Here is a 61,183-nt window from a genome sequence, read left to right as displayed (position 1 = left end):
TGTGTCTCTCTCTCCTTCCTTTCTGTCTGTCTCTCTGTCTGTCCTGCGTTGTCCCAGCTGGGCCTGTCTCCCCGGCTCTCTGCCTTCAGCTCTGTTCGCCGATGTCCCACCAGCCCGTCTCTCTCTCAGCCTGTCTCTTGACTTGCAGGAGGAAGAGGAAGTGGAGACAGCTCCTCCGGCAGGAGAGAGGAAGGAGGTCAGTGCTGGTCCCACCCTGCCTCCTGTCCTGTCTGTGGTGGAGTTTCGCCGTCTTGTCTGTCCCTGGTTCTCAGTGTCTCTCTCTCTTTCAGCCCTGTCTGTCAGTGTCTCTCTCCTCCTCCTCTCTGTCCTGTGGTGTCCAGTCAGTGTGTCTCTCTCCTCCTCCTCTCTGTCCTGTGGTGTCCAGGCAGTGTGTCTCTCTCCTCCTCCTCTCAGTCCTGTGGTGTCCAGGCAGTGTGTCTCTCTCCTCCTCCTCCTCTCTGTCCTGTGGTGTCCAGTGGGTCAGTATTAGTGGGCTACACCCAGGCTTACTCACTGCGAGTGTAATCTCAGCAGAGTCTCTGTGCTCTTGGGACACTTGACTCACCTGTCTCTCTCTTTCTCTCCCTGTGCTGTCCCTCTCCTGCCCCCTCTCTCCCTCCTCGGACTCCAGCTGGAGGAGGTCCAATCAGCACCTCCTGTGAGACAGAAGAAAAAGAAGGTGGGTAATGCTCTGATCCTCTCTTTACTCCTGTCCAGTGTCCAGTCAGTGTCCAGTCAGGGTGTCTGTATGAACCCCTCTCTCTCTCAGTGCAGTGTTCATGTCCTGGAGTGTCCAGTCAGTGTGTTTGTATGAACCCCTCTCTCTCTCAGTGCAGTGTTCATGTCCTGGGGTGTCCAGTTTGACTCTGAACGTGACCCTCCTGTCTCTGCTTCAGAAGCGCTGTTGCGTCTTTTTGAAGTCCCTGAGCTGCGTGTCAGTGGAGACAGAAGATCAGGACGAGCCGATGGAGGCAGCGGAGACCGTAGCTCAGGAGAGGAAGAGCGAGGGAGAGGAGGAGCAGGCTGCCGGCAAGGACAAGAAGAGGAAGAGGAGGTGCAGGTAAGCAGACAGGGGGGCGCCGCCCGGTCATGTCTGTGATTCAAGGAGGAGTCTCCTCTTGCTGTTTGATGTCATGGTGACGTCAGTGTCTATGTCCCTAACACCTGCAATAACAATATTCTTTCCAGGTTCCTTTCCTGGTTCTGTGCCTGCTAAGATCTGGACTGGACTGCACTGGACCGGACCTGAGGGACACCAGACGACTGTACTGGAGCCTAGGGACACCAGGCTGGACTGGACCGGAGCTGAGAGACACCAAATTGGACTGGACAGGAGCTGAGGGACCCCAGACTATGCTGGACCGAAGCTGAGGGACCCCAGTCTGTGCTGGACCGAAGCTGAGGGACCCCAGTCTGTGCTGGGCCGAAGCTGAGGGACACCAGACTGTGCTGGACCGAAGCTGAGGGACCCCAGTCTGTGCTGAACCAAAGCTGAGGGACCCCAGACTGTGCTGGACTGAAGCTGAGGGACCCCAGACTGGACTGGACCGAAGCTGAGGGACACCAGACTGGACTGGACTGGAGCTGAGGGGCCCAAGACTGGACTGGACTGGAGCTGAGGGGCCCCAGTCTGGATTGGACTGAAGCTGAGGGACCCCAGACTGTGCTGGACCGAAGCTGAGGGACCCCAGTCTGGACCTAAGCTGAGGGACCCCAGTCTGTGCTGGACCGAACCTGAGGGACCCCAGACTGTGCTGGACCGAAGCTGAGGGACCCCAGTCTGGACTGCACTGGAGCTGAGGGACACCAGACTGGACTGGAGCTGAGGGGCCCCAGACTGGACTGGACTGGAGCTGAGGGACACCAGACTGGATTGGACTGGAGCTGAGGGACACCAGACTGGACTGGACTTTTGTTAAGCATCAATAAACAATTTAAAAAAAAAATCTGTTTAGCTTTTGGTTTGTTCCCTCCCCCCCCCCCAAGGTTGCTGCTGGGAGAGGTGTGAGTGGGGCCAGCAGGGGGCGCTCTCACCCTGCGGTCTGTGTGGGTCCTGATGCCCCAGTATAGTGAGGGGGGACACTGGACTGTACACAGGCGCTGTCCTTCTGATGAGACGTCAAACCGAGGTCCTGACTCTCTGTGCTCATTAACAATCCCGGGGTGTCTCTGGAGAAGAGTAGGGGTGTTACCCCAGTGTCCTGGCCTGACTCCCCCCTGGTCTTGACCCATCATGGCCTCCTAATCACCCCCCCTCTCTGAACTGGCTCCATCCCTCTGCTCTCCTCCCCACTGGGAGCTGCTGTGTGCTGAGCGGACTGGAGCATCATCCAGGTGGGGGCTCCACACTGAGGGGGGCTGGAGGGGATCCCCCTGACCTGGGAAGAGCTCTGAGGGGAGGGTCCAGACTTATTAATTATTATTATTATTCGTGCTGCACTGGGCTTCAGTCCTGGTAGTGAGAGGGGGATCTGTGATCAGTACAGATACTTATGACTGTATAATAATACACGATAGAAATGGAAAACAGGGTAGCGCTGTAGTCCCTTCGAAACGTTTTGAACTGCCAGAAGAAGTTTTCACAACCCGGACTCGTGAAGGTACAGGTCTTCTCCCTTCGTCCGGAGTAAGGTGAGAGGTCACCCCCTCGGGGCGCAGTATCCCCGATGCACCCCCCCACCACCACCCAAAACGACACACACTTCTGTGACGATTGGGAGACCCCGGTTCGACCAGCCCCTGCGGTGGAGGAAACGGCCCGCTGGAGAGAACACGCAGACTCCACACAGAAGGGTCACCTCGGCATTAATTCCAACAGCAAAACAACACCAGAGAGAAACGGTCTCCGAAAGATAAGCGCACACCGGGAAAAACACGAAGGGGTCATTACAAATGGGAATAGGAGTTCTTTTTTTCTTTTCCGGACGTCAGTTGTATAGTGTCCTGGTGATTTCTCCCGTTTCGAACGGAGTTTAATGTCGCGTTTCTACTTTATTAGAGAGAGGCACTGAACTTTGGGGAACGTGACATCCACCCAGTATTACTAGTAGGTTGATAAATATAAATGTTCTTTTTCCCCCCGTATGATACCTCGCGAAATATAACGATGGCCAACTCCTTAAGTCGAAATTTAAACCCTTCTCACGCTACAAGACAGTCCGTCAACATCGCCGCGGCCCGAAGCGCGACCTTCGGTATGACGTTGGCGGAAGGGGGTAGGGTAAGTACGTCACAGCCGGGGGAAGCCCCTATCACGTGAGAGGGGTGCGGCGGGCGACGAGCCCCCGGGGGCGAAGAGAAGTTGATTTGCGTGGGGTGTGGAAACACTACACGACCGGGCAAGCGAGCCGTTTTTTTTTTGTTTTGTTTTTTCCAGAACATCAGAACAACCGCAGAGATGACCATCGATCCACCTCCAGACGTTTCCTTTTTTGTCCTCTTTGGCCCCCAAAATAAATAAAAAAACTGGGATCCATCGTGGCGTTGCCAAATTAAAACGTCAACCACTTTTCGGGCTTTCGTGCTGTCCATGATGAAACCGTCATGGTTGTGTAAGCATACGTTACGTCACAGACCGGCGGCGCTCGGACGTGAGGAGTCGTTATGTTTTTGAAATGGCACGTCAGACAAGATCTCTGACAAGATCTCCGAAAAACCCAAACCTGTAAGATTCAATTTCAATTCAGTTTTTTATATAGCGCCTTTCACAACAAGAATGCCCCAAGGCCCCGAACAAAGGAGTTGTTCCACACCCCCGCCACCCTCTGTGTACAGTAGAGCCCCCTGTACTGACTGGAGGAGCTCACCCAGCTGTGTCTGGAGAGAAGCCGGGGTATCGGCTTCAACCACAGGGCTGGGCGGCTTGTTCCCCACCCCCACCCCCTTCTGTGTACAGAAGAGCCTCCTGTCCTGACTCCAGTAGGAAATGTCACCTGGAGGCAACACACCGGCTTCTTTTAACAGATCACCTCGGGAATCGGGAACAACGGAGCTGTGTGCGGCCGTCTGTACGGAGGGGTTCAGCGCGGGGGGGCTCCGGGCTCGGGTCTGGACCCGGGGGGGGGACTGTCTGTGTGGAGTCTGCATGTTCTCCCTGTGTTCTTCGGGTCCAAAGACAGGCTTTTGGGCTAATTGGCTTCTGGGAAAACTGGCCCTGGTGTGTGTGTGTCCTATGATGGAGTGCTGTCCTGTCCAGGGTGTGTGAGTGAGTGTGTGTTTGTCATGTGATGGACTGGTTCCTGTCCAGGGTGTGTGAGTGTGTGTGTCTGAGTGTCCTGTGAGGGACTGGTGTCCTATCCAGGTTGTGTGTGTGTGTCCTGTGAGGGACTGGTGTCCTGTTCAGGGTGTGTGAGTGTGTGTGTGTGTCCTGTGAGTGACTGGTGTCCTGTCCAGGGTGTGTGAGTGTGTGTGTGTCCTGTGATGGACTGGTGTCCTGTCCAGGGTGTGTGAGTGAGTGTGTGTGTGTCCTGTGATGGACTGGTGTCCTGTCCAGGGTGTGTGAGTGTGTGTGTCTGTGTGTCCTGTGATGGACAGATGGTACCAAGCCTGGACACCCATGAGACACTGGCTTCCTCAGAAGACTCTCACGGAGGGCACACTGTCCCTAACCCGGGTCCAGAAGAAACTACAGTGATCTATAATTCCTGCGCCTCGGAAGGGTTTATGACGTCTATGTCCGGCGCCCGCGCCCGTGGACCGGCGGTTTGGCGTCGCGCTCCGCAGCTCGAGCTTCGGTGCGAGGCAGGGCGGGAGGGAGCCGATGTGGCCTCGGCGCCATCTTTGCTGGTGAGTCAATTGTGACCGTTGCGGTACAATAAACCATCAATAAACCTTTTCCCACCCCGTCCAGTATTTCTGTCGCGGCCCACGTCCCTTACAATCGACAAACTATAAAAAAAACAGTAGCCCTTCGCAACATTACACGCCATTTTTTTTATTTTAAACGTCCGCTAGATACGCAGGTGGCTCGATACCTGTCTTATCCTCGCCGGCGTCTTTATACCGGCAAGTGAATTTTATTTGGGGTCCCTCAGAATTGTGACAGAAATGTCAGTGAACCACAATAAAAAACGAAACTTTTTTTTTAAAGGCGGTGAATGGATTTTTTGAGTAACCGTGTAGCGACTAACGTAAGGAAAAAAAGTTGTCTTTCCCTACGAAGACGTTTTGGTACAGGACTTTCTTTAAATATCAGTTGTGCATAGCGTTTTACAAAAAGTTGATGATGATCTTGGAGATAATTGCAAAGGAAAATTGAGATAACTACCAAAACATTACGTGTGAAACGACAGGACAGAACTTTGAACCCACAAAGAAACAAAGGTATGAAATATTGCCTCGTCATGGGGGGTTGATAATTGTAGTAAGTGTTCCTAATTTTCGTAAAGAAATGTATATTATGGGAGTCACACGTGAGATTTAGTGTATATACGTTTCATATTGTGCATATATACGGGGTTAAAAAGTGGAATGAGTATGATTATAAACTCGTGTGTCCTATAATCAGATAATTTTTGAACAAGCTTTGATTAGACAGGTGAAAAACAACATCAGATCCTTTATTTTAATATATTCTCACGTCTGAATATCAGCTTCTCCCCTCTGGCCAACATTTCAGGGCTCCCAGGTGTAGATCCCAAATTGAAACAAATATTAATTTGTTACCCAGTTAAACAGTTAATAGAAGTGAGTGACCAGGGTAAATAAAGGTGGGTCAGTGTAAACTGTTTATTCTGGACCAGACTTCGTCATGTGTGATATGTCATGACTTCTTATATTAAGTTTTATCTTTATATTTAGTTCTACATGTGTAATAGATGCGATGTGTGTCCATAAAAAGGTTTCTCCAGGGGAAAATCAAGTTCGTTTTAAAACCGTGTTTCCTTTTAAGGGTACGTTTGCATTCCAAGTGTGGGGTTTTTGCCTTTTTGTATTTTTGCTGAGACAAGTTGCCTTTCTTATACGCGGAGGGATCTGCTCGTGAGATGTCCGCTTGCTCCATTTCTGAGCTCAGTATAAGGTGTAGAAAGCATGACTGTCATCATAACCCGCATCTCACCCAGGTGTGGAATAATGTTGTGACTATTGCTTCAGCAATAACATGCTGATTGCATGTTTCTAGATGGGTATAACAGAGATCTCAACTACTGAGGGGCCTTATTAATAAAGTCTCCACAGCCGAAGCGCTGTGTCTCTTTTCAGCTGGCGATAAACCTTTCCTCGATCCTTTGCGGACTTGTTAAACTGTTCCTGATCAGAATAAAAAACGCTCACGCTAATACACAAGCACCCGTGTCTCGCCAAAGCTGACAAATAAACAGACGGACAAGCCGCACTGCACGTGTGAACAGGGGAATGAGCGAGCGAGCGGGGATAGGGCGCCTCCTGCGCTTAAAAGCTTACAGCACCTGGTATTCCCAGGCGGTCTCCCATCCAAGTACTAACCAGGCCCATCCCTGTTTAGCTTCCGAGATCAGATGAGATCAGGCGTGCTCAAGGGGGTGTGGCCGCAAGCGAGAGCAAGGCTCGCTGGCACCCTTCTTATTGAGAGGACAGCTCCGTCACCTCTTTTATGACGCTGCTTTTTTTCCCTTGCGTTTTTCTCTTCTTCCCACGTTCTCTCTCTTCACTGCCTTCGTCCCCGCTCTATTTCACTTCAGCCTTTCACTCTTGCTTCCTTCCAATGAGGACGGAGCTGCGGGAGAAAGGGCGTTATAGAGGATCGCTGTGGAGAGCTGCTGCTGTGCTTTGACATCTGAGCTCTGTGGAAAACGATCTCAATACAATTCTGAAAAACGCGACTCTCCGAACGCCAGCCGAACAAGTCTCCACAGCCGAAGCGCTGTGTCTCTTTTCAGCTGGCGATAAACCTTTCCTCGATCCTTTGCGGACTTGTAAAACTGTTCCTGATCAGAATAAAAAACGCTCACGCTAATACACAAGCACCCGTGTCTCGCCAAAGCTGACAAATAAACAGACGGACAAGCCGCACTGCACGTGTGAACAGGGGAATGAGCGAGCGAGCGGGGATAGGGCGCCTCCTGCGCTTAAAAGCTTACAGCACCTGGTATTCCCAGGCGGTCTCCCATCCAAGTACTAACCAGGCCCATCCCTGTTTAGCTTCCGGGATCAGACGAGATCAGGCGTGCTCAAGGGGGTGTGGCCATAAGCACGAGCAAGGCTCGCTGGCACCCTTCTTATTGAGAGGACAGCTCCGTCACCTCTTTTACGACGCTGCTTTTTTTCCCTTGCGTTTTTCTCTTCTTCCCACGTTCTCTCTCTTCACTGCCTTCGTCCCCGCTCTATTTCACTTCAGCCTTTCACTCTTGCTTCCTTCCAATGAGGACGGAGCTGCGGGAGAAAGGGCGCTATAGAGGATCGCTGTGGAGAGCTGCTGCTGTGCTTTGACATCTGAGCTCTGTGGAAAACGATCTCAATACAATTCTGAAAAACGCGACTCTCCGAACGCCAACCGAACAAGTCTCCACAGCCGAAGCGCTGTGTCTCTTTTCAGCTGGCGATAAACCTTTCCTCGATCCTTTGCGGACTTGTTAAACTGTTCATGATCAGAATAAAAAACGCTCACGCTAATACACAAGCACCCGTGTCTCGCCAAAGCTGACAAATAAACAGACGGACAAGCCGCACTGCACGTGTGAACAGGGGAATGAGCGAGCGAGCGGGGATAGGGCGCCTCCTGCGCTTAAAAGCTTACAGCACCTGGTATTCCCAGGCGGTCTCCCATCCAAGTACTAACCAGGCCCATCCCTGTTTAGCTTCCGAAATCAAACGAGATCAGGCGTGCTCAAGGGGGTGTGGCCGTAAGCGAGAGCAAGGGTCGCTGGCACCCTTCTTATTGAGAGGACAGCTCCGTCACCTCTTTTACGACGCTGCTTTTTTTCCCTTGCGTTTTTCTCTTCTTCCCACGTTCTCTCTCTTCACTGCCTTCGTCCCCGCTCTATTTCACTTCAGCCTTTCACTCTTGCTTCCTTCCAATGAGGACGGAGCTGCGGGAGAAAGGGCGCTATAGAGGATCGCTGTGGAGAGCTGCTGCTGTGCTTTGACATCTGAGCTCTGTTGAAAACGATCTCAATACAATTCTGAAAAACGCGACTCTCCGAACGCCAGCCGAACAAGTCTCCACAGCCGAAGCGCTGTGTCTCTTTTCAGCTGGCGATAAACCTTTCCTCGATCCTTTGCGGACTTGTTAAACTGTTCATGATCAGAATAAAAAACGCTCACGCTAATACACAAGCACCCGCGTCTCGCCAAAGCTGACAAATAAACAGACGGACAAGCCGCACTGCACGTGTGAACAGGGGAATGAGCGAGCGAGCGGGGATAGGGCGCCTCCTGCGCTTAAAAGCTTACAGCACCTGGTATTCCCAGGCGGTCTCCCATCCAAGTACTAACCAGGACCATCCTTGTTTAGCTTCCGAGATCAGACGAGATCAGGCGTGCTCAAGGGGGTGAGGCCGTAAGCGAGAGCAAGGCTCGCTGGCACCCTTCTTATTGAGAGGACAGCTCCGTCACCTCTTTTACGACGCTGCTTTTTTTCCCTTGCGTTTTTCTCTTCTTCCCACGTTCTCTCTCTTCACTGCCTTCGTCCCCGCTCTATTTCACTTCAGCCTTTCACTCTTGCTTCCTTCCAATGAGGACGGAGCTGCGGGAGAAAGGGCGCTATAGAGGATCGCTGTGGAGAGCTGCTGCTGTGCTTTGACATCTGAGCTCTGTGGAAAACGATCTCAATACAATTCTGAAAAACGCGACTCTCCGAACGCCAGCCGAACAAGTCTCCACAGCCTAAGCGCTGTGTCTCTTTTCAGCTGGCGATAAACCTTTCCTCGATCCTTTGCGGACTTGTAAAACTGTTCATGATCAGAATAAAAAACGCTCACGCTAATCTAATACACAAGCACCCGTGTCTCGCCAAAGCTGACAAATAAACAGACGGACAAGCCGCACTGCACGTGTGAACAGGGGAATGAGCGAGCGAGCGGGGATAGGGCGCCTCCTGCGCTTAAAAGCTTACAGCACCTGGTATTCCCAGGCGGTCTCCCATCCAAGTACTAACCAGGCCCATCCCTGTTTAGCTTCCGAGATCAGAGAGATCAGGCGTGCTCAAGGGGGTGTGGCAGTAAGCGAGAGCAAGGCTCGCTGGCACCCTTCTTATTGAGAGGACAGCTCCGTCACCTCTTTGACGACGCTGCTTTTTTTCCCTTGCGTTTTTCTCTTCTTCCCACGTTCTCTCTCTTCACTGCCTTCGTCCCCGCTCTATTTCACTTCAGCCTTTCACTCTTGCTTCCTTCCAATGAGGACGGAGCAGCGGGAGAAAGGGCGCTATAGAGGATCGCTGTGGAGAGCTGCTGCTGTGCTTTGACATCTGAGCTCTGTTGAAAACGATCTCAATACAATTCTGAAAAACGCGACTCTCCGAACGCCAGCCGAACAAGTCTCCACAGCCGAAGCGCTGTGTCTCTTTTCAGCTGGCGATAAACCTTTCCTCGATCCTTTGCGGACTTGTTAAACTGTTCCTGATCAGAATAAAAAACGCTCACGCTAATACACAAGCACCCGTGTCTCGCCAAAGCTGACAAATAAACAGACGGACAAGCCGCACTGCACGTGTGAACAGGGGAATGAGCGAGCGAGCGGGGATGGGGCGCCTCCTGCGCTTAAAAGCTTACAGCACCTGGTATTCCCAGGCGGTCTCCCATCCAAGTACTAACCAGGCCCATTCCTGTTTAGCTTCCGAGATCAGACGAGATCAGGCGTGCTCAAGGGGGTGTGGCCGTAAGCGAGAGCAAGGCTCGCTGGCACCCTTCTTATTGAGAGGACAGCTCCGTCACCTCTTTTACGACGCTGCTTTTTTTCCCTTGCGTTTTTCTCTTCTTCCCACGTTCTCTCTCTTCCCTGCCTTCGTCCCCGCTCTATTTCACTTCAGCCTTTCACTCTTGCTTCCTTCCAATGAGGACGGAGCTGCGGGAGAAAGGGCGCTATAGAGGATCGCTGTGGAGAGCTGCTGCTGTGCTTTGACATCTGAGTTCTGTGGAAAACGATCTCAATACAATTCTGAAAAACGCGACTCTCCGAACGCCAGCCGAACAAGTCTCCACAGCCGAAGCGCTGTGTCTCTTTTCAGCTGGCGATAAACCTTTCCTCGATCTTTTGCGGACTTGTAAAACTGTTCCTGATCAGAATAAAAAACGCTCACGCTAATACACAAGCACCCGTGTCTCGCCAAAGCTGACAAATAAACAGACGGACAAGCCGCACTGCACGTGTGAACAGGGGAGTGAGCGAGCGAGCGGGGATAGGGCGCCTCCTGCGCTTAAAAGCTTTCTGAATTCTGAGTACGTACGGGATCCTCGGCCTTGCGCTTATAACAAAGTCCAAGTCCCTTTGCAGACAACAGCAGTTGTCACATGATTGTCTCTGAGGATGTGCGACAATGGCCAAGGAGAGCCCCGATCTGAGCTTGCGCTCACTTTTTGACCAAGACACAGGTGTGTGCTGATTGGTTGAGAGTTTGGCGGGCATTGGAGACCCACGTGGTATTACCACGCCCTGCGTGAGATATGAGTCACTTACTCTTGACACTTAGGAATGCAGTCCAGATGTCCATTTGGCACTCCCTAGACAGATAGGCGCCAATGGATGACCATTGATCATGATAGCCAGGCTTAGCTAAGTGCATCCCCATCTGGGAGCTGTCCCTTATCAAAAGAAAACATCTTAAATCAGCCTGCATGAATACTTTCTCTGTGGCTGCACCACAGAGATGGAAGGTGAGATGGGGCCTCATTTAGGACAGCATACCACCGCTTAATTCTGTCTTATTAACAAGCATTGCCGCTACAACGGCATCTCTCCTGTCAAACTTCCTCCTGACTTGTTTGACAGGATCTGGGCCGTGGTGAACAGTGGGAAAGACGCCCTGTGGAGAGTGAGGAACATGGGGCTGTTCAAAGGCATCGAGGTCCCAGTCAAGGCAGCAGGTAGCCTGGCCCTGTTCATCACCCAAGAGAACTATTACCTCAGAGATCTGTGGAGAGAAAAGAGTGAGGAAGCAGAAAATCTGTGGGAAATAGAGAGCATAGGTCAATATCTCAAGAAACTGTGAAAAACATTATCATGTTTAAGTAAAGAATGTGATTTACACCAGAAAAAAAAAATTGTTGCTATGTAACTGGTACCGTGTCAAAATGTAATGAGATGTGATCATATATACTGTTTTAAGTATGTATATTAATGTAAAGCTTTCTAATTTGTGATGTCCTGTATTTTTTTGTGAAAAGAAAATAAAGTTCTTAAAAAATCGATTCACCCAGGGCGAGGCTCGGCCATTGCACTCCGGCTGTGCTGACCCCTGCGAATTCCCCAAATGTGGGAATCTCGACTGCATTATTTCTGGTAGTGGGGGACTGCGTTCGCGCTCTCCCCTGATGTGCTTGGTCCAATATCGGATACAGAAGAGCTATGACACCACGTGCTGCGATAGGATCCCAGTTCGAAAGCCACTGCTGGTTCCCAGTTTCTTTTAGTTAGAGGTCCGGAGAAGCATTTCAAGCTGGTTACACTACTCCTTCCGGACATTCATTCCCTTTTCAAAGTCAGTCGTTTTGCTGTAGTCTGCATTATTAAGGCCAATTTATTTGGTCATGGGGGCCTCGGTACTGTATGCTAATTCTCAAGACAGTTTCACCCGTTTTCTGATTGCTAGGTTCTGTACCAGTGCAGACATGTCAAACAGTGAATGGCTGTACCTCTATTGTATCCCTGCTCAATGAATGAAATCAGTAATAAATGAATATATGTATAGTTACACGAAAAACAAGTGGTTTATCGACTCATCTTCATTTGCAGATTTAGAGGCAGCTTCGATATTCGTTTTACAAACGGGTTTTTTTTTATATGGGTCAAACACATGCCATAGCAACAAAACATCTCTAGAGATGAGGCTATAGATCACCTTTCCATCCTCCAGGTTTTCCTCCCAAAGCCTAAGGCACCAACGGTGACCCCTGCTGGCCGAGAGAGCAAAAGCTTGCAGCACCTGGTAATCCCAGACAGTCTCCCATCCAAGTACTAACCAGGCCCAACTCCGCTTAGCTTTCGAGATCAGACGAAATCAGGCACATTCAGGGTGGTGTGGCCGCAAGCGAAAGCCATGGCGCCTGACTCGCTACTTGAAGCTGTGTGTGGCTGGGGCTCTGTGCCCCCCGAGCGGGACTGAAGGATCGTTCGTGTGCAACTCTTTGGAAAGGAGCTTCTTTCCAAATCGCATTGCGTACCTGGATGTTGGCGAATGTGCTCCCTTGTGTTGGCTTGTCCCGCACTGGAGGAGAACAAACAAACTGCAAGGAGGAGCACAAGGCAAGTCTTCACAAGACAAAAACCTCCAGTGCACAGCACTCTGAAAACATTTCTGGGCTGTCGCGTGTTTATTTCAGCACATAAAGCGCAACAGTCCAACACGTCGGCCGGGCGCGCGGCGCCTCCGCCCTCTTGTGGCCTTGCGGCGTCAGAGCAAGAGGCTCCTTCTCGCTGCCTTTCCGCTGTGTTGCAGAGCCCCGAGAGGGAACCTGGAGCGCACACTTTGTGGGGGGCGGGGGACCGCGTTCGCGCTCTGCCCCCGGTCTCTTGCGCGAGTACTAAATCTCACGGCGCCAGCAAGCGGCCAGGAGACAAGTACAATATCGCGGGACAGGGGGGCCTTGTCATTGATTGTTACATATGAGACGGGGATTAGGAGGAGACTCCGACTGATTGGTAAAGGGGAACACTAACACCAGAGTGACACCCCCGACGTCTCTTTTTGAGAGATTTCTTAATGGCCATGGAGGGTCGGGACCTCAGTTTTACGCCTTCCCCGAAGGACGGCGCCTGTTTGTGCAGCAGAGTGTCGCCATCAGGATGCTGGGGCATAAGAAAGCCACACAGACCGCAGGGTGAGCGCTCCCTACTGGTCCTAGTCACACCTCTTGCAGGAGCAGTAGCAACCTGAGCTTTTCCGGGGGGAATCTCCCATCCGGGTGCCGGCTAGGCTCACACCTGCTGGGCTGCCGTGGGTGAGCCCAGTCAAGAGTCGCAGGGTGAGATCTAGTCATCGGGGAGAAACGATACAAGCGAAGGATTACTCGGCTCCCAGCACTTGAAAAGACCGACAAATGACTCTTTCCCGCTGGAGCTGAATGTACCTGCATGTGTCATGTCGTCTTCTTCCCCCGCCCCGCTGTGTTTGCTGTATTGTCTTTGAAGCCAGACCCCGAGACGAGACGGGCTGTCCTGTGCCCCAATTAACACTTTACAGGTGCCATTCCCCGGCATTGTGGCCATTGTCGGTGGTCACACGCGATAAGATAAGGTGGAGGAGAGCGGGGCATGCCCAGCGCCAGACATTCAAGGAGGGGGCTGTGCGAGGTGAGGTGAGGTGCGACACGCCGGAGCCCCGACGCTGCTAATGCGGAGCACTTGTTGAACTGGCATTGAAAGGACGTGTGCGCACGGAGCGAGCCTTCCCTGCGGCGGAGCGTGGAAACTCTCTCCCCGCGCTGCAGGAGTTGTGTGCGCTGCAGCGGTGCCGAGAGAACAGCACAGAAGACAGCAGGCTCTGGAGAGCGGGTAAGAGATGGAGCCTTGTGGGCAGGCGAGCAGGCCCGTTTTTTGGAAATTGCTGAAAAGGCTCCGGTGTTTGTTCGGTGTGTGGCAGGCGCACGATGCGAGCTTGCGTAGCCGGTCTGGTGTTATGCAAATGAGGCCGAATTGCATCCCGGGACATGCTGCGAATGCGCATGGCGACTGCAGATGTGTAGGAAACGGCGCTTCCTCCTCGCCGCCCGCCGGGGCAGCGGAAAGGCAGCAAGAAGGAGCCACAAGAGGGCGGAGGCTCTGTGCATCTGGCCGACTTGTTCGACTGGTGCTGTTTCTGTTTTGAAATAAAACGCGCCAGCCAAAAAATGTTTTCAGTGTGCTGTGCACTGGAGGTTTTTGTCTTGTGAAGACTTGCCTTGTGCTCTTCCAGTGCGGGACAAGCCAACACAAGGGAGCACGTTCGCGAACATCCAGGCACGCATTGATTTCGAAAGAAGCTCCTTTCCAAAGAATTGCAAATAAACGATCCTCCAGCCCCGCTCAGGGGACACGGAGCCCCCGCCACACAATGCAACGGGAGTATAAATGATGTATCCCGCCAGCCATTCGACGATCATTTTTCATGGGTGAATATGGTTTTCTGGGGGGTTGCAATGTTGGTCTTTATTGGACATTCCTGGTGATTCTGACACGTGTTAAACACTCGCATTTCCTGCAATTATAAAAAGGGTTAAGTTTCGGTTTCGCTGACAAATCGAATCGACTTTCACGGAGAGAAGAAAGGAAACACAATGTTTCGGCTGTGGAGCTTAGTACCGATAACACTGCTGATATTGATGGAGTAGAAACAAGTGATGTATTGGCAGCTTTATCTGGGGCGAGAAGTCCTGGAACAACTACAAAAATGTTAGGATGCAGAGGAAGAAATATTTTCCACCTTACCTCACCCAATCCTGCTGCATTAACGAAGCTGAAGTTGGCTTCTTATTCGGCAGCTTCTTATTCGCGTTTTTCGTTCCACCTTATAAGATGCTACTGTGATGTTATGCCGCCTTTCGCTTGTAGATGGCTCTCTATAGTTATTTTTAAAAATACTAATCCGAGTGGATTACTGGACATAGCCTCAGTAAAGGGGAATATGTACATAATGATTATCCAAATTGCATTTTTGTATGAAACACATTTAAGAAAATCGAAAACCAATTTTCAAAACTCACAATAACACAAACTGGCATGTTAGACGACAAGTAAATAAGACAAAAGCAAACCATTCATTCACTGGCATTTTCTGCATATTTACCACGACCTTGCCTTCTGATTATTAAAAGTCTCAAAATCTTGCATTTTGCAAGAAATGTTAATATAGCAGTCTACAATGGGACATTTAGAACATGGCTTGTGAGAATATGGTTAACCAAAGATGAGCAAAGGGTGATGGCACTTTCTGCTTATTGCTATGACCCTCCCTCCTGATTATTAAATAGTCTCACAATTCTGCCACTGAGGTAATGTGACAAATTATGAAAATCATTAAGTATAAGAAAATTTACTGTACCATTTTTTAAATATGACCTTATGAACATGTAAGGATTAACAGTCAACAAAATAGCACCCCTTCTGCTGATTTACTTTTTCCCTCCTTCCTTGTCACCAGAACATCTTAATATTCCGACACTAAGGTAGGAGAGACAAAATCACTTATCATGTACATTTGTAATTACGACACGTCACTGTTGCATTTCTGCGTTGTGACATGTAATACCCACAGTGGAAATTCATAGTTGTGATTATAGGAATGTTATATATCAGGTGGGTAGCTGCGTCAGCATGCGTAGGCTGCAAAGGAACAAGTAAAGGATTATTCCATGTTGAAAAGAGAAGAAAGGAAACACACTGTTTCGGCTGTGGAGCCTTCTTCAGGTGTGAGAAAGACAGGGCAGTATGCAAAGATTATTATCATTTTATCTTTGCTGATTGCAGTTTATCTTTGATGACAGAATCAAAGACGTTAAGGAATTTTTACACCTAATAAACAGACACTTTTTTTGAACACCCTTATTTACTGTTAACAAAAGAGCTGACACGTATTATGTGTGAAAAAAAGCTGCTAAACAGCTCGACCTGCTGCCCCCTCTGAAAGACACAGTCACTCATAGAATTATTGAAATGGCGGATGGTTTCAAAAGTACACTGGTAGAGCGCGTTAAGATGAGCAGATGCTTTTCATTGCAATTAGGTGAGTCTGTAATCGATTTGGCCAATTCACTCGTTTATGTTAGATATGAGTTTGAGGGTATGTCTCATGAGGACTTTCTGTTCTGTAAACCGCTACCATCAGGAACAGGAAAGCAAGAGCAATGAAAAGCTGCACAGCGCTGTGAAAGAAAATACAGAGAAGTGAAAGGCAGTCCTTTCTCTAAGGAGGTAGAAGAAGAGCGATTCCCCGTCGGGGAATCAAACCCCGGTCTCCCACATGACAGGCAGGGATACTCACCACTATACTAACAAGGAAGACATCGCCCTCTCTGACCCCAGGCATCGTGTCTTGACCCACCGTGCTGGAAGCCGACGCGTACTGTGATTCCTTTACAGAGCAGAAATGACAACCGAGGAGCCGAGAGATCATTTCAGCATTTCGCGTCTGAACGGAAAACACAAACGACCAACTCGGAATGACTTGCTTTTGACACTTTTCAAAGCGTTCTTTGTGCACAACGACTGCGCTGCCTAGCAGATACAAATGGGTTGTACAACTTCGATCTAGCAAATGCAAGAGGGCTAAGCCCCCTTTCTTTTAGCCCAGGTTCGATCTGTCTCCCAGAATCACCAGGGCGCACGCACACACACACCCGTGCCGTTGAAGTGCTCTGCTTCATTTCTAAGGGCAACTCAACATTCACTCCTACCCCGAGAACAGAAAAGACAGCGTCCGCAGCAACAACAGCTCAGGTCTCTGCACAGGAGCTAAGCTGCCCCCATCTCCTCCTGCGGAGTGGAGTCCTGCCTGGAGCCGTGTTTGCAGGCAGCGGCTCCCCGCGCTCTGTCTGTGCGTCGTGTCCAAGAGGTCCTGGGAGGAAGAGAGAGCCCTCCCACTCGGGGGCTTTTCCACGGTCTGTGTGAGGAGGGGTGGGTGTGTCCAGTAGCTTATCGAGCATGTTGTGTATCTTAATAAAGAGCCTTTCTTATATGATTTAGACTATTTTATTAACTACACAAATCACGGTCTCACACCATATGTTCCCGCCTTCTACTCTCTCGGTCTGTTGTCTCGCGATGTCTATTCACTATACGACATCCCTTCCTTTGTTATTTTTAAAGTCTATAGCTTTACCATACAATTGTAACAATTTTATATCAACACACAGTAAACTGTTATTAACTATTACAACAAAATGTACATAAAGCCTTTCATTTCTATTCAATACATTCATCTTTTTTTACAACAATTTCTATATGTACCAACTCAAATTTTAGTTCAATTTCTACTTAAGTCACTTCTAAATATCACCTCATTTCTAGCAGTCTAAGCAACATCTACATAGATAACACAAACAAAATAGGGCAATTTAACATTTGGAGAGCTATGCAAGTCCTGTATTTTTAAATGTCTCTGTAATGAGCCGGTTTCCTGATAACCCTGCCACTAATGGTTGTTACTTTACTTCTGGGTAAAGTTACTGGCTCTCCTACGGATGTACTCTCCACTGTCTGAGGACTCGGCACTTCCTGCATGTCAGAAAGTCCTGTATTCTCAGCATTTTCTGTTTCTGCAGATTCAAAATCAAGATCCAATGGAGGAGCGTTTCAAAGATGTTTTACATTTCTCATTATTTTTGAGCCATCTTCCACATTCACTAACTCAAAAGAGTTACAAGAGGTGTTTCTCAATAACACATAGCGAGTGTCTTTGAACTTGGCATCCAATTTACCGGTGTCTAGGCCAGCCACAAACACTACGTCACCGACCTTGAAGTTATGATCCCTTGCTCGATGTGTCTGGTCTGCATATAATTTCATTTTGTGTGCATACTCCTCATGATGTCTATGGATATCTTTTGTCTTTTGAATGTCCCTTGGCTCTTCTTCTTTCTTTTCCATGTTTGGTAGTTTAGTCCGGATATCACGCCCAAAGATAAGATTAGCTGGGGTTTCTCCAGATGCCCTGTGTGGTGTTGATCTATAAGTCAGCAGAATCTTAGGGAGTTCCTCTCTCTCTTTTTTCCTTCTGTCACAGCTGCTCTTAAGGCCTTTTTCAGGTATCTGTGAAATCTTTCAATTTTGCCATTACATCTCAGATAGTAAGGTGATGCACAGATGTGTTTAATTCCACAATTAGTCAGAAATGATTCAAACAACTGTCCTATGAATTGCCTGCCATTATCTGTTACTACCTCTAGTGGATAACCAAATCGTGCAAAGATGTTCATCATCTCTCTAATAACTGTGGCTGAAGATATGTCTGATACAACAACCGCCTCAGGGTAAGAAGTATAATAGTCTATGACAGTCAATATGTATTCATTCTGAATGGGACCTACCAGGGCAATGCCCAATTTTGTCCAAGGCCTTGGTGGTAATTCAAGTGGTTGGAGAGGTTGATCCTCCTGCAATGGCTGATTCAACACACAAGTGGAACAATTCCTGATTAGTCTTTCAACATCACTGTCCATGTTGGGCCAGTAAAAGTTGCTTCTCAGGTACTGTTTTGTACAAACTACACCGTGATGTGTCTCATGTGCTATTTTCAGTGCTTGTCTGATTTTTGTTTTCGGTAACACAATCCTCTGTCCTCTTAAAAGCAGTCCATCATATGTAGATAACTCCAACCTACACCTGTGGTATGGCTGCAGTTCGTCTGGAATTGGATTAGGCCATTGTCCTTTTTCCACTATGGACATCAACAATTTCAATGTGTCATCTTCGTTTGTTGCTTGTTTAAGTTCCTCAAGTGTCAGTGCATGCATATCATAAGTGCTGATTGAAAGCACTCCATCAACATAGGTGTCTACATAACCAGTGTCTTCTGTGTCTGGTAAAGGAAGACGTGACAATGAGTCTGCGACATTGGTTTTCCCTACTATGTGTTCAATTTTGTAATCATAAGGCCATAATCTCAATCCAAGTCTTTGTATCTTGGGTGGTAACAATGTTGCCTTTTTGGGATTGAACATATAAATGAGGGGTTTATGATCCATTTGAAGTGTGAACTTGCCTCCCCATAAATATGTCCACTGCCCAAACACAACCCAAGGCTTCACGCTCTATTTGTGAGTAATGCCTTTCTGTTGGGGTAAGTGAGCGACTTGCATATGCCACTGGTTTGTTCTGTCCATCTTCTTGTCTTTGTAGCAATACTGCTCCAAGTCCTACAGGATTCGCGTCACTGATCACTACTGTTGATGCATCTAGTTTGAAGTATGCCAGACATGGTTCAGTTACAAGTGCTCTTTTCAACTCTGCAATGGCTTTCTCAGTTTTCGATATCCATTCCCACTTCTGTCCTTTCCTCATTAGTTTTCTAAGGGTTCTGATATATCTGCATAATTAGGAATTAATTTCATCAAAAATCCACAAGTGCCTAAGAACAAGTGCAGAAGCGCAACATTCTCAGGTCTCGGTGCACTGCAAACAGCTCTCACCTTTTTCGGGTCTGGTTTTATTCCTTCTGCAGTGACCAAATGTCCCAGTATCTCGATCTCTTTTAGGCCAAAGATGCACTTATCTTTATTTAAAGTTAAGCCTCTGTCTTGGAATCTTTGGAATACTTGCCTGAGCCTCTGTTCAAGTTGTTCTTCATTTTCCGCATGTACTACAACATCATCCATATACCATACAACACCAGGCATTTCACACAACATCGAGTCCATAGCCTTCTGATAGGCCTCTGGGGCACTAGACAAGCCATAAGGAACTACTCTGAAATGGTAACAACCCCTGTGTGTGGTGAAAGTAGTAAGGTGTCTTGATGCCAGGGCCAACTCAACTTACCAGAATCCTTTTCGAACATCTAACTTTGCAAAAACTTTGGCTCTTTGCACTGCTTGCAATATGCTGTCAACCGTTGGTACTAGATGTCTCTCTCTGATTACTGCTTTATTCACTTCTCACAGATCCACACATCCTTGGTGTCTTTTTAGGTATTATCAGAATATTTTAGATCCATCTGCACCTTGATTCACTTCTTCAATAATTCCATCATCCAGGATTTTATCTAACTCCTGATTAACAGCTTCTATCACTGGACAGGGTACTCGTCTCAGACTTTGAGCTACTGGCAAAACTTTCTCATCTACTGTAACCTTGATCTGTCCTAAACCTTTAAAGAGTGACTCATATTCCTGTGCTAACTGCTGAAACTTCTGTGAGGACTGGTCAACCACATTGACAGTGTCTCCTACATTCAGAATCTTCAGATCGAAACATGCTTTTCTTCCCAACAATTGTTCTACATTTCCTTCAATTCCATAGGCTTTGTCCTTTATTACATTTTCCTACCATTTCAGCTGTGCCTCAAAGTAGCCAACACACTGAAGTGGACTAATTTGTGCATAGGCATAGCATTTCTTATTAGTCTGCTTAAGTTTAGTTCTGTGTGCAAACACTTTCTTGAAACGTTCTACTCCAATGAGGTTTCTTCCACTTCCTGTATCTATCAACATTTTTATCTCTTGGCCATTTATTTGAACAGTTTCTTTACCTTCAGGGTCAATGGAATAAACAAATTCATCTGAGTCTGAAGAAGGTTCTTGAACTGCGCTCACTGGTTTATCCGTTTTTTTAAGCTTTGTCCCTTCCTTATTTGTATTAACTTTCTTTTCTTTTTGGAAACTGATTTTCTTTCTACACACTCTGGTGCATAATGACCTGTTTTCTTACAGTGTAGACATTTTGTTACTTGTGCTCCGCATTCATCTGCTTTGTGCGTTGGTAGTCCGCACCTGTAATGTCAGTTATGTAATGTCAGCCGTCCCCTGTTCTTCTATGTCTGTAACTTGACTGCGTCCTGCTGCTCAGCTTTTGTTTCTAAAGTTTGAGAGAGCAACCCGTTCAATGTTTCTTTTGAAGTAAACATGACTCTCTCTAGCTTTGTCACTGTGGTTAGAAAGCATTTTTTTGATTCTGCTTGAGCTGCTTCATAAATTCTAGCAACTGTAAGAGCTCTTTCTAAAGTCGATCTCTTAACATGTCAGCTTCAAATCCTTCAAAGTCACATGATTTGGCCAGTTCTCTTAGTGCATTTACAAAAGCATCAACAGACTCGTCCTGACACTGAGATCTTGTCACAACCGCCAGCCAGCCCAGATAAACTAACCAGTGCCAGCAGCAGTTTGAAAATAACAATTGAGTCTTCTCTTAGAGAGCTCTACCTCGCCTTTCTTTGTACCTCGCTTACTATACTTCTCCTGGTTCCTGAACTATCCTTTTGGCCCTTGACCTTGAACCTTGCCTACTGATTTGGATTGTAATATCTCCAGGATTTTTGACGTTTTGGATTGTACTCCTGTTTTGATATCTACCTGGTCCTGCGTCTGCATACGATCTGCATACCTATTCGTGGGGGATTCTTTACAGATCCTTGTCTAAATTTATGCCATTCCAAAACCACATTTCTCTGCAGTGTAAAGTAAGTGTCTAAGGCAGCTACAGTCTGTTCATACTGTAAGTGTAAGCAATTATTATTATTAATTATTTGTTATCTTTTGCCAGAAACCAAACAAAGTATGTATGAAAACAGTAAAAAAGTTCATCATAACACAACACAGTCCCTTTTATATATGATCACTACACAGTGTTAACATCAAAGTAGTAGTGCAAAGAATTCTAAATCAACAGTATGTCACCATGACATGATTTATTCCACTTTGCTGTAAGAAAGATCAAAGAAAACTGGCTTCTGTCAAATAGAGGTGTATCCAACGTGATTCCTTATTAGGTTAACCAAATATTACCATCTCTACAGTACCTTTCAGACAGGACACACTACTAAAAGGATTCTAACCGAAACAATAAAACACAATCACATCATCGAAGTCTGAACCCCACTGACTTTCAATATCATACCGTGTACATCTCCAGGCTTGGAGACTCATCAAAAAAGAACAACCTAGACACCAAAGTGATCCTTTTCTTCCAGTAAGATTATGGCATTTGCAGGATGCTGTCTAGATCAATGAACAGCTTACGTTAATAATAGCGAGCAGGTAGCATAGCATTTAGACACACAGCCCCTAAATTGTAGAAATATGTCAGACCTTATTAAGGATGCCCCATACCTACAAGCATATTTAACAATGCTGTAGTCTTCTACATCATCTCTGTAGTCTTATTGATCCTGAGTGATCTAATTCTTTAGGAGGTGCAGAAACAGATATCAAGTGGGTAAGTAGACAACCACATTGCAATTGTTTTTTCTGTGTCTAACCCTTTTTTTTTCTCCACACCAAGCCTGCCACTCTTCGGTGCCTTTGGTTGATATCGAGCTCCGTCCCCCATGACAAGGGATCCTCCTGGATTTCTGAAGCAAGGAACCCAGCCGATATGAGTCCCTACAAAACTCAAGATCCTGTACTGCTCAACCCAGTGGATGGGACATACTCAACATTAATATCTAGCCTGACATAATACAGGGAATAGAATTCACTGTGTCAATCTGCATGGTGGTGCATGTGAACTGTTTCTAGTAACTACTTGTCATACCTGGAGGGGAGGTCAATCATCAGGCCTTGGTCCCCCAGAGATTTTTTTTCTCCTTTGGAGTTTTTTTGTTTCTCTCCTTCGTGCCTGATGGTTACACAGTCACATCTGCATACCACACCTTCATTGTGATTTGCTACAGATACAGCTTATTTAAAATGTGAAATTAGGAAAAACTAAAAAAGCATGAAATAAAAAGAATGTCAAATCTAAAATTTTCAGATGTTGTGATGAAGCTTTTGACTCATGAATAGCACCCCCCATCCCAGTGTAATGCATGTTTAATGGTGCTGTATTGAAAAAATAATTTAAAAAAAGGTTTCACAACCCCAAGCAAGGTTGTATAAGGTGAGGGGGGGGGGGGGGGGGCTGTCTGGTGTGTAAAACACTTGGTTGCAGCATTGTGGGTGCTGTAGTTTAAATGCTATTGGTTTGTGAACAGCATACCCCTATCCCAGCGCAGAATGCCACAATAATTAAAAGCATGAGAAAATGAGATTCAGAATGCAAAGCTGTATTAGTCTTCTGTGTAAAAAATCGGTTTGAACATCATTGGAGCTGTTTGAATTAAGCTGCTGAGTAAAGAATATTTTTAATTTTCCCGCTGTCAGCACTATAGTGTATATATAGTTGACCCTTACCTGAATGAAAACAGGACATTAAGAAAGGGTTTCAGAAATCAAACAAAGCTTTATTCCTGTGCATACAGTCTGGGTAATTGGAGACTGCGCTGTCCTGCTTCCTATGGTGATATACTGGTTTTTCACACAAAGCCGTATTGAGCAGTATTTCTTGCATTGTGATCGTGTGTACACAGCAGTCCCCCAGGTTCCAGTTAGTGCGTAGTTACACATCAATGAAAAACCAGAGGTTTAAAAAGATAATTAGCTCACTTATAGTTTGATGTAGAGGGTGTGATTCACCCCATGGTTTTTAAAATGCATTTAGTTTGAAGGCTTTCTGTGTTTCCATTGCTAAGATATGGTCAAAATAATATCCGTGCGTGGTAAAAAAAATGTCTTAAAAATGACATAGTGAAGGCTGTGAAAACAGTCACAATGTAGTTTGCACATAAAGCAAGTGTTTTCTTAAACCTAAGAGGTTTTGTGAAAATGATACAGGTGAGCCAAAATCGTTTTTGAATGCTTACTTTACCCCGGTCAATGACAGTACCTACAGGCTATCGATAGGTTTGCTGGCACTGTGGGTTTGTTGTTCCTGACAATGTGCATGCTGAGAAATGCGCACAGACTGGCTTTCTTCTCGGAATGAAAATGTTACCGCTTGTACCTCATGTTAACACAGTTTTAACCGTTAGCACACTCATATATATCCTGAATCAAGAATTAATGTGCCCTGGAATCCATTGTACCGCTTCAAACTGAAAGTCAGATATTTAGAGACTTGGTAAAGACTTTTTACAGGAAGAGATGTCGTGCTTCAGCTGCTCTGGCCTGCAAAGTGCGAAGGGGCTTCATTTGAAATACCCGATTATATTTCAAAATCCAAGGTACTTTTGCTGTGCTAGAATGTATAATTTATTATAAATGTTTCTTTCACAGCCTCTTCTTCAGGAAACCTCGCACACACTAAACATTCTTCAAAGACTATAGGAACAGTAAAAAAGAAAGCAGTAAGATGGATGAAAATAAAATATTTTGACGTCTCTTCTGCAACTGATGAATACTCCTGTGTGACGTTATTTCTTAAATAGATTCTGTTTTTTTGCCACAGGCTGTGGGTCTCTGTTTTCAGCCACTGGCCAAGGTTCCAGTCTGTAAAAAGAGCAAGAGCACCTGTTTGGAGTGTTTACGACAGCAGCGGGTCTCCAAACAGAACTTCATCTCCTGAAAAGTGCCCCTCCCTGCCACACAGGTTGCTGTGCCTGGTGCAATGCATATCTCCACACAGCCCTCCACCCCCAGCAGAGCACACACCGCCTCAGGACACTCCGTCCTGTCCTCTCTGCTCACCACCACCCAGGAATTGGCTGATGCCATCCCCACTGTCTCTCTCCCCTCAGGAAGCACTATCTACACAGCAGAATTCACAGATGCCAATGCCATGTACAGTTCTCACAGATGTCCATCTTTTGTCCATCAGTCAAGAGAAGGAGGGGGGATTGAATGTGCAGTGTGTCGGCACAGAGGGGACAGCCAGAGCCGACCACTACGCCGCTCTTCTGTTTTGTAATTTTGTGACTGGGATTGTGTGATTGGAAACCGATACATGATAGGATAAACAAAATGCTTCAAAGAAAGAGGTGCTCTTTCTCTCTGGTTTTAGTCTGTGTAGCAATAAAACAATCAGATTAAACAAGAGAGAGTGCGACGTTACTTTTCGTCAATGAAAAAATAGTCTTTTCATGTTTATTTAAGTGTCCTTCTTTCATTTGGATTGTATGAAACAACTCGGGAGTTATTGTTATGATTACTCTATTAACGAATCCTCAACTCGTTCACTTTTTGTTATTTTGGGAACATTTTGACATGTTGCTTTTAGCCGTCGATACTGTTGAATTCACTCAGTTTGTAATGTAGGGTGCTCTGAACAAGTTAAACTTTGATACAGGACAAATGTATTTCCCACAAGCTATACTGTAGTAGCTTTAAAAGTATACAATATCACACCATATGCATGTGGCACGTCTTTGTTCAACTTGAGAAAAAACAGGACATTTGATTGCTGGTTGCCTTATGTTAAAGGCCAACAATGACACCAGAAAACTGAAAGTTCCTTCCCCTCCCCCAGTAGAACTGTCTAATCTACATAAACACAGTGGGATGTAACACCTAGCCTAGACTTTGTGAGAAGTATGGAGCTGCGTTGCATTAAAATGGCTGCAATGGAATATACAGTAGTAGGCAAAAGTTAATTTCAAGCTGAAAAGAAAAGACTCAACATGTCCCCTCTATATATTTTCCATTTAGACCATCCAATGTAATTTATTATTAATATCTTCCGTATCCCATTAAAATCAGAAAGTTTCTTACACGTGTAAATCCAACTATTTTCTAATCGCTTTATCCAGGACAGGTAACAGTTTCACCAATACTATTTGGTAACTTTTTACGATTGTCAGACTTCAGAATGCTTCAACTGATGCTTAAAGATATGACATAATGCGCACTGTGTTAAAGAGCTATTGAGCACAGAACATCTTTACACTTGTGAAAAGATTTGCACGTGCAGTTTATTCTTATCTGTGTGAAAACAGGAAATATCGATGGAGTTTCAGAAAGTAAACGGAGGTATAGAACACCCTATCTCAGATGTTTAATAAATTTTGTTTTATTAGTTTGTGAAAACAGTTACAAAATACCCCAAACAAAATACAATTTTAGAATACAAGCAGTTTGAAATTATTAGTTGTTATTAATAAATCACTTAATTTTGAACATCTTGTGATATTTAGAAATAGCAACAAATCAATATAATTTACTATTTTAGTTTTTCAAAGAAATGTTTTTGTTAAAGGAAAACTCATGCCAGGAGCTGGGTTCAAACAAAGCTATAGCTGAAAAGGGCAGGCAAAATGTTTAAGTAATCATGGGTGAACAAGACAAATTGATGCAGATGTTTAGAAAGAAAGTGGACTACAGTAATATTTTGAACTTACAGCCTATCCAAATGTTATTCATTATTAATCTTTCATATCACATTAAAATGAATGTTTTTTTTAATGTAAGAGACAATACACAATTTGTGTCCTCTATAACACTTCAGTGTACTTTTTAATCAGTTTAATGTTTAACAATGTAATACAAAGCTTAAACTTATTAAATTGTATATACCGTTTAGACTGTTAAATTCTGTAATTGACAAAAGATTGTCCCTCAGCATTGACAGGGATTCAAAACCAAGTGTTTTCTGGCAACAGCCCAAATGCTGCACATGAGAGCTTTCATAGCTCCGCCTGGTGGTTTTACAAGATATTCCACCCTACTTCGATACATCATGCGGTATCCTACAGTTCTTTGCGGAACAAGCACTGCGATTTACTGCAGCATACCTTGCACATTTTGAATGGTTGGATCTGTAGTTCTACTCAGTTTGGTGAATTCTTGATAAACCAAACTGGTGCCCTCCCTCTAACTCACCATTCCTCCCTTATGGTAGTGTATGCAGAGAAACCCATGTATATAAACCCATAGAGTCAAATGCAATCGACTTCCCCAGTTAAAACACAGCCGCGTACTAGGTTAGTATGGTACATTCTGGAGATCATCTCCCGCTCTGAGTTCAATTGCGGCAAAAAACATGTGGAACAAAGTTGGAGCTCAGCTTAACTTGTGCTTAATCCGGTTCCGAGGGCTCGGCGTTGTTGTAATAATTAGCCTGAACTGCAGGGGACTGTACATCAGAACACTTCTGACTAGTAGAATAATAGGTAGGCCACGTTAATATACAATTACTTTTCTGTATCTTGTTTATATTCAAACTAAATTTCCTGACAAATCAGTTAGTTTTTAATTTAAGAATTGCATTTAGACGACAATTCACCTGATGAGGTGACATAGTTATTAATGAGATACCCAATTATATTTAGTCATGAAACAAATGAGAACCACAGCTTTGCATTTGAAATTAAACACTACTGTATTATTGCAACATTAATTTTGTTTAACACTCCAGATGAATAAGCAGACATCATTATACCTAAATCATTACAAAAGACACCGACTAATAATCAGTAAAGTTAAGTTTTATTTTTAACAGAACTGGAAATTAGACTAATAAAAATACTTGAGCAAAAAACAAACAACAAAACAATTGTTCCTCTGACCTTCTAAGCATTTTTTTAAAGGCAATACATTTCTTTAGCAGGGTGTGCCTTGTGTTTACTTTTCAGAACTTTGATTTTCTCTCTCTCCTGTGTCAGTTCAGATTAAGCTCTTTAATCAGTTCCAACATCTTCCTTTCGAAGGGGGGAAGTGCTTGCTGGCGTGTTGTTTTGCTAAGTCTTGCTTATCCTTTATGATGGTATTTTCTAACACCTGCGCACAATCCAACAACATTAGAAGACCAGCACTATAACAGGAGTCATAAAACCACAAGAAGCCACATTGAACAAGCTTTCAGAATTGTAAAACAACGCTTTGCTTGTCTGTCATTTGGTTTGCATACCAGTCCATCAAGAGCTAGCACAACCCTGGCTGTTTTAACACAGTCATTGGATCACAGCCACAGGACAGAAAAGGGACTGTAAACCATCATATATCACTTAAGATGCTGAGTTTTTTTCCTTTAACATGCTTGGGTGCAACCTATTTCCTCCTCATCCCTGCTTTCCTCTGATAACCACAAACACAGAGAACCATCACTAAAATATTTAACAAATCTATCCAGTTGACTCCTCGATTTTATAGAACACATTAAAGCCTCACGCTACATTTATATAAATAATAGTTTAAGTTCTGTTCTCTTCACTCCCTAGCACCTTAAACTTCACAGCTACTAGTAATGATTAACATTCAACATAATTAGTAAATGTCACTTTTGTAAATACACACATTAATCAACTTCATTATGAATAAATGTGGTATGAGTGTTAAGCAATTTTAATTAAATATTACAATGTTTTCAAGCAGATGCATACATTCAGTACGTGGTAACTATTATTTCCACTATATTCTAGAGCCTTCTAATGCAATTCATCGTTACACCAAGTATGGTATTAAGTTGCTCAAGCCATATTAAAGGGTGGTTTAAAATAATTAACTAGTTTAGTCACTTCTAGAGGGCAACAAATATTACTCTGTGTTCGTTGCAATTGAGAACAGGTTAAGTACAGTGCTGTGGACTAAGCACAGCAGCAACGTTCGTTGCAATTGGACTTAAAGTGGAGCACAACTTCAGACCACAGCTGCGTACTAAACACGGGTTGAACACCTGTTAGTACTTCACTTTCAGTTTGTTGCAATTAACCCTTAGACTTTGCACTACGAAGGTGTAAATCAAGCTCAAGCAGAGACAACCCATTAATGGCTTTCATAACTTCCATTAGTCTCCACCTCTGTCTTCCCTAACTCATTCTTGATCTTCCTAAACTAGGCGTTTAACTGAAATTCAGCCCAATGATACTGTTTAGTCTGAGAAAAAAAAATATAATAAGCGCTATTCCTGACAGCCTGAAAAGAAACAAAGATTCCTATAGCCTCAACTGAGCAAAAGAGTCCGTTTCTGCACCTTCTGAAGTATTATTTAAAAAAAAAACTCCAGCACTGACTGGAGAGGCTGTGGGTGTCCGGGCTCAGCGGTTATATAGGACAGGACTCAGCGCGCAGCAGGTGCGACTCATTGCCCTACGCTGCCCGTGCGGAATGCGCGTCTCCTCCCTCCACACGCCACCGCCTCGCTAAACCGCCTTCATACTCCCCAGCGGCAATAACATCTCCATTTATTACATTTATTCTTCCCTCTTAACCCAGAAAACTCCCGGGACGTTTCTGTGAACCGGTAAAGCTCTCTCTGTTGGTGGTCACAAGAAGAAACAATGCACGAGCTGAAAGCAGGAAGTCAAAACACTCCTCCTCACTGTACGAGCACATCTGGGTCCAGACTTCCGAAGACTCCTAAAAGTGAATTTCCAGATTCCTTAAAGTCATGTTAAAGTCCCCCATCCGTTCGTTTCAAATGCATAAATTGGATGAGTTCGGGTACTTTTCTGATGTATTTTAATAGTTTGTAACGTGTTAAATATTTTACAAGTAAAATTTATCAACTTCACTTTCATGCGAGGTTTTGCGTGGATACAAAAACACCCCAGTGGGCAAAAGACGTATAATATACGTCTATTAAATGCATACCTTAGACGTCTAAATGTGGTCCGCAATTCGTCTAGAATGAAATTCTAATATACGTCTATTGTTATACGTCAATTATACGTCTATGATTAGATGTTCATTATACGTAAATGTTTGGAGTTCTATTATACGGATAAATTTAGAGGACTATTATACATATATGGTTGGAGTTCTGGATAACTTTAGAGGACTATTATACGTATATGGTTAGAAGTCTATTATACGGATAACTTTAGAGGTCTATTATACGTATATGGTTAGAAGTCTATTATACGGATAACTTTAGAGGTCTATTATACGTATATGGTTAGAGGTCTATTATACGGATAACTTTAGAGGTCTATTATACGGTTAACTTTAGAGGTCTATTATACGGATAACTTTAGAGGTCTATTATACGGATAACTTTAGAGGTCTATTATACGTATATGGTTAGAAGTCTATTATACGGATAACTTTAGAGGTCTATTATACGTATATGGTTAGAGGTCTATTATACGGATAACTTTAGAGGTCTATTATACGGTTAACTTTAGAGGTCTATTATACGGATAACTTTAGAGGTCTATTATACGGATAACTTTAGAGGTCTATTATACGGATAACATTAGAGGTCTATTATACGTATATGGTTAGAGGTCTATTATACGTATATGGGTAGAGGTTTATTATACATCAAAGATAGGTTTTATAGGTGTAGAAACAAGTAAACCAAGCCAATGATTAAATTTATTCTGAAAATACACATTCACACCTGAAACATATGTATTTCAAATTATACATTGTATACATTCAATCAACAATCAACATATGGGCAATAATCATAAAAAACACAACTAGTCTTAAACTTCAGCTACAAATTCTGGTAACATGGCAATATACAGTATAGTAATGACAAACACAAACTAATTACATTAACACACTAACTCAAAACCTCATTTTGATTCAAATATAAATTTTAAAATGTACAACTTCTATATTTCCAAGAAAAAAAATATTGCAATGGAAGTTAAGACGATTTTTGTCCACTATTTGCAAACCCTGTCTAACTGTCCTAACAGAACAAGAAACCTATTATTTTCAGTGTCCAGATCTCCTGGCCCCCTGCCTTGCATATGCATTCTTCAAGTAACGTATTGCGTGCTCCTTTATTTCTTTTTCTGTTGATGTAGGGTGGGACTTCAGCACCGCAGCTAGGAGAAAATTATATAATATTACTTCCCAAATAAATGATGATTAATATCTTCTTTAGTATAATCTAAAAAATGAATGGTTTACTAAGCTCAAAGCTGAAATAAATGTATAAAATTTGGCTTGCATCATAGCAGTTGAGCAATAAAGTCTGTCCTAATTAAAGCGTACCCAAAGTTTGAAAGTACAACATAGAATAAGAATAATTAGAGCAAAAAGATTTTGTGTCATCTTCCCCATTCACACTATTTTTATGTGCCATTTTTTGCTTATTAACGTACTGTTTTAATCAAAATAATATTAAGTAAGATCTGTATGTATTCAGATAGTATTATTATTGTTCATACTTACTCGTCAAAAGAGGATTGCTGAGATATTTGCGAATACTAAAATCTTCTACATTTGAAAAATGTGTCCAAAATGGTGATAATAATTTACTTCATACACTATGCAGATTGCCGTATACTCCTAGATGCGGCACAAACAATGTATAAAAAGCCTTTGGCACTGTGTTAGATGTGTTTTTTACATTATATATGCATTTATTAATGTCGTCAATTTTACGGTTGCAATTCAACATTGATTATACATCGCGGCAACGTATATATACACGTATAGCTATATTATTGCTGTGATATATTCGTATATTTGACGAATCACTGCCCACTGGGAAGCCAGGGTATCGGCTTGTTACCCTCTCCCACCCCTCTCTGTGTACAGTAGAGCCACCTGTCCTGAGTGGAGGAGCTCACCCAGCTGTGTCTGGAGAGAAACCAGGGTATCGGCTTGTTCCACACCCCCACACCTCACTGTGTACAGTAGAGCCTCCCGTCCTGACTTGAGGAGCTGATCCAGCTGTGCCTGGAGAGAGAGCCAGGTTATCAGCTTGTTCCACACCCCCACCCCTCTCTGTGTACAGTAGATCCTCCTGTCCAAACTGGAGGAATTCATCCAGCTGTGTCTGGAGAGAAGCCAGGGTATCAGCTTGTTCCCCCGTCCCACCCCTCTGTGTACAGTAGAACCTCCTGTTCTGACTGGAGGAGCTTATAGGCATCCTCTCACGAGGCTCCAGTAAATGTAGGGGTTTGTGCATTTACAGGGACAATTATTAATTGTAGCATTAAGTCAGAAAATGGCTTTGATGGCTATTAGAAAACCGACTTTGCGGGATAACTCAGCAACACACACACTCGGATACTAATACATTTATTAATGCATAAAATGTGCATTTTAACATAACAGATCTTATTGTGAGGGTTAGCAGAATACAAAAGGTATACATTCCATCACGAAGAGTTACAAACCAAGAGGGACATACATTCCGTATATCATTCATTTAGACCGTTTTGTAAATGAACTTTGTCACAACTTGTACATTAGATACTCAAAAGCAAGTACATGACTCATAGGAATTAAATTGATATCAACTCAGGTTGAGGTAACAATTGAATTCTCGAGCTTTAATGCAGAATGTGGAATACTCATCCGCTCTGTGGGGATTCAGATCTCCCGCGGACGCAAAGAAGCAGTGGCAGGCTGTTGCCGTGTCCAATCGGCGCTCTCTGGCCCGGTGCAAGGCAGTATTGGTTCGACGTGAGAGAAGGAGAAGGAAGAAGAGATTTCTGCTGTGGTGCGCTGCTGATGCTCTCTGAAGACCGGCTAGTTAGTGTTGGCTGAAACTAGCAGAGTTTGCACACAGAAAAGTCACAATCTTTAGACAGGAAGAAGACCGGTTCGTTCCCGATGTAGCGCGAGTCCTGAGTACTGATATTCAGCTGTCCACAGTTCCAACCGTAGTTTATTCGTTGATCAGGTGATCGTTCGCGGTGGGTTCACGAGGCTTGCTGCTGGGCTAACCTTGGGTGGATCCTTTGGTTACATGCTGGTAACCTCTGTTCTCAACTCTTAGAACAAGGAAAAGTCCTGGCACTGGCCGTTACGTGACTGTCTGAGCTGAGTCTGAGGATGTCCAGAAGGAGCTGGAGTTGTGCCTGGAGGAACTACGGTCGCTCATTGGTTGGAAGATCCATGGGCATTCGAGAATCATTTTGTGACTAACTGGAACAATTAACAATTGTCCCAGTAAATGCACAAACCCCTACATTTATTGGTGCCTCGTGAGAGGATGAGTAACCATGCACTCTGACCTTGGGGTTGTAAACCACTTGGGATGAGACTCTCCCTTGCAATCTCCCAGACAGTGAGGCACCAGCGATGACCATTCACGTGTCTCAGCTTTGGGAGTTGTTCCTTATCAGAACACTCTTATCAGCTAGAAAAACACCTTAAATGTGAACCAAATGGAATGACCTCTCTCTATCAAGCACCACTTGAGATGAGGGAGAGAGAGACTGGCAAGGGAGCAGTAAACTTAATTCCTGTATTTTAATAAACCTTGCCGCTACAATGGTCTCTCTCCTGTGTGAATGCGCTGGTGGGTTTTTAAGTCACTTGACCGACTAAAACTCTTGCCACACTGACTGCAGCTGAACGGTCTCTCTCCTGTGTGAATGCGCTGGTGGGTTTTTAAGGCACTTGACTGATTAAAACTCTTCCCACACTGACTGCAGCTGAAAGGTCTCTCTCCTGTGTGAATGTGCTGGTGGGTTTTTAAGTCACTTGACTGACTAAAACTCTTGCCACACTGGCTGCAGCTGAATGGTCTCTCTCCTGTATGAATGTGTTGGTGGGCTATTAAGATACTTGACCGACTAAAACTCTTCCCACACTGACTGCAGCTGAACGGTCTCTCTCCTGTGTGAATGCGCTGGTGGGTTTTAAAGTTACTTGATTGACTAAAACTCTTCCCACACTGACTGCAGATGAATGGTCTCTCTCCTGTGTGAATGCGCTGGTGGGTTTTTAAGTCACCTGACCGACTAAAACTCTTCCCACAATGACTACAGCTGAAAGGTCTCTCTCCTGTGTGAAGGTGCTGGTAGGGTTGTGAAATGCTAGACTGACAGAAACGCGGTTTCTCCCCGTGCCATAATTGCAGTTTGTCCACTCCATCTGAGCAAGGCCTTGAGTTATTCTTCCACAATCTCTGATCGTGCTGGGGTCTCTTATTCTGCAAATGCTCCATGGAATGGTCTTGCTCCATGTGCTGAAACAGAGCTGTGTTTTCTCCACCGTGTCCTTCAGTGTGCTGCTCAGCAGTGTGAATCATCTGGGGCTCGTTCTCCAGCTCTCTGAGTCTTAAACAATCCAGTTCATTCAGCTGTTCCTCTCTTTGGCCAAGAACAGTCATACTCTCCAGTTCAACAATTTTCCCAGTAACCAGATTATTAAACCTGTGTGTAAAGTCATCAGATACTAAGGGATCGTATGATTGTTTGAGACTCTGCAGTGACAGTCTCTCCACTTGAACAGAACAAGGCCTAATTATTATCAAGCCCTGTAGGAGCTGCTGTTGCTCCTCCCTGTACTGACTCTCCTCTGTGTGCTGTATATGAGTAATGTTCTCTTCACCAGGTACATCAGTCTGCTGCTCTGCAGGGTCAATCAACTTGGGATCCATATCCTGCTCTGTAAGATTTAAAACATCCAGTTCTTCACTGTGCTCTTGTACAGAGACACAGCCCAGTTCATTACAACCTTGTGTAATATTGATTGTTTCCAGATTATTCATCTTCTCTGTAAAATCATCACATACTAAGAGCCCAGGTGTCTCACTCTCAGGCTCTGTCTTCATCATGGCCACAGAGTCCAGATCCTTGACACTCTGTCTGCTGTCTGTGTGCTGCTCACTAAGTGCCTCTTTCCCTTCTGCGGAAGTGAGCTCTGTCTCTTGCATCAGACTGGAGCCCCACTCCTCCTCACTGTGCTGCTGTTCAAGAGCCCTTTCCCCAGCGTTGGAGAGAACACTGGCCTCTGAGCCTGTAAACACAGGCCAAGAAGACACGACCTTTATAAGAATAAACTTTATTTTATAGTTTTATACCTTTAGAAGTGGCTTCTCAAAGCATTTTACAGAATGCCAACAACAAAAAATACACAAAATTAACACGATGAGAATACGCAGTTAGAGGAGACAGTAGACAGTGGTACTAAGTACAGTAGGAGCAGAGGGGTACAGAACAGTTCAATAAAGGCTCTTCTGAAGAAAAAGTTTTTAAGTCTGGATTTAGAGTTTAGAGAAGGTGACTCTCTGATATCCTTGGGGAGAGAGTTCCAGAGCTTGGGGCAAAACAGGAGAAGGCCATGTCACCCATAGAGTGTAGACAGACTGGGGGACAAATAGTTGAACACAATTAGAAGAGCGAAGATTGCAAGGTAGGGAGTAGGGTGATAATATCAGACCAGTATGGAGGTGCCAAGCCAAGACATGGAGAGTCTTATAGGTGAGCAGGAGGATTTTTAAGTCGATATGAAACTTGACAGGAAGCCAGTGCTAGGACTCCAGGATAGGAGTAATGTGATCATTTGTACTAGACGTGGTCAGGGTTCTGGCTGCTGAATTTTGGACATACTGAAGTTTGTTCAATGTGGATTTAGAAACCCCAGAGAGTAGAGCGTTACAGTAGTCGATTCAAGATTAGACAACACTTTTCAGCCACAGTTTGTGATAACATAGGGCGTAGTCGAGCAATATTTATGAGGTGAATGAAAGATGTTCTGACAACATGCTGCACATGTGGGTCGAATGTCAAATATCATCCCCAAGTTATTCAATTTAGACTGAAGCTCAAGTACAAGACCATCTACAGATGGGGTTACACATTGGTTGTACAAAGGTGATGGGTGGTGCCAATAAGCATGACTTCAGTCTTGTCAGAGTTAAATGAAGGAAATTTTGAGTCACCCAAGTTTTTATATCGGGGATGCAAATAGAATTTGCACATCAGAGACAGCCACATCAGCGTCAGGTTTGGTATGGATGTATATTTGAGTATCATCAGCATAGTAGTGATAGCTGAGGCCATGTGATCTAAAAAGCTTTAAACTACACACACGCATACTAGTACACTCACAATCACAATCAATTTGGGTTGTTTTAACATAGCGGAATATGTGGGTATAAGGGCATGTTCTGATTTAGCTTAGTCAGAAACCTAACTACCATGTAAAAAGTAAGACTACTGTAATAATATCACTATTACATTACATTTACATTGACACTGCACAGAGAGAGAGGGGTTAATACAGACACACTGACTGCACACTACAGTAGATTAACACTGCATTGAGAAAGAGAGGGGTTAATGCAGACACACTGACTGACTGGACATTCCAGTACATTAACACTGCACTGAAAGAGAGAGGGGTTAATACAGACATGGACAAACTGGAACTAAGAGCATATTACCACTGCACTGAGAGAGGGGTTAATACAGACACATTGACTGCACAACACAGTACATTAACACTGCATTGAGAGAAATGGGTTAATAGACACACTGACTGCACATTACATTACTTTAAAACTGCACAGAGAGAGGCAGGTTAATACAGACACTGACTGGACACTGCAGGACATTAACACTGCAATCAGAGAAAGGGGTTAATACAGACACGGTGACTGACTGGGCACTACAGTGCATTAACACTGTACTGAGAGAGAGGGGTTAATACAGACACACTGTCTGCACACAGCAGGATATTAGTACTGCACTGAGAGAGGGGTTAATACAGACACATTGAATGGACATAACAGCACATACACACTGCACAGAGAGAGGGGTTAATACAGACACACTGACTGGACACTCCAGTACATGAACATCGCACTGAAAGAGTGGTTAATACAGACACAATGACTGAACATAACAGTACATTAACACTGCACTGAGAGAGAGGGGTTAATAGATACATACAGACTGGACACTACAGTTCATTAACACTGCACTGAGAGAGGGGTTAACACAGACTGACTGGACACTATAGGACATTAACACTGCAATCAAAGAAATGGGTTAATACAGACACACTGACTGCACACTACAGGTCATTAACACTGCACTGAGTGAGAGGTTAATACAGACACTTTCTGGACACTACAGTACACTAACACTGCATTGAGAAAGAGAGGGGTTAATATAGACACACAGGATTAATATTCAAGGACTCAATACAGACACAGACCTTGGACGACAGTAATACTTAAACCAATTAAATAATGTTTATATACACAATCATTAGTATACTTAGTAAAAATTTAGACCAATACAACGTAAATACAATATTTATAAATGTTCATGTGGATAGTTGCGTCAGCATGCGTAGGCTTCCAAGGAACAAGTAATAGGTTCATTCCATGCTGAAAAAAGGAGAGGAAAAACACGGCTCCACGGCCGAAACGTTGTGTTTTCTCTCTTCTTTTTTTCAGCATGGAATAAACCTATTACTTGTTCATTTATAAATGTTGTTTCCTAATGACGTCAGAGTACAAATTGATTCAGTGAAACAATTGTTGAATGTGAACGAGGTATTTTCAGCGCCGTAACCGGACAAAACAATTCAGTTTCCAGTAAATAATCCCGTTGCTACATCACACAAGTCTTTCCCACGTCACTCTGCATCTCGCCACTATATTCTCACCACTGAGGAAAGCTTTTTTTATGACACTTTGATAGTTTGTTAGATAACGAGAATGTTTACTCTTGCGAGATGTTTTCTTTAAAATAAAGTTTAGTTAAAAAAAACTCACCAGTGAGAAAGTTATAGACACTGGTTTTAAACACACTGACTTCATACAAGTCACCACACTGACCTGAGAGCTGCAGTTCCGTGTCCATTTCTTCTTTTATTTCTGCAGTGACTTCACAGGGAAGCGTGTGTCCAACACGATCTGTCTGTTCCTGATCTCCTCTTGCTCCCGACTCCTTCTCCCACAGCTGTAATCTCCACTTCAGGCTCTCGTTCTCCTTCTTCAGATGCGCCATTTCACTCCCGACACTGTCCTCCACACACTGTGTGATTTTAAACACGGCACGTCTCACCAGGACCTGGGAGACGCTGCGGAGTTTGTCTTGAAACTCGTCCTCAGAGTCAGACATCCTGTTTCGGAAAACTTCTGACACTTCATACACGATCGATTTGAGCAAAACCTGCATGAAAGAGTCAAGCTGGGTTTGCAGATTTAACAAGCACTCCGCCATCCTTCTTCAGAGTCGGTCAGAAACAAAGGCTGACTTGCGATTTAAACAGAACAACTTCTTTATTTTTATTCTTCACAGATTCTGTTGTCAGGTCTGTGCTCTGTTCAAGCATAAACACAACCGACAAGACGCTACGTTTTAAGAAACTGAAGTTATTAAAAAAAACAACTTCCTTCTTTACCTAAAGAAAATGATTCAATCACCTACACGTGGGTGAAATATATGCAGTGTTGCGTAGTATGATGACGTCATTCGTTAACGTGGCGGCGACTTCAAGACAATCGAGAAGCGGAGCTGAGAAAGAGGAGTCTCTGCAGCCGGATATAAACTTCACTGCACCTCCTATCGCCACCTAGTGAACAGGAGTCAATCACCTACAACTTGCGCCGTTCGTAACTGAATTTTATGAAACGCAACAGATTTATTTTTTTGCCCTTCCACAACCCTCCTCCCCAACGAAAACGTCTCAAGCGGATTTTTGTTCTACATCTCTATGTGCAGGTTTTTGGTTAAAGAAAAAAAAATCCGTCATTTTCTTGCCATCTGGCAGTATTTCTTCTGCACTGATAAGCAAGATTTGTATTTCATATTTCGCAAATTGTATGAATGTTGTTGAAAAACAAGTTATTCCAAGGAAGGAAGTAAATATTTGCATGAAACTAAATCAAGCCCTATGTGATTGTCCTTAATGATACTGTAACGCTAACAGCCACCAATGAGTGTGAAAGCCGGCTTACCAGAGTGGTGATGTCTACGCCCTCCCCTGTGGATAGCAGGGGCTGCAGACACTGGGCTGAAGGGAGATCTCTCTTTAGCTCAACTGGCTGGGTCCCTGTTGAGTGACGCCAGAGTCCCAGGTTCGAGTCCCCAACAGTGGGGGGCCGACCTGATGTGGCAGCGGGAAGGGCACCCACGTGAACCCCGTAGTGTTACATTGGTGTCAGCAGTAGGATGGGATAGCCCTTCGCCAAGGACGGCGAGTTAAGCTGGGGAGAGTGTAATGTTTACGGCCACCAGAAGCGTGTAAGAGCCGGCTTACCGCTGCGGTGACATCTCCGCCCTTCCCTGTGATACCAGGGGCTGCAGCCGCTGGGCTAAAGGGAGATTTCTCTTTAGCTCAACAGGCTGGGTCCCTGTTGAGTGACGCCAGAGGCCCAGGTTCGAGTCCCCAACGGTTGGGGGCCGACCTAATGTGGTGGCGGCGAGGGAACCCACATGAACCCCGTTGGTTACAATACATTCTGTATGACAAGACAGGAAGAAAGGCACCTCGGGATTTTGAACACAGGATCTCCTGTTTACTGAGAGAAGTTTTAACCATCTGGCAATTTTCATGTCCAAGGAGCTCAATGTGCTTTCCGTGTACAACAGCGTGTGCTCTACATCCGCCACTGAAACACAGCACACGCTCAGCATCTTGACATCTCCCAAACAGAGCCGTGCAGAGACCTTTTGGTGGGCAGTGGCTCAAAAGGAGAGAAGGGGCACTTTCCGGGGCAGGATTTGTTGCATTCAAGTATCCAGGACACAAATCATGCCCGCTTGTATTTCTGTGTTTTTTTAATTCTACAGGAAGTTTTAATGTGACTTCAGAGGCATTACAATATTCACAACCTTGGCAAAAAAAAAGGTTGTCCATAATTGCTGATTATGTTTGATTAACAGACAAAATATTATACCCCCTCTACTGAGCATATACTTTATTTTCCTGAAATAACACTGTAGCGGCGAGGCTTATTAATAAGAAAGAATTAAGTGTTCTGAGCCTTCCCAAATGAGGCCCCATTTCTCTTTTCATCTCTGTGGTGCAGCCTGTGAACCTGTGATAAGGTTTCCTAGGACAGCTCCCAAAGGGGGATGCACTTAGCTAAGCCTGGCTATCATGATCAATGGTCATCCATTGGCGCCTATCTGTCTAGGGAGTGCCAGATGGACATCTGGACTGCATTCCTAAGTGTCAGGAGTAAGTGACTCATATCTCACCTTGATCAACCAATCAGGGACTGGTAGGGCCGAGTAACCCACGTGGGACTCTGATGCCCATGGAACTTTCAGCCAATCAACGAGCTGAAGTTCCTCCAGGTTAAAACAGGTAACACAGAGATTCAGTGAGATTCAAGAGATTCAGTGGACTTCTGAGACTATTCTTAAGGGAATTCAAAGGAGAATTCCAGGGCAGGACGGCCCAGGAGCAGAAGGCTCCCTAGGGCAGGACATTCTCGCAGCGCGCCTCCTGACCATCCTGAGACTCAGCCCGGACAACCACGGAACGGCCAGTGTGTCCGAGTGCCAGAGCTTTCCTTTGTTCTAAGAGTCTAGAGCGGAGGTTGCCAGGGAGTAATCAGAGGATCCACCCGAGGTGAGCACCAGCAGCAAGCCTCGTGAACAGGTCGGAACTGTGGACAGCTGAATCACTATTCAGAACTAGCTCTTCATCAGGAACGAACCGGTCCTCTTCCTGACTTGCTGGGACCCACAGTCATCTTTTCTCCTGTGCGCAAACTTTGCTAGTTAAAGCCAACACTAACTAGCCGGTCAGTGAGCATCAGCAGCATCAGCAGCGCACCGTCGCAAGCCGCACAGCACAGCCTGGCACCGAGCCAGAGAGCGCGGATTGGACAGCAACAGCCTGCAACTGTTTCTTTGTGCCCGCAGGAGATCTGAATCCCCAGAGATTGGATGAGTATTCAACTTCACTCCATTACAGTTGATATCAATTTAATTCCTAAGAGTTATGTACTTGTTTTGAGCATCTAATGTAGAAGTTATAACCAGGTTCATTTACGAAACGGTCTAAATGAATGATATACTGAACGTATGTCCTCTTGATATATGTAACTCTTTGTAACTGAATGAATATATACCTTTTGTCTTCTGATAACCCTCTCGATAAGATCTGTTAGGTTTATATGCATATTCTATGTATTAATAAATGTATCCTTGTGTATTAGTACCTGTGTGTGTGCGTTGTTTGAGTTATGTCGCATGGTTGGATTCTAAAGCCATCAAAAGAATCAATTTTGTGATTTACTGCTACAATTAATAATTGTCCCAGTAAATGCCCAAACCCTACAGAACTGGTGCCTTCAGAGAGCCACTACATTACATTTTGGCTATGGCAACGTTACAACACATCTTAACAAGAGGACAGGACAAATAAAAGAATTACCATCTAATTACATGCAATACCAAATACAATATTTTTCCATCATAAGAGCAAGAGTTCACATGATAACACATCAAATTAAAAAAAAAAATTCCCCAAAAAGTGTCTATTGTGGGACAAATATTCAGGAAGTTTATCACCATTCTCTCTTGTGCGTTAGACTTTCAGCAAGGAAAAGTGAAATTTTTATGATCCATAGCCTTGAAGTACAACGTAAAATTGTTTTATACTGTATATACTTTGTACCAAGATCTCTCAGAAACAAAAACAAAACAATAATAATAATAAGAAGAAGGCAGTCTCTCCTATTTCTGTGAATGAACCATATATATACAACAAAGAATATGCATGTTAGCTGTTTGTATAAAATGCAAAAAAGACTGGCAAAAATACAGAAGCAGAATCGTCAAGTGGCAGAAAAAAACTTGGGCCAATTGAAGATGGTATAGTAGGCTGACACCAGGAACACTTGGCCTACAAACAGCAACAGTATCAGATGTAGCTGCAGTGTATTGGCTTGTGGAAACATATTTACCTGTGTTAATACAGTTCTTCTAAATGGACAGAGAAACATGAACAGACCTAAACTTAACAATTAGTTTCAGTCGCTAAAACTAGAAGTAATGATGCTCCAGGAGCTGCTGGAACTCACAATCTCAGCATGACTCTGCTGTATAAGTATGCTGACCTATTGCACCACCGGAGCAGCGTGAGTCCCTCTCCTCACACAGACTGATGCTGCACAAACAGGGTGAAACAAGCAGGGTTTTGGCTGTGGATCCATCTCCACATGAGGGAAGGGGACAGTAATACAGCAAGGAAAAGACAGGAGAAGACACTGAAAGTAATGTGCTCACTGGAAAAGAGGAAGGGGAGATGTGGTCAGACATAAAACAGATTGGTGAATAATTTCAAGCGACTTTTTTGTTGTCAATCAGCACATGGATTTCCCTTCATCTGTCTTCCTGTGGAGGACATGACGGGAAAGGGAGAGGACATGAAGCTCATGTACAGGGGGATACTGAGGTGTGTCAGGGTGAACAGTTCCCTCATGATCTTCTTTCCCGTGACCAGGTGAGTGTGGCAGGGTTGCCCTCTGTCTGCCCTGCTCTTCTCCTTGGTGACTGAGCCCTTGGGCCTGGCGATCCGCAGGAAGGAGGGGGTGCGCGGGGTCACCTTGCCTTGGGGCGCTGCCACCTCACTGATCTATTAGTATGCCAATGACACCACAATAATGTTGACAGAGGTGGCGGAGATCCATTCCACCTTGGAGGTGGTTCAGGCCTACTGTGCTGCCTCTGACACCAGGGTAAACCTGGAGAAGCCTGAGGTCTTGCTGGTAGGGAAGGCAGACACTGCCCTGCTTCTTGGCTACCCTTCAAGGTGGAGACGGGTCACCTGAAGGTCCTCGGAGTCTATATTACTACTGATGAGTAGGCCACTGGGCTTCTGCTGTGGAAGGAGAAGCTCGTTAAGATAAGAGTCAGACTTGGCAGGTGGAGACGCAGGTCCCTGATCTCGAAGGGAAGGGTCCTGTTGGTCAAAATGCTGTGCCTGTCCACCCTGTGGTACCCTCTATCTGGATGCCTCTTCCCGAGAGGATTGAGAGAGAGATTCAACAGCTGGTGGTGGGCTGCATATCGGGGGGGAGAAAAGAGAGAAAATAAACACAGCGTTTCGGCTAAGGAGCTTTCTTTGGGTTAATTAAAAGTAAATGGTTAGTTAAAGTTAACCCAAGAAGGTGCCACAACTGAAACACTGTGTTTCCTTTCTTCTCTTTTGTGCTCACTAGGCAGGCCTCCTGACCTTTCACAGTCATGCTTTGTTGTGTGCAACTTTAATTATCTTTTTAGGATTTTTTTAACATGGCAACTTCCACCGAGATGGGGAGGGTATAGGGGTGCTCTTCAATAGCTTTTTCATCTATACACACAAACGGATGTGACCAAGACACTCAGAACCTGTCACGCAGGGGCAGACTGCTGAGGATAGGGATCCAATGCGGTGCCCTTGGTAGGGTTGGCGCGAGACGCAGGCGTAGTCGGAGTAAACAGGCAGGGGTCCGAGTCCGGGAAGGCGTAGTACAGGCGTAGGCACAGAATCGACAGGCGAAGGCGTAGTCAAGGGACTGGCAGGGGTCGGAGTCCGGGAAGGCGTAGAAGTTGCCTCGGCTCTTCACCCCACTGCCCTCAGGCAAGAGATATAAGAGCATACGGACACTTACCACAAGATTCTTCAATAGCTTCTATCCACAAGCAGTGAGACTGGCGAACACATTTAGCCATCCCCCTCGGACCACACCTACACCATGACCATCTACCTCTTTATGATTTCTTATCTATTGCACATCTCCAGTCATTGTTTACACGTCTGTGTTGTTTACATTCAAACTGTCTACATGTTTACTTGCACATTGTCTATTGTTTGTTTGTACATTGTCTTGATGCACTGTTTGCACTTTGTTTTGTTTTTTACACTTGTTTTACAATCGAGAGACTTTCTGTAAGTAAGAATTCCATTGTACCAGTACCGGTTACATATGGCAATAAAGTTCAAGTTCAAGTTCAAGTTCACAAGTAATAGGTTTATTCCATGCTGAAAAATGATCAAATGATTGATGAACCCAAGTGATTTGAAAGAAATGTTCCACAACTCAAAGCGAGGTTGTATAAGGTTAGGGGAGCTGTCTGGTGTGTAAAACACCTGGTTGCAGCACTGTGGCTGTTGTGCTTGAAGAGCTATTGACTCGTGAAGAGCACAATGTACTATCCCCATGTACCGCCTGTCTAATGGTGCCATATTGAAAAACTCATAAAAAAATAAAGAAAGGGGCCACAACCACAGCAAGGTTGTATAAGGTTCTGGGGGCTGTCTGGTGTGTAAAACACTTGGTTTCAGCAGTGTGGCTGTTGTATTTGAAATGCTATTGAGCCATGAAGTCGACCCACCTGTCCCAGTGTATTACCTGTAGTGTTATCTTCAAAAAATCATAAAAAAATAAAGAAAGGGGTCACAGCCACAGCAAGGTTGTATGAGGTTCGGGGGCCTGTCTGGTGTGGAAAACACTTAGTTTCAGCAGTGTGGCTGTTGTATTTGAATTGCTATTGAGCCATGAAGTCAACCCACCTACCCCAGTGTATTACCTGTAGTGTTATCTTCAGAAAATCATAAAAAAATAAAGGTTCCACAACCCAAAACAAAGCTGGGAAAAGTCAGAGGACCTCCTTAGTGTGCAAAACACTTACTTTCAGCATTGTGGGTGCTTTGGTTTAAATGCTATTGGTTTGTGAACAGAATACCCCTATCCCAGTGCATTGTGCCACATTAAATAAAAGCATGAGAAAAAGAGATTCTGAACACAAAGCTGTGTTAGTGTTCTGTGTAAAAAGTCGGTATGAACATCATGGGAGCTGTTTTTAATTAGCCGCTGAGTAAAGAATATTTTAATCTTGCTGCTGTCAGTAGTATTGTGAATATAGTTGACCCTTAACTGAATGAAAACAGGACATAAAGGAAGGGTTTTAGAAATCAAACAAAGCTTTATTCCCATGCTTACAGTCTGGGTAATTGGAGACTGCACTGTTCTGCTTCCTATGGTCATATATGGGTTTTTCACACGAAGCCATATTGAACAGTATTTCTCGCGTTGTGAACGTGTGCACACAGCGGTCCCCCAGGTTCCAGTTCGTGCGTTATTACGCATCGATGAAAAACTGGAGGTTTAAAAAAAGATAATTAGCTCACTGATAGTTTGATGTAAAGGCTGTGGAAATATCCACAAGGCGTGGTCTTTAAAATGCATTTGGTTTGAAGGCGTTCTGTGCTTCCATTGCGGAGATATGGACAAAAGAATATACATGCTTGGTAAAAAAATGTCATAAAAACGAAAAAGTAAAGGCTGAGAAAGCATTCACAATGTATTTTATACACAAAGGAAGTATTCTCGCAACTTTAAGAGGTTTCGTGTAAACGCTACAGGCGTGCCAACATCTTTTTCGAACTTCAAGCTGTTAACCCCGGTTGGCTCTTCTTTCTTGCTGGGTGATGGCAAACTTCTTGAGAGAGGGAGTCTCCTACGTAAGGCTGCTCTTTGTCAAGAGTGGAGACAACAGGAACAGACTTCAAACCGACATTAATTACTGAGAGCAGGCGAAAATGTCTTTGGAAAAGAGGAAATGACTGCTGACCGTAAACAGAGCTCACGCTCAGCTCACGGACAAGTGCTCCTCGTTAGTATAGTGCTGAGTACCCCTGCTTGTTGCGCGGGTGACCGGGGTACGTTTCTGTGACAGGGCGCCGGTTTAATTTTTTTTTATTGTTGAATCATATTTAAATGTTAAACAACTGATCAGCATCTAGCTGTAGATCAGGATGGCCGAGTGGTTAAGGCGTTGGACTTAAGATCCAATGGACAAATGTCCATGTGGGTTCAATCCCCACTCCTGGTAGTGTTGCAGTAAGTTTTAAGTGACAGAACACTCTATTTAAATATGAATTTACTAAATTTCAGTTCAGTTCTCTTCACTCCCACTCCCTGGCATAACTGAACTCTCACTATCGCATACTGAAGGCTTTACATGCATTAGCTGTGATACAGCTCCCAGTAAAGCCAGAATCAAACAGTTTGTTCTGTTTCTCATGGTGATCCTCTTCTCGATCCAAATGAAATGTTTAATATGATGCCTCAAGAAAAAAAAAGGAGTGAATTTCCGCCTCTAATGATTGATGCCCTATCAAACATTTTGTAACATCCCCGGAAGTTTATAAAGTAGAATCCTGGTTTGTGGCTTAAATTCAAGGTAACCAAGACTAAGGAAACAAGTTGGAAACTTGATGTCGAACTGGAATTTAATCACCCGGAATATTTCACTACTTTGGGTAGTATGTGCCAGAGTGGAGTTCTTTAGATCCGTTTGACAGCTCAGTTGGTAGAGCGGAAAACTGTAGTGGGAACAGTAGGGAATCCTTAAGTCGCTGTTTTGACTCCGGCTGGAAGGAAGGTGCTTTTTGTGAACTTTAATCAAAGAGTTAAAATAGCGAATCTTTTTCACTCAGACGTTGATCAAAAGCTCAATAAACGATGAAGCAGAGGCTCTTGTTACGATTTCAGCCAAAATCTGATTGTCTTGTTTTGGCCAAGATCTGATCTTTGAATTAAGGGACTGCTCTGTCTGATTTGTAATTCAAAAGTAGATACAAATGTCACTGTTTTCAAAGGATAGGTACTTTATTGGCTTTATGATTTGGTATTGATTTTGTATCGTTATATTATTAAGTTTGTGCTTTCTGTGTTTTCCATCGTATTGTGAACTACTTTTTTAAACAAAGGCAAACACAGCACACATCTGTTTATACCAGCGGTGAATTGTACATTTTTATTAAGTACAATCTACTGTATTTTTAGAAAAAAATGGCATACTGTGCACGATATGTTGCAGAAACACAACCTGATATTTTCATAATTATTATTTTAATCATTTGACAAGTATGAGGTCCCGGATCCAAATCTTCAGTTCTGATTTTTTTTAAAGTGATATCTTCTCTTCCTCTCATGGAAATCACAAGATGTGAGCAAATGTTTTTTGTTCTTTTTTTTTCACATTGTGATCCAAAGAGCCTCAGACGCACAGTCTGACAGTAACCAAACCAGAATGGATTCTGCTGGGAGCCGGACTGAGCTATTTCTCACTCCCTGTGCTGAAAACAGAATCTCTCTTCCCCGAACATCGTCTACAGCTGCTAGATATTGCTCTGCGTCCTACTGCTCCAGCAATTCCTTTGACCAAAGACAGATCACTTGTGTGCTTTTAAACTTCTTGCCGCTACAGGCTCTTTGATGGCTCATGCTGATCGTCCTGTGGATCCAAAAGAAAATGTTAAAGCTGACAAATGTTTGATTGTAATTTGTATCTAGCTACAACGTCCCTGGCAAAGATAATTTATTAGTTGCATGCAATCGGAATCTTTTACTTCACGTATGGTAGTGGAAATAGTTTTAAAAATGTTTTCTAAAGAAGATTGTATTGCCAGGACCTGCCTTTAGCGCTTAGTAGCAATGACGCTGTTGCTATAGATGGACAAGAATTTAAGATGAATTGATGATCTAAGCTAAAATAGCCCTAACACGCTTCCTGTAACAGTGTTTGTATTTATAGCAAGTAATATTCTTTTTCAAACCCGAACGTTGCTTTTGCATTAAGTGTTATGTAACCATTAGCGGTTTCGGTAGCTTCTGAAGAGCGCACTTTTCCAAACTGAAGCCTATAAGAACATTATTCAAGACACACCATGGCCCAGAATCGTGCATCGGGACAAGGATTAACATCCATTGAAAGTACTCCCAAATAAAAGATTTGACCGAAAAATTAAAAGAGTAGGCAAGTATTAAAACAACACCATAACTTCTTGACTTCCAATCTCTTTCTTGGTTCAGGCCATGTAAAATGACATATTCAGTGGAGTCATGCCAAAGTTGTGAGTTTAAGCCTCACCTGGAGCAGCCTGGTTTTCTGTCTTGCAGGTAAACAGTGTTTTGTGTTATTTGCTAAATGGAGAGAGGATTCTGTGTTAATTGTGCTCCTCCTGGGAGAGGTCAAGATGAGACGTTCACGGGGCTGGTGGTAAATATCCTGTCCAGGAATATCGAGGCTGTAGGGGGTCAGATCTATAGATGTAGTAAACACATTAGTGGAGATGGTGTGTCTGCTCTCCGTGAGAGAGCCGGGCTGGAAGAATAATCTGTGGTCTGGGAAGAAGAGACCCTCGTTGGAAGAGCGGCGCTCCTCACAGGAGAGAATGAAAACAATCTTTTTCAGGGACGCTGATTTTTCTCTTTGGGTGAATTAAAAACACTCACCATGAGTGACCTCGTGGTGCAATGGTAGCGTATCTGACTCCTGATCAAAAGGTTGGGTGTTCAAATCATGTCGAGGTCAGCTGATGTGGTTGCTTTTGAAAGTTAGGGAGTGTTTGGTCACTTTTGTATGAAAAAGTGTCTGAAGCCTGTAATTATAATTTGCCCTTTTTTAATTGTGGTTGAAATCCACTCCCATGTACCAAGACCTTACAGTATATTCATGTTTACTTAAATTACTAACTATTGGACTATTGGACATTAGTTGGTGTTTTTTTTTGTAACGATTTGCTATTTCATGCAGGAAAGAAAGGAACCCAGACCCAACGTTTGCTTTCAGGTGCGGTTCATTTACATAACGGACATCTATTTCTGAGGAGCCTGATTTAAATCACACAACCCCTGTAGAAGTCGAATCGACAATCTTATAAACCGAAATCAGCCGCGTTATCCATTAAACCACTAGCCCGTCACGTAAATGAATTGTACCATGGTGAGTTCAGCGCCGCTACTAGTAATACCCCACCCCCATCTTAAATTTCTAAGTGAGAACCGTGTTTTCTACATTTTTATCAGTTTTAAAAAATCAGTACTTTTAAGCAGACAAAGCCTTTATGTGTCGCTCTGAATTTCTAATTGATTTAGAATTCCCAAAAAAAAGTGTTTTGTTCCACAACGGCGTGAAATGATCATGTCTTTCACTCTACTTCTCTCTAGTAGTAAAGCTTATCTTGCTAGGTGAGCATTTGCTCCGGTAAATTAGGTAACTTTTCATGTTAACTCACTTCTTCTAAACAACATTTCCTGGTGCATGTTTTCTCCATGAAAAAATACATTTTCCCTTAGATGATTTCTCATTTAGTTTCTTCAAAGAGTACAGAAAGAAGAAAGAAAGGAAAAGTGTCATAAATGAACTCTGTCGCCCTTGGGAGATGTCAAGCGCATTGGACATGAAAAGTGCCCAATAAAAGCCATTTCTCTTACGGTCAGGGCTCCTGTTCCATGTAAAGGAGGCAGCTTGCTCAGCCGGCAGACTCAGGGCTTACTGAACGCAAATGGCTCAGAGCGGTGTGTCCAAGCTGCTGTAAAAGAGGAGAATTCTGCCGGCACCGTGGCTGAGTCGGTTTAAGTACCTGTCTCGTTAACTGGAGATCCTGGCTCCACATCCCAGCTGTGAATTTCTTCCTGTCTTTTTGTGCAGAAACTACCATCTTGGACAACCGCACAGGGCTTGATTTAGTTTAATGCATGAATGCATTTCCTTTCTGCAACAACTTGTTTTTCAATAAATTAATGCAGCTTGTGAAAAATGAAATTTAATTCTTGGCTATCAGAGCAGAAGGAATATTGCAGACTGGCAAGAAAATGCAAGCTATGTTTATTTTTTGACCGGAAAGGTGCGAATGGAGTAGAGCCTTCCTGTCAGTCTCTGTGGCGCAATTGGTGAGCGTGTTCAGCTGTTAACTGAAAGGTTGGTGGTTCAAGCCCACCCAGGGACGTTCTTCTTATTATTGTCAATGTAAACACTGCCTCCGCTAAAGCCGAAACCTTAACCCTCTTTATATTTACCGAAAATGCGAGTCTTTTGCCCGTGTCCAAGAACAACACTTGAACACTCGGGGAAGTCCAATAGTGATCAACACCGCAACTCCCCAGACAACCATATTCACCCATGGAAACGTATCTTTGAAGGGCTGGCGGGAGATATCATTTACAGTACAGTAAAGAAAGTAATACTGAAGGGCTGGAAGTCCTGGAAAGGGTTAATAGAAGCCTCTTGCTTCTGCCCTGGAACAGAGCCCACAGCTGCCAGATCAGTGACCCCTGAGCCCAGTTCACAGAGAGGAGAACCACGAGCTCTTTTATGTCTCTAAGAGGGCTGGGAGAAAGGAGAAAAGGGGGAGATGTGACTTGAGTCCAGGCTGTTCTGTCTGATATTGTTCATGTAGCAGCACTGATTGTCTGAATATCTTCTGGTTCTGGATTGTGAGGATAGGGAGCAGAACGGAGTTGAGCTTCTGTCTGAGTGTGTCTAAGCTGTGAATCTGACTGAGAAGAGAATAATGTTTTTTTTTTTATTCTGCCTCAGAATTTTTCTTCTTTGCCAAGTGGTCTTACATCCCCTTCAGAAACTCTGCACAGACTGCCAGAGAGAAGAGGAGAGAGAGATGGACAGATAAGAGCACACGCAGCGAGAGAGACATATGTCTTGATTTACTTTGAAGCAAGTGTTCATTTCCCTTCTGGAACAAGTTGTTTCTGAACTTCAAGAAATTCAAACAACTTATGAAAGATAAAATACAAGTCTTGCTTATCAGGACAGAAGAAATACCGCAGGAAAATGACAGTGATTTTTCTCCTTTAAACGAAAAGTGGAGAAAAACAACGGCAGTACATTTCCGTCGGCTTGATTTAACTTAATACAAGTATTCACTTCCTTTTCTGTAGATTACAGCCTGCAAAAGATGAAATAAAGTTATTGGTTATTCATGGTCAGTGCAGGAGAAATACTGCTGGCTGGCAGGAAAATGTCAGTATTTTATTTTAACTACAAACGTGCGAATGGCAAAAAGCAACGTGAGTGTGTTTCTGTGCAGTTGTTAAACAAAGGGCTGGTGGTTCAAACCCACTCAGGGATGTGCTTCAGATTGTTCTGCTGTAACCATAATCTCTTCTTAAACTTGATGGGATTTCTTTGTAAACCCTCTTGATCTTTGCAGGAAATGTGCATTTTACTCGTGTGGAACTACATGTAAACAATTAAGTACCTAAGTCAATGTTCAAGAGAACCATTTTCACGCGTGGAATTTTATCTTCAACTGGCTGTCAGGAGAATTCATTTATACACCCGTTGTATCCTTAGCAAAAATATTTTAAAATTAGAACACAGATTTGTTGGAGAACTTGACAATCCTTGACAATCATTAAATGAGCATTATACAAATGTGCGTTGATATTTTGTATATGTACCTTAATTGTAATAAATATAAACATAATTGCTTTGATATGGATGTTCATTTGAAGGATTTGAGGAAACTATCAAGGATCTCAGAACAACCAAAGATACATTCCCAGTGGGCATTGATTCGTCGAATATACGTATATTTACGGCGAAATTACGTCTATACGTATATATACGTCGCCTCGACGTATAATCAACGTCGAATTGCAACCGTAAAATCGACGACATGAATAAACGCATATATAACGTCGAATACACATCTAACACAGTGCCTGAGGCTTTTTACTGTATGTATCGTGTGTGCCGCAACTAGGAGTATACGGCACTCTGCACAGTGCACGAAGTAAATTATTTTGGCAGTAATTAATTTACACGTGTATAATAAATATAGTAAATATAATAAATTAATTACTGCCAAAATAATTTACTTCGTGCACTGTGCAGAGTGCCGTATACACCATTTCCTGGACACCCCGTCCCCCATCAGTGGGGGAAAAATCTGTAGGGGGGCGTCTGAAATTCTGAGGGGGGAGTGATATTTCGGTTGAAACTGAGCTGTACGGTGCAGCAACCCAAATGAAATCTTGCAGCTATGCCATTGATTAGTGCTTCATGATAGAAGATAACGACTAGCAATCTGGTATTTGCGATGAAGTTCAGTTTCACATTTTTCGTCACTCTCACGGTTTGTATTGCCTGGAGCGAAAAGTACCAGCGTTCATTTTTGCAGCTACATGGACGTTCTGAATCGTTAAGAAAAAAATGTTGTAAAACCAACAGAAAGCACAGACTGCTATAACTAGTCCTAGTTATATAACGATTTTAAGTATAATGATAAACTACTGCAAGGAATCGGTCCACCTGAGCAAACAGGATCGTAATGTTGACACTCAATAACGACACTGATATGTGCAGTTCCTGGACGGATAGCCCTCCTGTCCATCAAACAGACTGAGTGACTGTTCGTGTCATTTAGTGTTGTCTGACCATTGACAAAGTACAACTATTTTTTTAGGGCGCAAATTAAGTTAGGTAAATCTTTTGAACGGGCGACATTCCCCCCTCCCCCCGTGTTGCCAGGCCTGTCCCCATCCTATTCCATAATGTCATTATATATAATACCATACAACAGTGACCGATCCTTACTAACTGCATGCGTTAAAATTGCACATCAGCTCATAGCAGGGGGCACATAGCCGCGATGTATTATCAATGTTAAATTTCAACCATAATATCGACAACATTAATAAACGCATACGTTGAGAAAATATCGAACCCAGCATATTTTCCGGTTATATACCACAATGCATTGCTAGTATTCGTTGGTCACCATTTTGGACACGTTTTTCAAACGTAGAAGTATATCCGCAAATATCTCAGCAATCCTCTTTTGACGAGTAAGTATGAACAATAATAATACTATCTGAATACATACAGATCTTTCTTAATATTATTTTGATTTAAATAGTACGTGAATAAGCAAAAAAATGGCACATAAAATAGTGTGAATGGGGAAGATGACACAAAATCGTTTTGCCGTTTCTCTTATTCTTATTCTATGTTGTCCTTTCAAACTTTGGGTACTCTTTAATTAGGACAGACTTTATTGCTCAACTGCTATGATGCAAGCCAAATTTTATACATTTATTTCAGCTTTGAGCTTAGTAAACCGTTCATTTTTTAGATTATACTAAAGAAGATATTAATCATCATTTATTTGGGAAGTAATATTATATAATTTTCTTCTAGCTGCGGTGCTGAAGTCCCACCCTACATCAACAGAAAAAGAAATAAAGGAGCACGCAATGTGTTACTTGAAGAATGCATATGCAAGGCAGGGGGCCAGGAGATCTGGACTCTGAAAATAATAGGTTTTTGGTTCTGTTAGGACAATTAGACAGGGTTTGCAAATAGTGGACAAAAATCGTCTTAACTTCCATTGTAATATTTTTTTTTCTTGGAAATATAGAAGTTGTACATTCTAAAATGTATATTTGAATCAAAATGTGGTTTTGAGTTAGTGTGTTAATGTAATTAGTTTTGTGTTTGTCATTACTATACTGTATATTGCCATGTTACCAGAATTTGTAGCTGAAGTTTAAGACTAGTTGTGTTTTTTATGATTATTGCCCATATGTTGATTGTTGATTGATTGTATACAATGTATAATTTGAAATACGTATGTTTCAGGTGTGAATGTGTATTTTCAGAATACATTTCTAAACCTAATCATTGGCTTGGTTTACTTGTTTCTACACCTATAAAATCTATCTTTGATGTATAATAGACCTCTACCCATATACGTATAATAGACCTCTAATGTTATCCGTATAATAGACCTCTAACCATATACGTATAATAGACGTCTAAAGTTATCCGTATAATAGACCTCTAACCATATACATATAATAGACGTCTAAAGTTATACGTATAATAGACCTCTAACCATATACGTATAATAGTCCTCTAAAGTTATCCGTATAATATACCTCTAAAGTTATCCGGAACTCCAACCATATATGTATAATAGTCCTCTAAATTTATCCTTATAATAGAACTCCAACCATCTATGTATAATGAACGTCTAAACATAGACGTATAATTGACGTATAACTTTAGACATATATTAGAATTTCATTCTAGACGAATTGTAGACCACATTTAGACGTCTAAGGTATGCGTTTAATAGACGTATATTATACGTCTTTTGCCCACTGGGAACCGCCGAACACGCAAACTGATTACACTGCAGAGCCACAGGCGCCTCACTTTTCTCCATTCTCTGGGTCAGGGTGAAAAAAAAACTTTGCTGGTATTAGCTGGCCTGCTGGGAGCACCTCTTCTTCACTGATAAGCAAGATTTGTGTTTCATCTTTCGCAAGCTGTATAGATTTCTTTCAATACAGGTTGTTCCAGAAAGGAAACGAACACTTGCATTCACCTGGATTAAAAGGCATGGGTTTTGCCCGTAAGGATACATTCTGTACAGTAAGACAGGAGGAAAGGCACCGCTGGGAATCGGACCCAGGATCTCCTGTTTGCTAGATAGGCGCTTTAGCCAACTAAGCCACGGCGCCAGCAAAGTGCTGTCCTTTGACAGCCACTTGGACACGTCTCAACTGCTCTGAGACATCTGCGTTCGGTGTGCACCGAGCCTGCTCGCCTTGCAAGTTGCCTCATTTACATGCGATAGCTCCACCACTAAGAGAAAGGATGAGAAATGGCTTTTATCTGGCACTTTTCATGTCAGAGGATCTCAATCTGCTTTCCGTGTACAAGAGGATGTCCAACTCATGTAGCTAAAGACGTAGACGACAGTGCTCCACTGAAATCTTGATCTCACAACCCTCGGCATGACTCCGCTGTGTTCTGCTTTAGACAAAAGGGGGGAAAAGACTTCTTTCATCACACGTTTTGCACTGTTTACGGTGTTTGCAGTGCTCTTTCTTAAATGAAAACCAGGAATCGGCACCATATGAGGTGACACTAGATAATATTGGAACAAGTAGCCTCGCCATTCCATGCGTGATGTGAGCAAAGTGTAATTCCTGTCTTTATAGTGTGCTTGTTAGAGACTTAGCTGGCACCCAGAGCGCTTTAAATCCGGGAGTCAGCAGCCCAAGACAAGAGAGCTTCCTTCGTCTATGTTTTTTGCATGTAGGGGGGAAACCATGCATGTGCTGCAAACGATCTTAATATCGAAGTGCCGTCCCACATAACCGATCCGAACAATCTGCTTTACAGAGGAGCACTGCCGGAGCTTATGGTTGGCAAACTGAAGACCAGGCCGACCTCTTCTGTGACTCTTGAACGCTCAATCTCAAGATTGTGAATTCAAGCTCCACGCTGGCGGGAAATTCCATAGGTAATGATCACATTTTCTTGCATGCTAATCAAAATAAATATTAAGAAACTTTTCCCCATACCAGTTTTTTACAAAAGTAAAGGCACATGGCACATGTGTGCCACATCACGACCGAGTTTAGTGACAACTACCTCAGAGATTGGAAGCTGGGTAGTTTCAGATCAGATCACTTTTTTATCAAAGGTTCAAACAAACCCGAATACCTCTGCAAGAGAAATTTCAGAATCCCAGTCAAACCCAGTACGTTTGCTGGATCCCTCAAATTCAGCTGAACTACAGCACAGATCTGCAGTCCATGGTTAGAATACTGTGGGTGCGTTGCATAAGCCATACTGCCCAAAATAGTTCTAAAACAGGAGATGCATTCTCGTTTAGGAATGTGAGATAAAGTGAAATGGTCTGGGAAGAGTCCTACGTTTGAACAGTTCAAAATAGACGTAAAGGGGTATTTATGGACTCTTTCGAAATGTAAGAACAAGCTGTGCGGACCTTATCTTTATTTACCTTGTGTAATCTTTTTTCATAAAGTGTAATTGTGTTATAGCATGTGCCCCTGCCGATGTTATTGATATTTTATATGTGCTCTTGTTTGTATTGTATGTAGTTTTATTGTTTTCAGCTGACTTCATATGAAAGGGAATGAATTGCTTTTTCACAGTCTCTCAAGAAACTCAGTTTTAATGCCCTCCATTTTAATGTTGGTTGTGCTTGCGTGCTGCTTCTGTCTGTGAAACTTGAATGTTCTGCTTCTTCACACCGAATCATTGGCAGGGGTTGAGTTTATATAATAATTATAATAAATAACTTTATTTTATATTGCACCTTTAAAGGTGGCAAGCTATATGAGAGCGCATGTAACAGCACAGGACACCCAGTTAGGAGCTCACACAGCTTTCAGCTCAGTGTGCAGTGCTCTCTTGCCTTCCTGAAGATGACGTTAAATTAGTTAAAATCATGTGATAGTTAACAAAGCTTAATAGTGAAACAGCCAGCACAAATGGTTGCGTTTGTGATTATGTCACTTCTCTACTACAGCAGTGTCGATAAAAGAAACTCTGAAACCACTAAAGCACTGCACAACTGAATTCGGGAGAATAATATTAGGGATTCTGAGCGATGTCTGCATACAAGCAATCCAATACAGATGCTGAAGTCTTTAAATATTGACTCTCCCTGTTGTGCTGCCTTTTCCTTGAAGGAAAACTATTCAACTGGAAGAATGTTTATCGCAGGTTTAAAACTTGCTGTTGCTATTTGGAGAAATCCACAAACTCGTGTTTTTCTTGTGTTTTAAAAGACAGCCATACCCACTGACAAAATAACGACACTGCTGCTGATTTTTTCCGGAGCCGAATCACAGTTGACCTTTGTGAGCCAATTGATGAAGCCGACCCTGTGAATACTATGGCAGAAGGTGGAAGAGCGTTCAACTTTATAACTACCGCAACCACAGGAACAACAGCAAGAAGCAGAATCAATTTCCCATTGAATGGTGCTGTTGTTTGAGGTATGCGTTGTGAACGCATGCAGAGAATCCCACAATTTCTTCTAATCTTGATAAAGTATTCCTGATGGAGCGCTGTGTGCAAAGATTTCATAAACTGTACTCCTGCTGACAATTCGGTGTGAAAAAGCAGAGCATTCGAGTTTCACTGAAAAAAGCTGAATGCAAGCCAAAAGCAATATTAAATGGAATTGACAGCACACTACGATTCGCACTGACTGAAAAGTTATCTCGGCAGCTGTTGTTCCCTGCATGAAGCTGAAAGGGTCAATGAGCATTTCTGTTGAGAAGACAAATTAAAGCTTTTTTTTGCCTTGATGTTGAGCTGACAAAGACTATCTTGAAAGATATCCCAATCTCTCGACAGACTGTCGAATAAATTCTTAACTGATCATATTCTCATCGGAAGCAAGGTCTTAACATAGAAGAAACTGGCAGCAGCGGAATTTGAACCCATGACTCCAAAAAGACTGTAGCCTAAAACCCAACACCTTAGACCGCTCAGCCACACTACCTTCTGCAGCACATGCCTTCCTCACATTACTCAATTAAAGAACACTGGGCTTTAGCTCTTGTCCAACATGGAAATGACTGTACCTTCGTTTTATAAGATATTTCCTGTCACTTGGTGAAATCTCAACTTCTTTGGCAGCTCTGAATATAGTTCTTCTTTGGAGCAGACTTCAGACCTTTTATTTAATTTATAAAGGAGGGCGCATTCCAAAATGTGTAATTCCTGTTTTAGAAAAGCTCTGGGCGGTGTGTCTTCTTTTAACGCACAAACAGTTTTCTAACTTTATACTGTAGATCAGTGCAGCTATCGTACTGGATTTAGCTGGGATTCTCACATTTTTCTTAAGAAGGTATTCAGGGTTGCTTAAAACTTGAATAAAAAAGTGATCTGAAACTACCTACTGTACCTTCCAATCTCTGATGTTGCTGTAACTAAACTCGGATGTGGTCTTTTGCAGATGTGCAGTGTGCCTTTACTCTTGTCGTATTAAACATTACCTCTGTTGTTGGGCAGAGTTGAAGGGGAACAAACTGCACAGAAAATTACGGAACGATAAAATGTTTCTACACTTCAAAATGTCCCTTTAAAACCCTCCTCACACACGTCGGTGTGGGGAGTGGGCAGGTAGAGAGGTTTTACAGATGCTCATGATATTTCTCATGGGGTGTTACCTGTCGTAGTATCTCTCTCTGCGCCTCTGCGGCTGAAGTGTGAGGTAACGTTTTGAACAGCCTCTTTGTCTTACAAAACAAGAAATGAAAATCAACTGGTAAATTGAACAGTGCAGTAATCAGCAAAGTATACATTAGGAAGCAATTAAACAAAAGATTAGCAAAAATTGAAGTTGAGTAGATTGGAGAAAGAAATTAATTCTATTTGTAAGCAAACGAGAACCCACGCTGGGCATGAATCACACCAATCTTTCCGCATTTCTGAAACGTTTGATTGAATTGACAAAGAAATCCTCTCCCGATCTTCATCTTTGAAAAGGTTAACCTTTTGAGCCAGCAGGTGTAACACTGCAAAGCTGCCTGTTTCTCACAGATGTTTGAAGCTGTAGATAACATTTTGCATGTTTGGTGCCATGGCTTAGCTGGTTAGTGTGCCTGACTAAAAAACAAAAGATCCTGGGTGTGAATCGCAGTGGTATCTATTCATAAACAGCAGGCCAATCACTGCCAATATTTATGGAGCTCAATTTAAGGATGAAAGGATATGCATGTGTTACAGCTTTCTGCAGGTGTTTTATGTTTTAGCACAAGTGTTTGCTCTGTGGCACAATGGAGGGCGTGTTGGACTTCTAGATGTTAATAGAATTAAGTCATTCAAAGGTTGTGGGTTGGAGTCCACCCAGAGTCACATGTTATTTTGATTCAGCTTTCGAAATCCTCTAGGGATTGGTGTTGATCAAGTCAAATAAAGGACTTCTTCTGAGTCGACAGTCGAAAATGAACAAGCGGCCACAAGGGAGAAATTAATAATAATAATAATAATTGCTTACACTTATATAGCGCTTTTCTGGACACTCCACTCAAAGCGCTTTACAGGTAATGGGGTCTCCCCTCCACCACCACCAATGTGCAGCATCCACCTGGATGATGCGACGGCAGCCATAGTGCGCCAGAACGCTCACCACACATCAGCTTTTAGTGGGGAGGAGAGCAGAGAGTAATGAAGCCAATTCATAGATGGGGATTATTAGGAGGCCATGATTGGTTAAGGCCAATGGGAAATTTGGCCAGGACGCCGGGGTTACACCCCTACTCTTTTCGAGAAACGCCCTGGGATTTTTAACGACCACAGAGAGTCAGGACCTCGGTTTTACGTCTCATCCGAAGGACGGCACCTGTTTACAGTATAGTGTCCCCATCACTATACTGGGGCATTAGGACCCACGTGGACCACAGGGTGAGCGCCCCCTGCTGGCCCCACTAACACCTCTTCCAGCAGCAACCTTAGTTTTTCCCAGGAGGTCTCCCATCCAGGTACTGACCAGGCTCACACCTGCTTAGCTTCAGTGGGTTGCCAGTTGTGAGTTGCAGGGTGAATTAGCACTGGACAAGGTCGGTGATCGCATTATTCCTATCCTGTAGTCCTTGCACTGGTTCCCTGTCAAGTTTCATGTCGACTTTAAAATCCTCATGCTCACCTATGAGCCTCTCCATGGCTTGGCACCTCAGTACCTGTCTGAGCTCTTATTGCCCTACTCCCCTAATCGCAACCTTGGCTCTTCTAATTCTGGTCTCCTATCTGTCCCCCAAGCCCGTCTACACTCTACGGGTGACAGGGCCTTCTCCGGTTATTCCCCCAACCTCTGGATCTCTATCCCCAAGGATATCAGAGAGTCACCTTGTCTAAACTCCTTCAAATCCAGACTCAGAGCCTCCTTCTTTAGAAGAGCCTTTAATTAACTATTCTTTACCCCTTTGCTCCTACTGTATTTAGTACCACAATCTACAGATGCAGCCATTCAAAATGGGTGAGGTATTTCGCGGCATACCCCGGTGGGCGTGTCACGGTATCACGCGTTTCACGCATTTCACGTGTGTCACGTGACTAACTATCCGGCGTCGCCTTGTAAAACCGCCAGGGGGAGCTTAACCTCTCATGTACAGCATTTGAGCGTTTAATTTTGAACTGTGTATTACAGCATGTTAATCATCAGTCATTAAAATGTTGGTATATTTTATGAAAGCAAGATTGCTCAGTTGGACAAAAGTACACAACCTACCTTTATCAGAAATATTTATGCATCAAAGCCTTTACTGAAGATATTACTAATAGTATTAATAATGGATGGCTTTGGACAAGCTGTATACTCAAAGTATAATTTCTTTAGCACATTTGTACAAGCACTTGGAATCTGTCCAAGCCATACTTTGTCAGGCATTTTGTTTTACTTCAACGGGCATAAAAACTTCCTTGCTTTTAACAGGGCGTTTCATAATTTCTAACTACGAAAATGATTTAAAATGCGACACCTATCATTCAACTAGAGCTTAAAATATCACAAGGAAAAATACACACCGGTATTCCATTTCTCCCTAAACATTGTAAGCTTCGAAGTCTTTAACTAACGTGATACCGGAGTCAACAAGCATACTTTTAGAATTTGATTAAAAGGGAATATAATATGGAATCGCCTATCTCAAGAAATTAATAACGATATAAATATATTCATGTTGCAAAAGAACTGCAACGGACATAAAAACTCCCTTGCATGGTTTCATTACGACCAGAATCGGTCTTGAGATATTTTTAAATTGATTTACAGTATTTGAGAGGTATGTCTTAACACCGATACTACAGTGCTTAAGTACTGCTCATGTATATGTTTCTAGGTTTATATTATGCATTTCATACGGTCAAATTACTTTTGAGCAACTAATAAGAAGCGCGAAACGGTATGCGTTTTACTTTCGTTTTGTGCTGGGACCCGTGGATTGATTAGAGATATCAAGTACTGTACATACAAGTCATTTTTTAAATGTTGTAGTTCGTCTTGAAAATATGTTACGAGTACATCATCTATCAACAATTACACAGGTTCTGTTTCCATATTGCGGATTTTGGTTACTTAATATTATTTTCTAGATTTCACGTTGTGAATATGATGGGATGTCTGATGGGATGTTTCTAAAAATCCATCCTCTGTAAAACGTCTTCTCTAGTTGTCCTGCATATGTATTCGCTAATGAAGCTGTGTGTTCTGAGCCTGGATCTCTACATTTCTGTATGAACCAGCTTAGAGGGCTAAAGACAGCTTGTGTTTAAATTGACTTGATGTGACTTGTTCTGTGCCAAGTCACATTATTTTATAGCGTTTTTAAAGCGTTATCAAATACGGTGTTACTGTAGTTTACTGAGTCCCATGTCACATCTGTGACGTCTGTGATTGAAACCTGTAAAACCGTAAAACCGGTTTAATTCGTCACAGCCAGCACTCTTCAGGTGTGAGGGTCTTCTGCTCAGAATGAAACGCTAAAATGTTTGTGTATATTCTAATGGTAGTGGGGGCAGGGTGTGTGGGAACACCCTGCATTGGAGATCTATGTTCTTCACACCTGAAACATTTTCTCTGAAAGGATTTTCTTCGCAGTTTAACCGATCTTGTTACAGCATGTTACAGTTTACTATTATTAACCATATTAATTTTAAGTGCTTAATGTAAAATCTTGTAAAAATATATTTTCATTGTTCAAATATACATTAATATACATTAAGTCTGACTATCATATAATAAGTTAAATACAAAACTAAAGAAAAAATAGGGTTAAATATAATTCAAAATATTTTGCTAACAATGTTAACTGTTTATGAATAATAAAATGTATTAACTAAGGAGTAGGATGGCACAGTTGTTAGTATGTTTTTTGTTTTGTTTCTTTTTCTTAAATACAACAGTAGTACCTGATGTCTCAGTGGCTTTCAAAATTAAATTATGCATGCAAACCTGTGAACTAGAAAGATAACTAAGATATCCATCCATTATATTCCATAATATCCATGAAATATATGGCGCTGAAATACAGTATGTGTGACGCATAAAAGACACCAAGGGATTGGGTGAGCTCCCATCACAAAAAAAAACCTGCAAACCTGCACTACAGCGACCATAGTACAGTATGGAGACCAAGGCGTTTTACGGGAAGAGACGGGGTGCTTCTGCCGCCCCAGCTTCCAAAGAGCGAAAGGTAAGCAAATACAGCAGACTTCATCTGAAATACGCGATTACAGCGCATATTACAAGGTATTATTGCCTTTTTGAATTTTAAATTCAATTATAATTATTTCTTCGTAGCCTGTTCTTCAAGAAAACACCGCACGGGCGAAACGATCTACCACCAGGACAGTAAAAAAGAAAGCGGTAAGACGGAAAAAAAGAAAAGTTTATTTTGACTTCTGTTCCACGACTGATGAATACTACTGTGTGAC

General features: G+C 43.4%; 8 non-coding genes and 3 pseudogenes across 8 annotated transcripts; 3 read left to right on the top strand and 8 right to left on the bottom strand.

Annotated features, from left to right (window-relative positions):
- Nucleotides 1–6,395: 6,395 nt before the first annotated feature.
- Nucleotides 6,396–6,514, bottom strand: LOC138244811 (5S ribosomal RNA). The gene has a single exon (XR_011193426.1). It is a non-coding gene; the product is annotated as a 5S ribosomal RNA (ribosomal RNA).
- A 537-nt stretch (nucleotides 6,515–7,051) lies between these two features.
- Nucleotides 7,052–7,170, bottom strand: LOC138217765 (5S ribosomal RNA; annotated as a pseudogene).
- Nucleotides 7,171–7,707: 537 nt separating this feature from the next.
- On the bottom strand, nucleotides 7,708–7,826 carry LOC138217063 (5S ribosomal RNA). The gene has a single exon (XR_011180776.1). It is a non-coding gene; the product is annotated as a 5S ribosomal RNA (ribosomal RNA).
- A 537-nt stretch (nucleotides 7,827–8,363) lies between these two features.
- Nucleotides 8,364–8,482, bottom strand: LOC138217368 (5S ribosomal RNA). The gene has a single exon (XR_011181080.1). It is a non-coding gene; the product is annotated as a 5S ribosomal RNA (ribosomal RNA).
- A 542-nt stretch (nucleotides 8,483–9,024) lies between these two features.
- LOC138218591 (5S ribosomal RNA) lies at nucleotides 9,025–9,142 on the bottom strand (annotated as a pseudogene).
- Nucleotides 9,143–9,679: 537 nt separating this feature from the next.
- On the bottom strand, nucleotides 9,680–9,798 carry LOC138216909 (5S ribosomal RNA). Its single transcript, XR_011180622.1, has one exon. It is a non-coding gene; the product is annotated as a 5S ribosomal RNA (ribosomal RNA).
- Nucleotides 9,799–11,279: 1,481 nt separating this feature from the next.
- LOC138243601 (U1 spliceosomal RNA) lies at nucleotides 11,280–11,444 on the top strand. The gene has a single exon (XR_011192256.1). It is a non-coding gene; the product is annotated as a U1 spliceosomal RNA (small nuclear RNA).
- Nucleotides 11,445–12,043: 599 nt separating this feature from the next.
- On the bottom strand, nucleotides 12,044–12,162 carry LOC138218570 (5S ribosomal RNA; annotated as a pseudogene).
- Nucleotides 12,163–44,915: 32,753 nt separating this feature from the next.
- Nucleotides 44,916–44,998, top strand: trnal-uaa (transfer RNA leucine (anticodon UAA)). The gene has a single exon. It is a non-coding gene; the product is annotated as a tRNA-Leu (tRNA).
- A 3,830-nt stretch (nucleotides 44,999–48,828) lies between these two features.
- On the top strand, nucleotides 48,829–48,902 carry trnan-guu (transfer RNA asparagine (anticodon GUU)). Its single transcript has one exon. It is a non-coding gene; the product is annotated as a tRNA-Asn (tRNA).
- Nucleotides 48,903–53,368: 4,466 nt separating this feature from the next.
- trnaa-agc (transfer RNA alanine (anticodon AGC)) lies at nucleotides 53,369–53,442 on the bottom strand. The gene has a single exon. It is a non-coding gene; the product is annotated as a tRNA-Ala (tRNA).
- Nucleotides 53,443–61,183: the final 7,741 nt, after the last annotated feature.

This window comes from Lepisosteus oculatus, chromosome 14 (assembly GCF_040954835.1).
Source record: "Lepisosteus oculatus isolate fLepOcu1 chromosome 14, fLepOcu1.hap2, whole genome shotgun sequence".
Lineage (NCBI taxonomy): Eukaryota > Metazoa > Chordata > Actinopteri > Semionotiformes > Lepisosteidae > Lepisosteus > Lepisosteus oculatus.
Note: the sequence above shows the minus strand (reverse complement) of the source record. Positions and strands in the feature narration are given on the sequence as shown.